This window comes from Pezoporus flaviventris, unplaced genomic scaffold, assembly GCF_033815535.1.
Source record: "Pezoporus flaviventris isolate CSIRO_AGI_PZ_B2104156 unplaced genomic scaffold, CSIRO_AGI_Pfla_v1 ptg000047l, whole genome shotgun sequence".
NCBI classification, from domain to species: domain Eukaryota; kingdom Metazoa; phylum Chordata; class Aves; order Psittaciformes; family Psittacidae; genus Pezoporus; species Pezoporus flaviventris.
Window position 1 is genome coordinate 15081829 of NW_026892595.1, and position 72089 is coordinate 15153917.

Below are 72089 nucleotides of genomic sequence, written 5' to 3' on the forward strand. Positions count from 1 at the left end.
GAGAGACTCCTCAGGGAATTATCTCTAAGTTATTAATCTTCTGGAAAGTACTACTTAACTTTGAGAACTTGTAAGGCCATGACCAAAGGATTACCACTTGCATAAGGAATATTCATCCTTAGTCTGATCATTTTTTTTGTAAATATATTCTTAACATCTACTCCTAGAATAAGGCCTTGCCAATCAGGTTATTCTTCATTGTAGTATATAGCCCGACCTCAGTGAGAGTACCAACACAACACCTCTTCTGCATCCCTTAAGACTGGTAGAGAGAAGGTGAATGCAGTACTTGAAAGATACCTGAAAACAAGTGGTGCCGATGGACAATTAGGGAAGGTTGCACAAGAGCCTGAAAAGTTATAATCCATACCAGTGGCTGACCGCAGGATATTGCAAACTGTTAGGCAAAAATTATTCAGAAAATTTGAAAATATTCTGAACCATACAAAATTATCAAGGAAAAAGGAAGACAGTTTCTTGACAATAAACCAGTCAGATCGCATAGTTGGAGATGAGTAGCTGTCATGTAACAAACGGTCATGCCAACCTCAGCCATTACAAGTTGACTGTTGCCAATTATATAAAAAGCATATCATAAAAAAGACTTCAATTTCATGCTGCATTTTAAAAAGCTAATTTTGAAATCAGCGTCAGCATGAAATAAGACCATTTGAGAGTCTTTAGTTTCATTTTGTTCACCTATATGGATAACGAATAAGGTTTCTTAACAAGCTGCAGGTCCCAAAAAGATGAAAATGCTTGGGATAACCAGGAAAGAGATCCTTTCGGTCCTGCTTCTCCGTCAGTCTTGAAGGAATGAAGAATGTACAGAAAGCATTTTCATTTCTGACGTGAGTAGAAGAGCACTAAGACTGGATAGGAAGGGCTCCTTAGCTCCTGTATTTGGGCAGTGAGAGAAAATTAAAGTGGTAAAGTACCTGCAGCTTAAATGCTTAAAAGATTCAAACTTCTATTACAATCATGAGTTAACTGACTGGCATTTTGAAAATTCCCTGTAATAGAGGTTTTTTTTTTTATCCATTTCTACGAGAAGACCCAGACGATCATTACTTATTGTGTCAAAGACTAGGTTGATTGAGTACAGTGGAACATGCACACATTTTGAATTTCATCTTCTAAATCAAATTACTCGGAGACAGATAGCAAGTTACCCTTCAAGATTATATTCTTAATGAACAGAATAACTGCTACCATATAGATAAAAAAATTTGAAAGTGAAGCTTTGCTGAATGACAGGCATTCGGTGACAGGATGGAAAACATTGAGAAACACAGTACCCCACGTAGAGTTTGGCAGACATATTCTGTTAAAAAAAAAAAAATCAAGAAAAAAAAAATCAAATCAGCGAGACTAGAAACAAACAGGTAAACAAGAATCTTTTGTATCCTCTGAGGAGGACATACCAGGAAGAAAATTATTCTGTTCTCACTCCGATACAATGTTTTCTTCCTGGTCCTCTAAAAAGTTTGACATAAACTTCTCTATAATTCTGCATAATTAAAAAAGAAAAAGAAAAAAAGAAGACATTTCCTACCTTTATGCATGTACTAATGTGTGCATGTATGCATACATGTATGTACTTACATAATTCCACCCCCTTAGTTTTGTTACATCTGCTTTTCACTGGGCTACACAAGCTTCCAAGGTGAGGTTAATGGCTATCTGGAACTATACATAGGGAGTTAGTAAGCATTTTGCTTAGAAGAAATGACCATCGAAAGGTTTGACTGCGCACCAAAACATATATACAGGTCTTCAAAACCCTTACAGCTGAGATTGTGTCTTCTTCCAGAAGAGATTTTAGACTTGGGAAAAATAAGCAATGGCAGGAGTATAAAAAAACTCTTGTTTCTAGGAGAAGGAAGATGAACGAAAAGGAAAAAAAGGATAAGGGAGTAAAATGGGTCCTAATAACTTCATTCTACAGATGCCAAGTAACTAATTTATTATAAAAATCTTTGATTGATCAATGTCTTCTTTAGATTTTCAGGTTTGTTTTTTTTTTTAGACACCTGAGATATCACTTTGTGGAAGTGCTGAATACTCACGGTTTCAACTGAAATTGATCATAACTACATTTTTGAAATGTAAAATATAAAACTTCTGTCATTTCTAAAGAAGCCCATGAAGCATTATTTTTATTGTTTCAATAACAACAAGAAAACATAAGCATGGATTCTGAAAATTTCAGGGAAGTAATTCAAGTCAGGAAGGTAACAGAGAAGCTCAGAACATTAAATTTCTACTTTAAGTCATTATTCTGCAGGTGTTAATTTATTCAAGGACATTTGTCTCATTTTAACTCTTTGGTGTAAGGACTGGTAAAAAAAATAAGTTTAGGGGAATGAATGACTTCCTGAAAATATGAGTCAGTAATCTGGGGCATATTGAAATCTATATGTTGCAAACAGATTTGATTGATAGTGAAAAATTCACCCACCCAGTATTTGCTGATGAGCTGGAGCCCAGTGCTTTTGTGGCAAAATCACTGACCTCTACTACTTCACTTCAAGAGAGCTCAGTTAGCTGAACCAGTAACGAGTTATTTTCTCCCTCTGTGGAATAGTCACCAGAAAGCAATATACTGCACTGCTTCCTAAAAAAGAAACCATCCTAAAATTATCACTTGTTCAGGAATACGTAAAATGTAATTTTATTTATAAATAAATAAATAAATAAATTTTAAAAATCATTTTTTTCCACAGGAAAGTTTTTTATTTTTTTCTCTTCTGTTTCAGTCAGGAGGAAAAAAACAAAAAAATTTCTTTTAGGTTTCCTTAAATCTAAATATTTCAGTTGTCAAACTGAACTGACTGTCTATTTTAATATACTACGCATTTATGAATGGAATAAAGTTCCCAGGTGTTGATCTGGCAGATCTGTTTCCTCCCGATACAGTGGGAGAAAAAAAAAGTCAGAATCCTTATGGGTAATTGAACACCTAAATAGAGGTATTTTTGAAAAACTTATACCTATTTGTCATGGAGTTGTACCATTTAGTATAATGGAATTTTATAGTTTGGTTTTGTATTTGGTGCTTTATTTAAGTAATTATTAACTATATCACTTGATAGAAAAACAAATTATGTTATTACATTTTATTTAATGTGACACGTGATTTACCTGTTCCTGTAGTTACAGGATATAGTGCTTTCTATGGTAGGCATACTGTCAACACAAAAAATACGATGCAATAAAAATAGAGTATTTGACAAGAACAAGACAGATCTGGTTTTGTTGGTATTTTAATTGCTTATTTTATGAAATGTCCACCTTTAGCTTTGGCTTTTCAAGTCCATTTAAAAAATCACCCTCTTGATGGAAATTATTCAGAGACTTACCTGACACAGCACAAACAAACAGCCTAATTCTCAGCTATTACAGAATCATAGAATGGTTAGGGTTAGAAAGGACCTTAAGATCATCTAGTTCCAAACCCCCTGCCATTGGCAGGGATGCCTCACACTAGATCATCTCGCTCAAGGCCTTGAACACTGCCAGGGATGGAGCATTTGCCACTTCTTTAGACAACCCATTCCAGTGCCTCACCATCCTCACAGTAAAGAACTTCTTCCTTATATCTAAACTGAACTTCCCCTGTTTAAGTTTAAACCCATTACACCTTGTCCTACAGTCACTACTTTAAGTTTAAACCCATTACCCCTGCTGTCGCTACAGACCCTAATGAAGAGGCCCTCTCTGGTATCCTTGTAGGCCCCCTTCAGATACTGGAAGGCTGCTAGGAGGTCTCCACACAGCCTTCTCTTCTCCAGGCTGAACAGCCCCAACTTTCTCAGCCTGTCTTCATACGGGAGGTGCTCCAGTCCCCTGATCATCCTCATGGCCCTTCTCAGGACTTGTTCCAACAGTTCCATGTCCTTCTTATGTTGAGGAAACCAGAACTGCACACAATACTCCAGGTGAGGTCTCACGAGAGCAGAGTAGAGGGGCAGGATCACCTCCTTCGACCTGCTGGTCATGCAGTAGCCAGTATGGCTCAGAGAGAAGGATCATGCCTAGCAAGAAACCTGAAGAGTATGACAGTATGTTTCACTAACTCTTTCTCTCCCCTACCCTCTTGATATATTTCTATTTTACTACAGCAGCAATACAACAGCATAAATGTGATTCTATTTCCTCCTTCAGAGGAATATCTTCATTTCATGCAGGAGTAAAGATAAAATATTAAAAAAAAAAAAGTGGCAGAGGAAAATTTTACTTGAACTTCAATTTGTGGCACAGCAGAGCTCTGCAGATCGCTGCATCCACCTGGATGATGACTTTTCCATTCCAGAACAATGTTATCATCTTTTAAAATTTAATAAAAGAAGAAAAGAAGAAAATCATGTATTTCCACAAGTACGGCCACTGAAAAAGCCCAGTTTCCTTTGGATTTAAATCTAGAATAATCTTGTATCTCAGAAGTTATGTATGCTGGCGGAAAGTAAGCTCCAAGTTTTGCACTGAAAACTTCGTCCTTTCATGCATACATTGGCCACAAAGATGTGGTTTAATGTTAGGATGTGACATCAGGTTATAGAATCACTTGGACTCACTGGGGATTGTAGCTACAGCTACGCTTCACTGCTCTTGGAATCTAAAGCAGTTCACATTGCTGCTGTATGCCCCTCATCAGATCTGTCCACCCAGGATTACCTGGAATCCTGTAACCTGACATCCCTCAGCTGAGCTTCTTCCTGAGACTTCCTCCTCCCCAAGCTATCTGTTTTCACAAAGCTTTGAGAGCTTAGCTACCTTCCAAGCTTCTACCTGTTTGCAAAACGCGGCTGAACTATTTGGGGGGACACCTGCTGGCGGGTGGGAAGGATGGTGAAAAGGGGAAGGTCTGGCTCCACTCACACACATGAAAAATGCACTTAAAAAAAAAAAACAAAATCCAAAATAAAACTTTCCAACTAAGTTTCATGCATAATACATTACACAAAATCTGCAATGTGTATGCCAGAGAGGTAGAACATACTTTACCATATATTATCAGATAGCATGCAGAAACAAACAAATGCATTATTCATGGCAAACTGCAAAGATTAACGTGGCTCTAAATTCATATTGCTTTTTCTCATAGGTGTAAAGAGATTAGTTTGTTTAAATGCATGAAGTGCAGCTTCACAAAGTTTACTAAATAATTTTAACTACATCTTCGACATTGGAAGAGTCAAAATTTCCCCTTTCAATGGCTCCACACTAAACCTGTAAAAGTTTGCTGACCTAAACCAACAGAGAATGCTGTTTATATGCGCCTGAAAGACATAGCGGGTGATGAAATTGCTACACTTGTTTTCAGGCACAGGCACAGAAAATGCTTTTTAAACTATTGGTCATTATTTTTTTGTTTCACCTATAATACATAGTTATATGTTCTTATAGAGTACTGCAGACAAAAGAAACAAATGGATCAGGGCACAGACACTGAGGCCGTTAGATAAGGCATTATGACAATAAGCACTTTACTGCAAACACATAGATCTTTTAGTGTCCTTTTGACCTTACTAAATTTTCCCCAAGATCACAGTCATTAAATGCTCAAGGTGCAGCCCTAATGAAGCCCTTGGTGCTAGGCACTTTCAAGCCAGCTGTTCTATGCTGCCTCTGCACATCTGTACAGGTCAAAACTTTTGCAGCAGTTGATCAGATCCTGCATCTTAACTTTTGATCCCTGCAGACTTCTTCAAAGATAAGTCAAAGTCTTTGGGTGGCCAGCATGTTCCTGTGGCTGCAGGTAGCTGTTCAGAAATGTTGCTGTTCCAGTCCCTCATACAGATATTTCCAACCCTTGGACAGAGAGTTTTTTGTTATGCAACCTTCTTTGAAATATACACACTTTTGTTACATCAGTCGGGATCAGCTGATGTCTCTCTATATTGTGAATATCTAGCATCTTCAGTATATGTTCTACTTCTGTTAACCAAGACAAACACAAACAAGATATTCCTTGAAACTTCCAATGATGTATCCACAATCTTAATTCAAAAACAAAGTCTATTTTCTTTCTCTATATCAATCTTTTTTTTCCATTAGACATTTATTGTATGCAAGGACACTGGTCTGCAATGCTGTTAAGCTAACTTGAAGCTTCTAAATACTATTACAGGCACTTATTTTAGATATCTTTTTCGTTTCATAATCCAAGGAAAATGCACAGTCTAATGCCACATAAACTGAATTCTAGCAGCCACTAAGATGTACCACCTTTCAAATTATAGTGAGATGTTTATCGGCCTCAGAGTTCTGCAGATTAACTTGTGCTTTAGTTCTGTTTTCACATACTCTGAAAGTCCAGAGAGCACTGGCATTAACACAGTTTGAATTTGAGCAGAGAAAGGTGAATCTCCCAATGAACTAAAAAAATGAGGGCAGCATGACTCCTTGTGAGCAGCTGCAACATCTGCATTTTGCTTTCAAGTGGCTTTTTCTCTCTTCAGTATACATTCTACAAGCTTGAAGTCTTCAGGTCATTATCATGCCACAAAAATAATTATTATTATGGCTGAAACACCTATATGCAACACCAAAAGACACACCAGGACTTTTGCAGTGATAAGGTCTCCCCTGGGCCTCCTTTACTCCAAGCTAAATTTCTTCAACTCTCCCAGCCACTCCTTATAAGTCTTGTGCTCAAGGCCCTTTGCCAGCTTTGTTGCTACTCTCTGTACCTGCTCCAACACGTCAATGTCCATCTTGCAGTGAAAGCCCCAGAACTGAACACAGAATTTGAGGTGCAGCTTCAGCAGTGATGAGCACAGGGGGATGATCACTGCCTCGACCCTGCTGACCACAGTATTTCTGGTACAAGACAGGATGCTATCAGCTTTCCTGGCCACATAGGCCCACTGCTGGCTAATATTCAGTTGGCTGCCAACCAGCACCCACAGGTCCTTTTCTGCTAGGCAGCTTTCCAGCCAATCTTCCTCAAGGGTGGGGTTGTGAACTGCTTTGACAGAGTCCTGACAATTATCTGAAGGTTTAGATAAGTGGAACAGGATTCCCTTTTGTTTCATTTCACTCTTGTTTTAGGAGTAGATTTGTTGTGGTCCTGCAAAAGAATCCTTGGCATAGACTTAAAATAATCTTATGTGTGCCTAGAGATGGTTTTATCCCAAAATTTGAAGTTAAAAAGAAATTGGATCAATATACCTGCAACTTCTCTGTCAGGAACTGAATGGCAAGAACAAGGTTTAAATTTGAAAGATTTGCTAATAAGGTATTGATTAAAAACCCTGTCCATGTTGGAAAACATCCATGTTTTCCATGCTGGAAAAACTCAGTTAACTTTCTGATGCTCAAGAAACTAATCTAACATGAATTATCTGGCTTAACAAACCATATGATATTAAAAAGGTAAAAGGACACCACCAACAAGATAGGTAAGCATTCATCATCTTTGCATAGAAAAACACAGTATCTTGTACCAAAAATATGAGTTTTACAGTTCTGTGTCTTGGGGAGGCAACTGCTAAGGCCAGTTAATTCCTTTTCTTTCCTGCAAAAATGGCTACCGTGCTCTTGAGTAGCAAACCTAAGCTGTCTTGCCCTGCCTGGTTCACCACTTTTCCTTCAGCTGAAATAGTAGCTTCCACTAGGCATTGTCTGCTGCTGAATGCTCTAATTAACCTCTTCAGATTTGCTCATTTTAATTTTTAGCAAAACTACATGTTACATTGAAGACTACCACAGCATCCTCATTCACCTGAAACCCATCAGCACGTCTTCTGTTTCTTAGCTGACAATAAGCCCTTAAGTAGATTTTCATACTTCAATAGCTTAATTAAAGCTAGTTTTTAATTTTTCAAAGTGCTCTTTTTGTATTGCAGAGCTGGATGATATATAGGGTTAGTACAGCTGCTTCTTTCCATCAGGCACAGTTTCAGGACTGTACACATCTTCATCTTATTTGTTTCTTCTTTCTGGCAGTAAAAGCTTTTCTCATTTTGGTAACTTCTTTGTCCCCTGGAATACTGGTTTTGCTTTAACTTAAAGCCTTAGCCACCAATCTTTCACACCAAATATGTATACAAACAAACATTAAAATATTCAGAAACTCATCTGAATATCACTTTAAAAAGCACTTTATTCTGGTGCAATTTACCCACCTGAGGATATAATTATTCAATGGCTGGTAGATCAGCAAGTCCTCTAATCAGTGCATATCTTTTCAGAAGATGTACCAACTGGTGCAATTTTTTCAACATATGAAATATAAAAGTACATAAATGAGATTATGGGGGAAAAAAAAAAGAGGGAGAGCAGACATTCAGCTTTTTGAAAAATACTGTGTAAAAAAACCTGCAACCAACCAATAAAACAAACAAAACAAAAAACCCCACCACATCATGGAGAAACGGCGAAATAAAGACTGCCAGAGTAGAATTTTGGCATTAAGGAATTGTGTCTGTGGTAGGGTCAGCTCTGAATGTAAGAAATACACAGGAGTGATAACTCTGAAGGGGAAGGAATTATTCTTAAGTAAAACATCTGTGATAAGTAAGTTGTGGGATATTGAAGGCTCTGCTGTTAACAAGAGCCAGAGCCTGACAGCCACAGCTATGGCAGATAATAAACTAAATTCATGCCGCAAGAAAAAAAATCTCTAATCTCACAAAAATCACATCAGAGCTTGCAGAATCACAACAAGGCAGGGAGACAAGAAAACAGAGGCTACACGTGTCCTGTTGTGGTGTACTTAATTCCCAAAAGGAAATGAAGGGTGTGGGGGATGAACCTTCAGTCCCAGAGTACTATGTAAGCCTCTCCCTGCATGGGTTTATTGCACCATAGACTGTAAAGTGTCTTTCCCGCATACACTCCTGCAAGGAGGACACAAGCACAGCACTGGTTTCCTTCCCTTACACTTACAGCAGTCAGCTACTTCTCTAGACAAAAAAGGGCAAAAATAGCGCACAGGCAAAGCTGCATCTAAGCACTGCCCTGTCCTCCCCATGACATGCTGCAAATTGCTCTAGGGCAGCTTGCAGGACTGTGGCATCCTTTGCCTGGGAGCTGAAGGCATTTCTTGCTGAATTTCCTGCCAGCAGGAGGAGGTTAAACCCCTGTGCAAGCCAAGCCACGGCTCCAGGCTCATGCATCTGTGGGCAGCCCAGACACCCCATTTGCCCACGTCTGGAGGGGTGCCAGGAGCTTTGGCAGCACATGCTGCCCAGCCAGGCCACCTTCTCTTCCTCTGGGCAGGGTGGCAGCTGTCAGACAAGACATGCTGACTGGGAAATTAACAATTCACCTGCCAAAAGCGATAACTCAGCTGTGCTGTCCAGCAGCTACCGCTTTTGTCCTCTGCCAATACTATTAAGAGGAGCACAAACCGAAAGGGCCAGTGGCCTTGTTGGCATCACACTGACAGAAGTTTCTTATATGACTAAAGTTTTACACCACCTTTGAAAATTTAATAATTAGGTTGTTGTGTCAGCAGTTACGATAGGATGTGCAGAGTTACTGTGTAGGTGAGTCCCAATCTTAGATGAAGCTTTGCAACTTCAAAGTATTTTTACTTTTTTTTGAGCACTTCATTTTTTTTGTTTCCTCAGACCTCTTACTGCAGAAAGATGTTTTAAAAAGAAAACAAAACCCTAATGTTAGAACAATAGCTAGCCTTTGCTAGTAGCAACTCTTACTACATATTGTGCTGAATAGATCCTGAGCAATAGGATCTAGCAGGTACTTGAGCTTTCACGTGTAAGCAACTTAAGTAACAAGAATGTATTCCTCTGTTTAAACATGAACCTTTGGTTTAGTCTAGGGAAAAGCAGAATAATTTTTTTAAAAGGAGCTCAGAGAATTAGAGAGAATTTTTTCTTGGCTTAAGAGAAAATGTTAAACACAGTGAAGGAATGCATGGAGGCAGCAAAATGTGTGATGTACATATAGGTCAACAGTATTAAATAAAATCTAAAAAAGGAAAGGAGGAATAGAAGACATGCAGTGACAGCAGACAGAGTGTCTGGAGACTGCATCACAGCAGTGGTACCACCAGGAGACACAGAACTGGCACAGAATAGATTCATTGCACTTCAGGTTTCAGCCTGTCATCACTAGACGGGGGAAAGATCTTTTTCACTAAACACAATATATTAGAATCACAAGAAATAATATTCTTTGCAAGAACAGGGTATGAGCTTCTTCACTTTAAATAAAATAAAATGAAAAATCTAGTGTCAAATCTGAGTTGCTAAATTAAGAAGCAAAATCTCCTTTGGGATATTAGTTATTGCCCATAAAAGATACAAGCTTAAAATATAGCATCCTGTGTCAGGTTACAAAATCACCTGAAATAGCAAGGCCATCTATGAAAGTGTAATTGTTTTGGAAAATAAATAAAGGAAAATAATAAAATAAAATAAAATAAAATAAAATAAAATAAAATAAAGGTGAGGTACATAAAGACTGGGGGCAAAATTTTGTGTTCTAGGTGATCACAGTAACTTCTCTTTCTGGAAAGGTGTGTTTTTCAGACTGGGAGTACCCATATGTTCATCAACTTAAAGGCGACTCAATAATCCTCGAAATCAAGCCACCAATGCCAGACGTCACACTCCAGTTCTTAATAATTCAGATCTTAAGTGTTAGACACTGAAGAGAACAAATAAACAAAGCAATAAACTGAAAGTAATCTGTGCTGTGAAATCTTCGTGAAGTACACTACATGTGTGATGCACAAGGTATAATACCACCCAAAACTCACACTTTTATTCATATATTGGAATAGATGTTGTACATGCAGATTTCCTAGTTATTTCGTTGTGAGAAATCCCATTCTACCCAGGTCCCTGAAGAATAGAATAGATTTCCACGCAAGCTAATTGTTTACTTGTTCTCTGTTACCTTTGCTTCTTCTGTGCAGATTGGACTGCTTCACTGAAAATGCCTAAAGTAGCCAAACAATTTAAAAATGCTTCAGAGATAACCTTTGTGTTCTGGGTAAAGGTAACCTACTGCTAACTTAAGGCAAGAAGGTTTTTTTACTGATTTTAAAAGCCTTCAACTCTACAGATAGATCTAAAAAGGCTAACAAGGTTTCTGCTACTGCATGTAAATCAGACTCGGTAGAAGGAGCTGTACCGAAGCTTTCTTCAAACAGTAGCATTTCTGTTAGCTGATTAATACTGGAAAAAACAAATCCTATCAAGCCTAAACCCAAAGAATCCGAGTATGGTAAACAGAACCAGAGAACTCAACAAGCTAAGATGACAATTTTTTGACTGTTCAGAGCCAGCCCTGGATTGCAAGAAGCTTTTGTATAAGATCTGCACAGCTCCCAAAACTATCAGAAATACCCCTGCATGAACTGAAAAGGAATAAGGGATGAGATGCAGTTCAGTGATTAACAACCCACATGCAGGTGACCAAAGAAGCTATTTGTCATGTGCGTTAGGTATTTAAACTCCCATCATTGCTGATGGAGACCTAGTCAATACAGTCAGTGGAGGTGCCTGCTTACATAGCTCTCTCATCTTTCATGAGATTAAGAACTCTCTGATCTTCATTGACTGTGCTGATTTCATCTCCATTGACTACAGCAGGAGCAGAGATACCTGGCTCACCCATGTCTCTCTACTTCTGTACCTCCATGGAACACCTCAGTGTAGGCCTTCCATTGGTAAGCAGAACCCAACCTGAAGTGTACACCCTTCAGCTATGAGATTTTGCTCCCAGATTGTGACACTGCAGCTGGACAAAGATGAAGCACTGATAAATAGAGTACTTACCGTCTACTCCCCATATCTAATCTTCATGTGTTCCCTAACTAACTTTTATTCTTCAGAGCTATCAGGCTGGTACTCTTCATGAACAACAGCACACTGACATTTTAAATAAGTCGTGATCCTTCCCTACATTGCCTGAAAATGTGAAGTGCTGTTGCATATGACAGAATAGGCACTTCTGTATGCCTCATAGCAAGGAGTCTTTGAAATCATGTAGTCCTTAAAGTGGGATTTCTCCACTTTTAAATGAGAAAACCTAGCAGGAGAACTTAAAAAGCATTTAGTACCCAGCCTCATCACCATCTGGTCAGATCTGATTATTATACAATTGAGCAATCTCCTGCTAGCTGCACCACAGGGGAATTTCTTAAAAGGCCTGCAGTTTACCATTTATAACTGTAGCAGGGAATAAGTGGAATCTATTACTAGCATTTTGTGCCAAAACCAGAGGTGCTTACTTTGGTTTAGAGACACTGATTATTCCACATCTAAACCAACAGATTTCTGCAGATTAAATAATTTACATAAAGAAAAACATCAGATTTGCAAAGTGTAATTAAGGCACTTGAACCAAACAGAGCATTTACACCAGTACTACAAATTGATCACAATGTGTGTGAAAATGGTTTCCTTTAAGAGAACAGATGTTTCATTATTAATGGGAGTTTCACACATAAAAAATTAAAATTTTTGGAAAACTACCTGTTCAGCCCCATATATTCAGAATGAATATTAGAAGCTGTTAGTTAAGCTCCACCCCATCAACATCAAAACTGATTTCTTGTCTGAAGCAGGGGACAAGAACACAAAAATAGAACAATACTTAATCATTAAGGTAAGAATACTGGTTCTAGTTGCTTTGGGAGAAAACAGCCATAGACTGGTATTTTCACACATGGATAAGTAAGAAAAAAATGTCGGTGAATATCATGAATCTGAAAAGAAACAGCCATTGGTTGTAGCACAGACCAAAACCAAGAAGCAAAATATAGCGTTAAAGAGCTGTGATCCCAAATTCACAGTGTAATAATAAACAGATATTATCTGCCCCAGAGAACTATTTATACCTTCACTTTAAATGAAGTATGGTTCATCTGGGTTTTGTTCTCTTGTGATAATTGTTTTAATAGATTCTGAGCTCTATGTTTTCGAGTTTAAGCTTTTGAAACTACATTTTGTTGTCACTTAGAATTACAGAATCTCACACATATCAGTAGTGGTTGTTCCTTTTCTGGCCAGAGAGAATCACCTGGGCTAAAGACACCAAGTTAACTTCTTGACCCCTCTCACTTCTAAAACCTTCTTAGCTAGAAGTGATTTTTGTTTATGGTTATGCAAATATCTTGCTTTTACGTGTCAAGTTCAGCATTTAATTTTCTCAAAGAGCCAAAACTCTGTCAATCAGATAAAATCCTGATTATTCTCTTCAGTTTCACAGAACTATGTTAAGCCCCAGAACACAAGGTAACTACAAACAGTATAGTGAAAACCAGTATATATTACTTCTTAATGGCTTACAGTTCACTTGCTAAAATGTCAAAAGCATGTAAACACAGAAACCTAAGTCAGAAACCTAAAAAAGTTGCTAAACATTGCAGGGGTTTTTGGTTTGGTTTTGTTTGGTTTTGCTATTTTGTTTGTTTGGGTTTTTTTGCCATTCCTACTAGTTATATGTTTCCTTGTAATGAAATGACCCAAATCTTCACATGGTCAGGCACATGTCCAGGCCAACAGTCACGTATGAATGGCATTAGTTAACTTCGGGGCATAGACTTCTACCATGGGAGCTGAATTCTGATACACTAAGAGCTGCAGAACAGCTGGACTCTATAGGCTTTCACAGACTCCATCTGCAAAGGCAGAAGAAATTACATGACTAGGAATGGTCATGACATCATTCATGTTTTTCCAGTTTAATATAATCCATTGACAGCTTGATATTTATTTCTTTTGGTTTTTTATTAACTCTCATACCAGAGGTCTACAAGTCAGTCTTGAAAGAACTAATTCCCATTAATGTCACTTGCTGATTCTGGTATGCTTTCAGGGCCATAGGCATCTGAAGAAGTAAGCAATACTAAGCACTGTCTCATTACTTCCTACGTTTTGCAACCTCAAACTAAAAATTCTCACATGCCAAAATACTTGGAATGCCTAGCATTGCATCATTAATACCTCAACTCATCCAAGTCTGACTTGTTTCCTCTTTTTTTCCCTGGAGACAACAGCAATAATCTTTCCTGTAAGAACAAAACCAAGATGATTCTGTAGCATAAGAGCCTAGGAATACCTGTTTCAGTATACTCTTCTCTCACAATGTGCCATATATCAGAGGGCAAGAATATGAGACACATAGTGCACCACTGTGGTGCTCCCCCTTCTTCCAGTGCTCTGTGACTGAAGGAATCACAACAGGTAACTTTGTATTTAATAGCATCTGGTAAATTACATTTTGCATGAGTTGGTCTCTGCCTCTTAATACACCTGAGCTTTCCTCATCCACATATAGGAAAAAGGGGATTAATGAAAAAACCCTTCCTCTTGTTCTTCCATATCTATTTGCTAATTTCATCTAATGTCTCTGACGATCGTATTACAGACTGAATAGCTTTTCCCTATTCAATTTTTCATGCAACTCAGTTATAGAACAAACCCAACAGGTTGTAATGTAATTGTAAGGCTAGATCTGAGGTCTTCTCAGAGTGAAAGAGCAAAATGAAGTGGGAAACTACATTTGCAGCCCCAGACAAAAAAATAAGGAGGTAAAACCTGTATAGGAAAAGACCAGGAAGATTTTGTGTATCAGGAAAACTGGACTCTGAGTAGGGATGAGAAACTGTTCAGCTCTCCTGGATATATCTGTACAACATTTTGAAGAGATATACCAGAAAAGGCACCTAAGACTATTGTCCCTGTTCAGAAAAAAAATGCAAATACTGAATGTTAATATCAAAATTATCAGATTACCAGTAAAAAATTCAGAAAAATCAATACACCTTATCCCATGACAACTGTGAAAGACAAGCAAACAGCAAAGCTTATCTTAAGTCTTAGCATGTGAATGTTCTCAGACAACATTTTCATCTGAAAACAATTTGAAATATTTTTTATACCAGCCTCTCAGCCTGCACAGGATGTAGGGTCTGAAAAATTATGTGGTAGTAACATATTCTTGCTAAAGCATTTCCACACAGGTTAAATGGTTTCTCAGTGCATACCTTCAGAAAATGATGGAATACCTGAAGTATAAACTAATCTTTCACTATTTTCTCTTCATTTAAAAGAGATCTTCATACTAAAAGTCCTGAAAACCAATAAGACATTTTCTGAGTAACTTGAAACAGTGCTAAAAGTACCTTCATGGCTTTACATGGTTCAAATACAAGTGACGTGAAAAAGACTTGAACTATTATATTGAATAATGTACACATTGGCAAGGCAAGCAAGAAGAGGATGGTGCAGCCAAAAGAAGAAAGAAAAAGGACATGATCTCCCAGCAGGAAAGGGAAGTTTGTTACTCCAGTTCCAGCTGCAGACATCCCTTAGAGAAAAGATCCAGGGCTTTACCAAGGACTTCAGACTGTGACCTGCACTATGAAGAGGACAGCCAGTCAGGGATTGTTGAATACAGCATTTGTGGAGAAGATGAACCTATATTCCAGCCAAGGAGATTTGCTTCACCCACCCTTCTGACTACTCGCCATGTGGGCACTGTGAATGGGAGACAACCAAATGACAGATGGATGGGGCAGACCAAAGTACTCTGTGCTTTTTCAGTCCCAGACAAACCCTGTTCCCAGACCTCTGTAAGTACCAGCATGGTTTCAGGACAGATATAGCCAGCAGAGGGAGAGCAACAGGTTAGAGTATACTTATGTAAAATGGATGTGTGAAAGCCAGAGTGCCATATGAGACATGCTAAAGAGTACTAAAATAGATGCATGATGTGACTGCAAACTGTATTTTTATTGTTCATGAAAATTCATTACAATTACAGGAAGTTAACTGAAGTTAACTGAGCATTATTCCAGTCCAATATTTTTCCCCTAAAAACAATATAGGTATTTGCTGAAAACTGATCATGCTTTCAATATAGATATTCACGTAAACTAGAAACTGCTGGCATCTTTTAAACTCTCAGTAATTCCCACATTATACTTAATCAGTGAATCAGTACTCAATAATAAAAAAAAGTTCTAACAGCTGTAAGATGTCAGAACGACTTTCCTTTCTTAATTGAAAAGTCAACATTTCTAAAATGAATACTTAGGTATGTTAGAAATATTTCTTTTAAAGTTTTTTGTCCATTTACTAGAGAGCAGATCCTGCATTGTTATTGGATTTACTTTGTTTTACTTTTGAGCTACTTTACAGAAATGTCTGTCCTGCGGATTTTCAGCTCACAGCAGCTATTTACCCTACTCACATGCAACTGAAGGAAGAGAAGGATTTTTTTGCAGTTATCTCTGCTTGCTGAATTTTGATGATTTGCAGTTTTTACTGTTAGTTTAACTCAGTCTCAGTGTTCTGATTTTTACAAAAAAATGGTGCCAAAATGTGAATCCTAAAGATACTCACATATCTTCTTTTTTTTTTCTGCATGAATAGACCTCTTGTAACACCATTTATTACTTACACAAGTTTCAACATTCATATCCAGATTCAACTCCAGACTTTCTCTACTTCCAGAGTGAGCTGGATCTTTTCCTTTTGTGCTTGTCACATCTATTTGTACGTATAGGTACTGGCAGACTGTCTAGAAAAGGTTTTTTCAACCCATTAAACAGTTCAAGAGTTTTCCATCACTGAACATCAAAGCAAATACAAACACCCTGCAACATGTATCATGACAGATAAGCAATGTTTACCAAAATGGGAGGTCTATCTTAGGATCTGTCTAATTTATACCAAGAGTTTTCAGCTAAATTTATCGTACACAGCAAGCTTAGTTTGATGAGTGTCTGGACCAGCACACTTAAAAAAAGCACATGCGACCTTGACATTTTCACCCTGCCCGATATTAACTAGAATGTATGTGGAAAGATTGACATTTTCTGTAGAAATACCTGTTTTCCTATTGCTCAAACAAATAATATCAGAACTAGATTTACATGAATTTAAAAGAATTTAGAATTTCTACCCTTCCCATTCTAGTATCTAAACCATTTTAACATCTCTAGAAATGCAAGAAAGTTTGCAAAATAACTCCTAAGACAGACATCTTTCTAGATTGAACATGAAAATCCATAGTGATGCTCCACTGTTACTTTGCAGCATTTACAAGAACTGAACACAGATTATATTAACTTTAGTGTATCTAATAAACACAAACTAGCCCCCAAATTTACCCTTTTTTACGAAATTAAAACCTGATCTCTTTGAGAGCTTCTGCAAACCAGTCAGTCTCACCTCTGTGCTTGGCAAAACCTTGGAGCAGATTCTCCTGCAAGGCATGCTAAGGCACATGAAAATCAACAAGGTGCTTGGTGACAGCCAGCATGCCTTCACTGAGGGGAAATCCTGCCTGACCAATTTGGTGGCCTTCTATGATGGGGCTATGGAACTGATGGACAGGGGTAGAGCAGCTGATGTCATCTACCTGGACTTGTGTAAAGCGTTCGACACTGTCCCACACGACATCCTTGTCTCTAAATTGGAGAGACATCAATTTGATGGATGGACCACTCGGTGGATAAAGAACTGGCTGGATGGCCGCACACAAATGGCTCAATGTCCAGCTGGAAACCAGTAACGAGTGGTGTCCCTCAGGGATCGGTGTTGGGACCGGTCTTGTCCAACATCTTTGTTGCTGACATGGACAGTGGGATTGAGTGCACCCTCAGCAAGTTTGCGGATGACACCAAGCTGTGCGGTTCGGTTGATACCCTGGAGGGAAGGAATGCCATCCAGAGGGACCTTGACACGCTTGTGAGGTGGGCTGATGCCAACCTCATGAAGTTTAACCATGAGAAGTGCAAGGTCCTACACCTGGGTCGGAGCAATCCCAGGCACAGCTACAGGTTGGGCAGAGAAGAGATTCAGAGCAGCCCTGCGGAGAAGGACTTGGAGGTGTTGGTTGATGAGAAACTGAACATGAGCCGGCTTCAGTGTCTGCTTGCAGCCGAGAAAGCCAACCGTGTCCTGGGCTGCATCAAAAGGAGCATGACCAGCAGGTCAAAGGAGGTGATCCTGCCCCTCTACTCTGCTCTTGTGAGACCTCACTTGGAGTATTGTGTGCACTTCTGGTGTCCTCAACATAAAAAGGACATGGAACTGTTGGAACAAGTCCAGAGAAGGGCCATGAGGATGATCAGGGGACTGGAGCACCTCCTGTATGAAGATAGGCTGAGAAAGTTGGGGCTGTTCAGCCTGGAGAAGAGAAGGCTGCATGGAGACCTCCCAGCAGCCTTCCAGTACCTGAAGGGGGCCTATAGGGATGCTGGGAAGGGACTCTTCATTAGGGACTGTAGTGATAGGACAAGGGGTAACAGGTTCAAACTTAAACAGGGGAAGTTTAGTTTGGATATAAGAAGGAAATTCTTTCCTGTGAGGGTGGTGAGGCACTGGAATAGGTTGCCCAGGGATGTTGTGAATGCTCCATCCCTGGCAGTGTTTAAGGCCATGTTGGACGAGGCCTTGGGTGATATGATTTAGTGTAAGGTGTCCCTGCCCATGGCAGGGGGGTTGGAACTAGATGATCTTCAGGTCCTTTCCAACCCTAACTATTCTATGATTCTATGATTCTACATCTCAAGCTTCACTGAGGCACTTACTTACTAGAGAAAGACTTTTCTTGTCATACTTTGTTCCCTTATCACTTTTTTAGCAAGTGCTCATATCTAAAATCCATTTTCTAAAGTAGAACTTGCTACTGATTTGTTGAAAGGCATAGAGATTCTGCAGGTTTTCTTATGAATAAGCACACTCAAGTAGTGATTACATTAACTTCCTGGTTTGTAAGTGATTTGAAAAACTGCATAAACTGCATTTAAGATCACAGACATTTAATTGCCTTCAACATGCTGCTGGAGAGAAATGTTTTCTGATTTTATATGGAGTACAGTGTTGGAGACTGGAGCATGTGGTATTCCTGTACCATTGTACCATCCTTCAAGAGGCATCCACATTTCTTTACAGGCAGTCATTGCTTAAGATAGCATGGATTTTAAAATATTATTTTTAAAGCCAAACAGCTAGTGTGTCATTTTTGAGATGTTGAAGCAGACATCAAAACGACAGAAGTGTACTAAAAAAAAAAATCATTATTGTAGACACAGGCAGAAATGGTTATAAAATTACTCAGGGCATGCTATTGGTTACTTCATGTGTTGGAACAGAACTGAGAATAAAGGGACAGTCCCAGCATTATGTCCTAGCAAAGAAAAAGAGGAAAGGTAGGTGTATTTTTGTTTTCCAAGTTAGCTTTAGGAATTACAAAGGATTTCTTACAAGTAATCTACACAGCAAAACAACCAGGCTCAGTTTGACACATCCTATTTTGAGGATTTCATCTTTGCACAACCCATCTGAAATTTTCACAGAAGTCACAGATGTATTTCAGCACAGGCCAAGCGCAAGATACAGCTCTTCCACTGCTAAAACATGTCTACCATCAGAGTATGAAACAGTAGCATAGCAAGATTCATTTTACCTCATGGTTTATGTTTATGATTCAAACTTAATAATCTTTTTCACTTTGGCTTCACTCAACACTAACATCACCCACAAAAAAACTTCATGCAACCATGCTTGACCCCTAGTGCCCTTTCACAATTCAACACCACCACCCAGTAGAGGGTATAGAAATGGTGTAAGTAGACAATGGCAACTCCAATGTACTTTTTGCAAGTTCACAATGATGTACAGATCAAGGATTTCCTGAGTCAGAAGTGATACTTTGTATGAAAAAAATGTTAGCCGCATGATTTTATTTTCTTTTTAGAGTTTTGAAAGCTTCTGTAGTCTACTGTTTAGTATAGCCAACCACCTCCTGGATGCACGGTGTGAGAAGTTACCATCTTCTGTCTGTTCTGAAGCTGAGACCTGATCATTCCCTTCAATAACTTCTAATTCTTTTACGAGAAGAAAGGACCATGAATCCTCCTATCTTATTTATCTTGTCTGCTCTGTCATGTTCCATCAGTCCTACTTGAGGCAGATCTAGTCAGTCATTTTCTTACTTGAAATCTATTTCATACCATTGATCAGCTTTCTTGCCTCCTCGGTAACATTTCTGTTTCTCCTATACGCTTCTTCTGTTAGATGAACTATTATTACACACAGGATTTGCAGTTTGGAATACAGACTGGGCCACTACCATCATATTTCCTTTTTCTTTACTTCAGTTCCTTTTGTAACAATTCCTGACCCTTTGTTTACTTCACCTGATAGCAAACATTGAGCTGGAGTTTTTGCAGACACTTTAGATCTCCAAGATCTCTTTCCAAAGTGGTGACAGCTAGTTCGGAGATCATCACTGTGCCTGTAAAATGAGGGTGGTTTGTCTCATATACAACACCTTGTGTCTGTCAGCATTGACTTTCTAGTCTTATTTCATCATGCTCTCATCCAGCACTGTGAAATTTCTTCCCAGCTCCTTGCTGTCAGCTTTTTGTTTTCCATCAGCAAACCTGATTTTATCCATTTAATTAATGGATAAATGTTTAATTAATATTTTAGGGCACTTAGTTTTTACAGGCCTCCCAAAAATGCATTTATATTAATATCAACTGTAAACTGACACACTGACACATTGTCATCATCAGTAGGCATTTGCAAGTAGATTATCCAAGTCTGCACAGTGAAATTGCCATGAGCTTGTTAGCTTCTAAGCTTACTGTCAGATTAGAGGGCAAATTGTGATAGAGTTCAGAAGAGACCAAGGAGAGCAATCACAGGTCCAAATATCATGAGGAAAGATGCAATGGTTAAGGAAGTCTGAGGCAGACATACTAATCTTCCAGAATATAACAGGCAGCTGCTCAGAGCAGCAGAATACTCTTTTCTCTGTACATACTCCAGAGGAGAAGTAGCAACGGGTGTGAAACATGACAGAGAAGATTTGGATTACAAATAAGAAAATACTTTCCATAGGCAGAGATCACTGAAAGAGATCACCAGGGAAGGTTATGGTTTATCCCCTGTCCAAGGTTTCCCAGAGCAGGTGAAACAAATCCCTGTCAGGAGTGCCTCAGAGCAGGCAAATGCACAAAGCAAGCCTCTTGGTGCTCTTTCCAAGAGTACAATTATGCTGCATGTCACCTACAAAGCTGGAATGTTACTTGGCTAGAATTTGTACATGGTCATTTAAAATATGGAACTTTGCTTGTTCAAGCCATAGTCTTGAGTTACTTAGGAGTAATTCCAGCTTGAAATACAGATGGGATTCAAGAAAGAGTATAAAAATGCTGTATTCTTGAATGTGATAGCCAACACCCAAACACAAGCACTCGTGCCTGCTCACCATATTGAGCTATATGTTTTTGAACAATGGAAGGCGACTGTGTTAAAGGGTTACCTTTCATGGTACAGGTGCACCTGCTCACTCATTAAAAACAAGCAAACAAGCAAGCAAGCAAGCAAACAAACTCAAAACTGATTTGAGAACTACAGTTGCCTCACCAGAACTCACTGCCCATCTGGCGTCATTAATGAACCTGCCAGTAAAAACAAATTTCATCATTACTTGGACTCTCTTATATGTATATTTCTTAGGCACTAATAAGCTGAGATCTTCTCAATGTTTTGTGATTACTGATTTTGAACACATTCATTAATCCATTTCACATACCATTTACTCAGCTTCTTGCTTAGTAATACATTTTTAATGATGTATTTTTTCCATGTTTGATCTCTTTCCCCCTTCTGTTCTCACATTGTTTCTCTAATTGCTGCAGATTCAGTGACTTTATTTTTAGACTGGAAGGGAGAGAAAACAACTACTTTCAAGATAACTTTGTATCATTAAAAGAAATATGGCCAAATGTGCATAGCCAATCATGAATCTCTTTATAAAAAAAAGAATAAGGAAATACAAATGTATTTTTAGGCACGTTTTGAATTCTTGGACTTCCTAGAAAGTAGGTTATGCTAACATTAAATCTCTCTGCTAATCGGGGGGGACTTACAGTGCTGTCATATATCTGCTCCATGCTGAAATGTTCTTGCACTTTAGGAAAAGGATTATTATTAAAACATTTATGAGATGTTCCACCCTTTACTTTTCCACAAGTTGGTTTTAATCTTCATTTTTAATATACATCAGAATTGTGAGTAATCTGTGATACAAGGTGAGCTATGAAGCACTGTGCCCTACATTTTACTGGGTTTGCCAAATAAGATTGAGAAACTTACCTAAAAATAAAGAAATAAATAAATAAAAACCAAGTGTTTTTAACTTCAAGATAAGCAGAATATCATCTGTCTGGGAACCATCACTGTTCACTGGCATTGTGTGGGAATTAGCTTTGTTCAGACTCAACTGAATAACATTTCTTGAGAACTAAAAACAACTTATTCCTTTTGCAACAACATCAGGCAGCAGCACACTGATCAGGAGGAATGCAGACGCAAGCTTCTGGCAAAGACAGCTCTTCCCTTAAGTGCTTTAGGCACTTGAATTATATAACTGAGACATGAATTTATAGCCTATAAAATTATACTGCACAAAATTCCATTCCGCTTCAGTTCTCTAGTTTCTGCTTTTTTTCTCTTACCAGAATCACAGAAGTTACAGGGAGACATGCCATTCACTTCAGCTGGTGTAACTGACCTGCAGCTTAGTCAAGCGTATCAACAAATAACAGGAGACTGAACTCTCTGAGCATAGTTAAAGAAAAGAATCCAGCCCATTCTGTACCTCAAAGGTCAAAAGAAGTACTGGTTTTTGTTAACTCATGAGCCAAGAACTACAGAAAACTTCAGTAAATACCAATTCAGATTTTTCATAAACAGATGTAGTAGGACCGACCGTAAAATTGGCTGCAAGTAGCTAGCCCACATAAAATTACAACACTATTCTGCTATAGTGCTAAGGAACATACTGTATTCTCTTAAGCCAATAAAGAAATTTCCATTGACTGAAATGATAGTTTCAGGCTTTATCGTCATGCATAACTCTAATGGCAAAAAAAGCAGTATGTATACAGAAAAGAACAAACCTATTACTTTTCTTGGCAGGATATTAAATAAGTACCCACTTTTTAATAAGATATCATGCCATGCAGAGCTGTATTGGTTTTCAGTCTGTTTTATACTTTTACAGGGTTCTGCACTGCATATCTATAGCTTTCAGAGCACTGCAGTTAGCATAGAAGATGCTGTTTGTGTGAAGATTGCTGTTAAACCAAATACATGAGCAACTGACCTTCTGCTGCATGTGAAGACTGCCAACAGGTATTTTAAAAATTGTTTACATAAACAGTGAGAATGTTTCTACCCCTACTGGCTCCTAGCTATTGTTCATGCATTCTTAATGATAGCAAAGATATATGAGCTGTAAGGCTTATCTCTGCTAAATTGCCCTCTACTCTTCAGTAATACTTATTCTTGTACCTACCTTCATTCATGTTACATTTGGTTTATAATCTGCTAAAGGAAAAACGAAAACAACCAAACTATGAATCAGTGAAATAACATATTTACTTCTTTATTTACTAGTCATTAAATCTAAGCACATTACGTGAAAGAGAAATAAACATTGCCAAAACCTTATATAGGAACACCGTTAGGAAAAAGCCTGGTTTGATGTTTTGGTACTGCTATTTAGTAATTGGGGTTAACCTATGCAAAACCTGTACTCACAGCACTAGTAATAAAATCTGAAAGTATTTAGGCTGTCTGCATGCTGAGATAACTGTCTATCAAAGTGACCAGAATCGTCTCATTGCTTTCTTGTAGTCTCTGGGCTGTCTTCTATTCATCTGTTTTCTTATACCTGGGACATGTCAGAATTAAGTAAACCTAAATCTGCTTCTCTGAAAATTTAAGCTAGAAATCTTTATCATAACTGTATGGTGCTGAACCTGAGCTAATAAACTCTTCTGCACCAGGCTTCTTTATCACGCAGCAAGCTTGTTTGGAGAGAGGACATCTCTTTCGAGCTTGTACAGCAGCTAACACATCAAGGGCCCTGGGTCTAGGAGAAGAGCTCCCAGGTGCTATAAATGTGAAAAGAACAGCCAAAACAGGGAACTTCATGAAGTGCCATCACTATTTCATTTCCCAGAGGTTTAGCTAATTTGAGAAACTCCATCTCACAGTGCGCTTTGCATAATTGCCTTTCTTATGAGCTGCTTCTTCCATCACTGGTCCCAGCCCTGGCTAACTTGTTAATTAATGTTCCTTTCTGCTGACAACCAGGACAGGCTTAGTAAATTCCTTGCTGTCTATAGACAGCAATTTGAAAACTACTGATCATTACATTCCCTGCTAGTAGAAAAAAATTCTGTATGCAGCCTTTGAATTGTTAGCAAGAAGATATATTTGAAAGAAACAGGTATCGATAGTTGGCTTTGTCCAAAAAATATGTTTTACTGTATTTGTATCAAGAAGTTGATTTTTCACTGAAAATCAAAATTCTTGATAGGGAATTCAAATTCCTTAAAAAAAAAAAAAAAAAAAAAAAGCAGCACCTCAGAGGAAAATCTCTATTTTTTTCATAATGTGAAGTCTTCTTTTTCCAAAATTCACATCAAATCTGTCTGAGCAACTCCACTTGCAGATAAGTAACGTATTTATCATGCTGTGCTTTTCTTCAGTTGAAGTAATCTTCAGCAAATTTTGAATTCTCAGAAGATTTTAATGAAAATTAACTGCTTCTAAGGTAGACCAAACTTTATACATGTAGTACTTTAAAATGCAGAATATTACCATTCCTATGTGAGGAGGAAGAAAGCAAGTAGTAAAATTTTATAAAAGCTGTGGTAAGGGATTTCTGAGTCAGTTGGATTTCATTTACAATGTGAGTGATCTTTACAATTCAAATGATTTTTTGTTAAACTTTTTAAATTTAATTTTGTTATTTCTCTGCTTTTCACGCATCACTTAATTGCTTTTTAGAGAAAAATAATCAATGTTAAAAAATGTATTGCATAACTAATAAAAATGTAATTCCATAAAAATTGATTAAAATTTTGGGAAATATTCCAACCTGAAAGTAATAGATTTGGAGGATGAGTCTTTACTTGAATGGAAAATGCCACTGCAGCCATGGTCCTATCACTACCAGAAGCCTTGAATACCCACAGCTCCAGCTAAAGTCAGTGTGATATATGACTGTTCAATACCTCCAAAACTCAGGCCCATAACCAGATCCTTCCTTATCCAGCTCTGCAGTATCACTCAGAAAAATTTTGCTACTCTTACTAAGAAACATAATCAAGGGGAAGCTAGTCACACCTTGTCCGGAGCAGATGCTGTAGATGAAATCAAATACAGAGAGGATGAGTTTACCCCCTCCTGATTTGAATAATCTATTTCACATCCATTCTTCAGAGGAATTTAACCCATTCTTTTTTCTAGTTACTGCTGTGATACTGTTAAGAATGTTTATACCACCCAAGACTTGTCATACAATTACCTTATCTGCAGATGGTGACTGGCACTACAACCAACTCCCCATAGTAAAGAAGAGATTTTCTAACTCCAGATTGTTAAAGGGTATCTCAAAACCTATCTCACGAGGTTCACTTTCTTCTAGCACTTCCTCTTACTGTTTACTCTAATAATCCTGACTATTCTTTGTACCTGTATCTAGCTGTTTAACTATTTTTTTAATCATTTATATTACTTTTTAAAGGAAAATCAGGGTACTGGAGATACAGCAGTTCTGGGAGTGAGAAGACTATCTCCAATTGCAAACAGGAATGTGGGGGTCAGAGCTACCCACAATCACTCCCAATGCTTCCTTCCTCAAGACTCCCAGCCCCTCAGGCTAGAGCTCCAGTCCACCATCTATGCATCCCTCCCAGCTACAGGAAAGACCTTTCAGTATTCCCAGTGGCCTTGATTCCTCCCCACCTGTGAGCTAAATCTCCACCTGCCCACACCCATACCTTAAGGTGCTTGCTGCTTTGGCTTCCCATTTCAGAGCTCAGGAGATGGTCAGGGCTCCATCCAGGACCATCAATGGAGCTTTGGAGCAAAATGCTCACTGTGGTACTCCCAGTTACTAAAGCCTCAGAAATCTATTTATTGACCACCATGTACATTCTGCTCCAGACCATTCACTCCCTTCATGCTCTTTTGCAAGTGTGTGCTCTTTCATATAACTAAAATCTACCTAAGGGGCACTCTGAAAGCAGAAAAATGGTATATACTTGGGAAAAGCCAGAGGTAAGGCTTCTTATTCTTGTTGAACTTACAGGAATACCTTTGCAAGTCCCGTAGTCTAACTTTATCAAGTCAGAAAAAATATTACCTTTGCGAGTTTTATTTTGGCATATTTCAGAAAAATATCTCTTTGTTCCTTTTTTATGAGGTAGTGAGAGCAGAATTTCTTCATCTTTTGTCTCTAAACTGTTATTTTGTTTTCTCTCCTTGCCCCTTGCACAGGTCTTCCTAAAATAAACATGACCCATCCTTTCAGCATTGTCATTAGAGAGATTTTCAAACACCTAATCATGCTGTGACCTTTTTCTGATTGCCCTTTAATTCATCAATATCCTTCCCAAGATAGGATAACGGGCCCCTGTGCAGTAGTTCTTGTGGCAATAATAGTATATATTCATTTTTATTCTTTATTCACCCTACTGTTTGCTTCTGTCACCAAAGGCACTGTCAACAATCCTCATTAGGCTGTCCACAGAGTTATGCAAATACCTCTCCGAGTTCACAAGAACAGTGGTCAGGTACAGTGAGAAAGAGTTTAAGGTGTCTGACTATGATTTCAAAGTGCTTCTCTGCAGCTGTGCCAAAGACAGCATGGAACTGTCCACTAAAAAGAAAGGGTCAGCATGGCTGGGCTGATCAGATCCAGATGGTCTCTGGCCTCATACTGCAAGCCACTATGCTGTTGTCCTCTTTCTCTTAAGTGCATATTACTTATCATTCCTTGTCCTTGCATTATTTTCACTACATTGTTTATAACTCTTAACTATTTTAAATAACTGCAAATTTGACTAATGACCAAATCTCTTCCCCTTTTTATATATTCCTTACATACAGAACTTAAATAAAGAGAACTTTGAGGCACCCAGCTGCTAACCTTGTGTCATTATAGAAGCAGACAAAAGGCAATAGGCTAACATAAAAAGAGTGTTAAATCAGTCTGAAGTGTCTAACCATGCATGGTTTTAGTTATTCTGATGGTAACACTTTGATGACTGCTATATTCTTTCCCTCTGAAAGACTATCTTTAACAGGAGAAGGCATGAAATCAAATAAAACCAGACAGTGGCTGATCAGGATGACCTAATTTAGCTGGGGGTTTTCCACTGGGTTTTAATGGGACCTGATTAGTTTCAGTCTTAATTAGTATTTTATCTCCAGAAAGCACCCATCCAAACCCATGATATCACAAATACCCAGCCTTGACAACTGGATGTCCTTGGTTAAAAAAGACATATTCAAATGAAGGAAGAGGTTATCAGAAGGAGATTTTTTAGTATATGGTTTGTAGGATTAGCCCTGAATAACGTCCTTGACTAAGACTGATAATATTTCTTTCGGAGTGAGGAAAGAGAATGCCACACTGCCCTCACCAAAGAAAGACATGGTACTGAGACTGGTGCAAGAGGAAAGCTACACATAAATTATTCATCAGGGCCACCACTGAAAGAAAATCAAGAAAAGGGTCTATAAGAATGGGGGAAAAAACAGCCACGACCAAGGCAGTAGGAGAGTCTGCCATCTTCTTATCCAGAAAGGAAAAAAAAAGCAGGCAAACAGATAACAGGGTTTAAATACATCAGCTGGTGCAAGAGAACACAAAACACGACCAGCTGCTTAGGTTATAGAAATTTATTGTTGCCAAGGGAAAGGTGAATGCCCTCTGCCCTGTTCTTTTTCCAAGAGAGGCATGCAAGGAAAAATTCTCTTGAAAAGGTAAGAGCCATGGTGATGTCTTTCTGCTGTTATATTTAAAGTTTATTTGAAGTACCTCAGATAATTTAGTACACTATTTAGTATAATAAAACGAGTCATGATGGACAGCAATTGAAACCCTGTTTTTCCTTGAAAAATAGCTGTTTGTGTGATATAATAGCCTATGGGTTAAAGTCCCAAGAGCAATCATGCTAGCCTAGAAGTACATGGATAACCTGTCCAATGTATAGGAGAGTATGAAGTCAGTCAATACTGACCCTATATTGACCTAGAGGAATGCATAGGGAAAAAAAATAACAGAGAAACCCCTCTTCCAGCTCCTAACTCCAAACTCAAACTCTGTGAAACGAGGTGTGAACAAGCATCTCCTCTGTTCCAAGCTTCTGACAATAGGCACAAATGACTAAAAATAGATTTTCTCTGAACCTTCCTCTCATGTTCATTACACATTCTACGGTTCAGAAACTGGTTCTTACAGATGCTTAATGTCACTATATTCTGGCTGATTCTCAGGAGTAGTTAAGACCTAGTTCTCCCTTAACTCTGGGTTTCTTGAAGGTAGAGGTGTCTTCAACCATAGATGAGTAAGAAATTGAAGATGAAAAAGTATGCCCATTAAAGAGGTATGGGACACTGATTTGTAGTCTCTTGGGCTCCAGCTCTATTAGTCCAACTTAAGTTGTGCTATTGGTGTTATTATTTAAGGATTAGCAGATTAAAAGGTGTTTGTTTGTTGTATATATTTGTTTTAATACATCTAATTCCTTCCCTTTCCAAAACCCATCCTATTTTTGAAAAGAAACACATTTCATGAGAATAAAATGGCTCACAGAAATTAATATACAGCATTTTGTTTTGCCTTGAATGTCTGAATTGCTTTCACTTACAGTTTAATTTGTTAGGAAAGGAGTCCTGATAGAGCCTTACTAGAGGAAAAACCACTCTTGCACTCACTTATTGCATTATTATATACCAATGTGAACACAAAATATCTCAAGAATGCTTTAGGGGGATACAAGCTTCATTAGAAAGATATTCCACTGAAATATGATAAAACATAAGGTAGCTATTCACTCTACCATGGCACAGATGAGGACTTTATTTTAAACCCATAGCAGATTGACTTTTTGCATGGTGTTTTCTTTAAACTGCCTTGCTTAATCTAGCAATACATTAAAATACTCATCTGCCAGCTGTGCTGATTTCAGCTGTAGCAAACTGATGATTAGTATCCTCCTGACATTATTTTCTTCACATGGCATTAAAAATGTCACAGGATTACAGAAGAAGAAAAAATATAAAGTCCATTATATCTTGTCTTTTGGTTTTTCTCTTACCCTTGAATTATTTGCATAATTTACAGGTCTGCTACAACGAAGCAGATTTGCAAGCATCTCTTGTGCAGAAATGTAAAAAGCCATGTTTGCCAAGTTGTTTTTTTTGAAAGCCACTAACATTTCAATCACACTAACGTGTAGAAATGCTCTCCACAGCCACCTAAAATGTCTGTATTCGGTGCAAAGTCTTGTGATGATCTGTGATGCATTGAAGGTCGAATCCATCCCACTGACTTCAGAAGGTGACAAGCTTTTTTGACTATGTCAGTTCTTCATTCCCAGCCTCCAAGGTCATCTCAAGAACTCCCTATACCGGCTGAAGAGCTAGGCTGGCTATACTTTATGTTTAAAGATGCATTTTAACCTGACATACTGTCGACAAGTGCAAAGTATTCAGTCGGTCCACTAGGATTCTTTCTTTTCCTCTGATATAGATGACAGAGGCATCAAAAACATTGAACTAAATGCAAGCAAAAAAAAAGTTTTTTCTGTATAATTTTTAAGCATATACTGCATATAATTTTTGAGCCTAGGTACAAAATATAAATCTCATGCTTATGAGATTAGTCCAGTTAAACTACATCTTAGTTAACAAGCAGTTCAGACCAACAGGGTCTGTAAAGTGAAATGTCTGCTGAGGACCTGACATCCTTCCTGCTCATATTGCATATTTTTTTTTTACATCAGACTAGTTGTGCTCTGTTCGCACAGACTGACTGCCAGCTTGGCTAGAGTGTACCTTCCAGTTAAGTTCCACACAAACGGAATCCGTTTCATGTGCTCTGAGACTGCTTCACAGTTCAAACCAAAGCACAGTATGGGAGTACAGTTGAGACGTTCACTGAATTCAGTGGATGATCTACAGGTACCCTGTAAGTCTTGATCCCTCTCTCAAAGCTAGAACCTCCTGAAGTGCTGCTCTATGCATATTTCTGAAGCCTGGTCCTCAGCCATAGTAGATGGCCCTGTACACTGGATTGCCCTTTTATTCTTATCACATCGGGTGGCACTACAAGAGAGCAAATTATTGTGGCACAGCCCATCAGGATTAGGTTTCTTCCAAATCAGATTACAGAACTGATTTTATCCTGACAGACACTTTTATCTTTCACTTCAGAATAGGTGGGTGAGCTTCATATATCTTATGATAAAAAATATTAACCCTAGGTGAGACCTAGAGGACAGATGAACTCCCAATGGCTTCCTTGACCCAGAGACGTTACAGGTTGAAGTCCTTCACTCCCTGCCACAGCTCCCTTTTACACAGATTTTGCTCAGTACAGTGATAGGGCACATATATATTCATCATCACTGACTTTCAGCGGCTGACTGAAGGTATTTAGAGTGAGTGGAGTCTCCATGCTTATTTTGTCCTTGGCCGTTTTGCTGAGGCTCAGTGACTCTGACAGTAGTTTTGCAATCTGGGCATTTCTATGTTTGATTGTTGTCCATTAGATCTCTTCACATTTAATCAAAAAGCCATCAGGCAAGGGTGCTTTATTTACTTTGCTCTTTCACCTAGGGGCAGATCCAAGTCAGTGACCTTGGAATGAAGGTCCCTTTATTTCAGCATCATGCTTCCCAAGAGATGCTACAACTTAGGCTGCTGAAATACCTAATGATACAATGTATCTAGGCAATCACAAATGAACTTTGTTTTAACAGCAAAGTGAGCTAGTCCGGCTTACCCACACAGACTTACTCTACTTTTAAAGACAGAAGTGCGATCTTCACAGATCGCTGGAAATACTTCTCTTGGTGTTATCTTTTTCCTTTATCAAGTCCACCCCAAAGCTTTTCCAAATCCAGGCATGTGGAAAAAACTGATTTTTCATCTGTGAGTTTAAATAAGAAATAAAACCCCCATGGCTTAGAATAGGCTGTCATTTATTTCTTTTAGATGTGATCACTTCAGCTCTGGGACTCTCCTCACTTTACTCCAAAGGAGGAATATCAAACATAACAGATGGATTCTTTTGTGTTTCATCAGACTGCAAGCTGGCAAACAGATTCAAATCTATTGGCACAGTCCCTACTTTTCCACCACTAATCTGGGGAAAATGTCACTATCTTCTAGAGTAATCACAAAATTGCAAAAGAGAGTCTGCTTGTGACACTAAGGACAGGAGTGAGAATGGAGAAGCAGTCTACAAGTGCAAAAAAAGTCAGGTCTCAGTGGACATACATACTTAGCTTCCAAAAACCTAAAAGTGAAAGAGAAGAGCTGTCTTTAGTCATTTGTACCTCTTAGAGGAGCAATAGGAAACCAGCCTCTCTCTGAAAAGTGAGATGAAAAAGTGAGAAACTATAAGGCAAGTGAAAGAATAATGTCGCAAGCAACTGAGTATATGAAATATATTCTAGGCACATGACAAGGATATGAGTAATAAAAAGAGATAACTTAAAGGCTTAACTAATTGGTGTGACTCCTAGTGGAATATAGTAAGTATACAAGGAAACACCTTAGGAGGGATGAAAAGTACCTGAGATGCAGTGGTAGAGGGTTTATTTATAAAGAGGGCTTTCTGAACTTCAGAAAAAAAAATTCAGTGGAAGAGTTTTAATGACTTTGGTTGAGATAGAAAGAAGATAGTCTCTTCAGAGAAGAAGCAACTTCTCCACCTCTAAATCAATGACAGGCTGTTGGATATGGTTGTTTAGAGACAAATTCAAGGACAACCCAAGAGAAGTAGCCTGTTGGTGACTGGTGTCTGACTTTCCTTCCTGTATTTTGGAAAAAATTAGACTGTGGGGCCCAAAATGTTTTCTGCATGCGCAAGAGACAATCTTTTCTTTGGGAGGGGGATTATTAGAACAGCTACTGATTCTGACTGTAGTGGAAAACAATATGAGTTAAAGAGATGTTGGGAAAAAAAAAAAAAAGAAGTAACAAAAGGATGGCACTTGGAGAAAGCAAACATCAATGGAAACAATTTACTGATAAGGTCTTTTGAATGGATAATTTCAGGTTTTTTAAAGGTGTGAGTACTGGTGGGTACTGGAAACATTATGCCAAGTACACAACTGAAGGTCTCTCAAGGACAAGAAGTCTAGTAGAAGTCATTTTGACTGTATTAGCAGCAATTTAATGATCTGAAGATGGAAAAACAAACTGCACATGAAAGGAAACAAGGGCACATACTTAAGCCTGTAAAAGAACTGCTCAGATATGTAGCTTAAACTTAGCCAGGCTAAGGCTAAAATGAATTATAATTAACAAGGGCCATAACAAGCAACAAGAGAAGGTTCTACAAATACACTACACATTAAAGAAGTAAAGGATGTATTAAGAAGGAGATGAAATAATGAATGACTCAAGGAAGGCTGAGGTATCTAATGCTTTATTTCAATCTTCAAATAAATGTTAACTATGATCCAATATTTAATTAAATTAATTTTTTTAAGGAAATGGGCATATCTTCCTAAACATGGAAAAGGAAAGCGAAAAAGACAGAGATTTGCTATTTAGCTTAGACCAGTGAATTTCTATTAAGTATACTTAAGTGACTGCAGTCTCTGAATCACAGCACTTACCTTGTAAAATTGATGAAGAATTCCCTGAAGATAAAATGAGGGAATCACAATGTCATACTTCAAAAAGGAGAAAATATCTCTCTTGGGAAAGTACAAACCAGTCACCGCACTGTTCTTCCTCAAAAAATTCTGGGACAATTTACTAAAAATCCTTTATAAGGCACAAGAGAATAAGATGGTGATAAAAACCTGAAAATATGTATTTACCAGGAGCAAAACATGTCAAGTCAATCTAATTTCTTTCTTTGATTACTGGCCTAGCTGGCTAAGGGAAAAGTCACAGCTAAGGTATATTTGGACTTTGGTAAGGCTTTTTTAATTTCTATAGTAAATTCTAATGTTCTAGTATGCAAACCAGAGAATTAACATCTAGATGAAATCACATTCAGGTGGGCTGAGAAAACTGTAAAGAACATGACCTATGGGGGAAGATTTAGGAAAATCAGATCAGTTTTGTCTAAGCAAGAATGTAAAAAAAAATTATTTTTTTTATATGGGCATATATATTAATGTATATATAAAAGCATGTATATGAAAGGTGAGACAAAAAAGCTTGACTATAAGAGATTGGAGCTTAATGTTAGAACAAATATTTTTCATTTTGAGAAAAAATGAAACACCATAAGGGACTGCCTGATTCCTTTGGGCATGTAATACTTCTGTTCAGAGAAAAAGTTTTCCTTCATTTATTTTGAATAAGTGATGACAGAAACATTTCAAAGATGTCCTGCTGCCTTCAAGCAATGTTTGCTTCATAGGCCAACCAAAAGCTAAAACTTGCTAAGACTTGAGAGTTATACACCTGACACAGGACTTACACAGACAACTAATCTTTAAGCCCAAAATTTATGAGAAAAAGTTCCTTGTTCAACAGCTACCTACCCTTGAGCTCATATGGAGCTCCGTGTTTTGTCTGAAAACTACATATATATAGTTTTACTTTTATGATTGCTCAGAACTTCCCAGCCAGAGCTGCAAGGCATATAAGACCCTTTTAAGTCCCTGTGGGATACAGAATGCCTGAATATCCAGAAGGTACAGATTTCACCACACACCAAATGCACAATGAAGAAATTTCATTTTTTAAAAAAAAAGCAACCAGACATCCTATACTTTGTACCATAGTCTGATGCTTTTGATACTTAACAAGTTATGTCCTTGAGGGAGCTCCTATTACCCTCCTCCAGAAGCTGCACTAACCATCACGTTTGAGACTGACCTTAAGCCAGGTTTGGTGCTCATGGAAAGTGAATAACCACTCATCTATATACATGTTGCTTCCAGAATAAACCTGGGGTCTGACTTATTTTGTAGAAAGTCTGTACTGTCCCATATCTTTTCTAGGAGGCACAGCTTTACAGTAAGCCTGTAGTACCTTTCACTGTGATCTTTTTGTTTAGGTGACAGAGTAAAGGTTGGCTTGGAGAGCCACTCCTGAGTTTCCGTCAGACTAAGTTTTCCCTTTACTTCATCACACAGCACAACCAAACCACAGAACGTAGGGTGTCCTAAGTTTTGTTAAGCCTTACAAGCATTTCTCAAGCTGATGGCATTCTTAATGACCGAATGCAGGATCTAGTGAGTGGAACTAACAGCATGTCAATACAGCGGTTTAGCATATGCATTGAGCTACTCTGCATGCACAATGTCTCTGCTTTTCTGTTGAGGAGGAAGAAATATTGAACAGGAGAACCCAGAAAGTAGTCAGTCAAAGAAAAGAGCACATTAGCTATATGCCTTCTTATTAATTTATCTATATGCCTACTTGATATTACTCGTTTCAGCATCAGCAGCTGTTTGAAGTATATAATACAGTCAAAGGTAAATATTCTCAGTTATTTAATATTTCTGAGACTTATTTTAAAATATTAGGAATTAAATCATTAGAAAACTAAAATTGAATGCATTGAATGTCTAACTTCTGAAATAATAGTGCTAATCTCCCATTCAAGCAGTCTGTTCCCTTTATAAACCTCTGCATTCATGTAGGCCAATCTCCACTGCTCATTCATTTCAAATAGCAGCCACTTGAACTTTTCTTTCCAGTTTGGGGGTTTTGGTGTGGGGTGGGTTTTTTTGGTATTTGTGTTATGTTTTCTGGTTTTTGCTGGGAAACAGAATTCGCAATAAATATTTTGACATCTTTGTTTCTTCTATTTATAGACACTCACCACATTTTCCTATATGCTTTCATTATTCAGAATTTTTTGTTGAATTATTTCGTCAGATAACTCTTCCTTATAGTTTTCCACTAGGATCCTGAAGTTACTGTAGAAAAAACAGAGTTGCTGCCGCTGGAGATATTGAACAGATATCTTTTTGCGTATCATCCACGCTGTTATATAAGGTTTTGTTTTGTAGAAACCTTGCAAAAATAACAGATAAACAATAGAAAAATTACATCTGATCACAATATGCCGGATACTTTTTTTTCTGATGACAGGTATTTGCCACTCACTTGAATGGTTTACAACAGATTTCTGATTTTGATATCATTTTCTAAAAGACAACTGAGGTTTTGACTACACTGTCTGGTCATTCAAAAAGAGGGCAGAAATAAAGGAATGAAAATGAGGATAGAAAATACATCTTTTTAACCAGAGTTTTAGTGCCTTTTCAAAATATCATTATCCAAAAAATGTCTGAAGGGACAAATACATATGTGAAAGCCTGAAACTACCACAAACATGAACTATATTCCTGCAATCAGCTGTATTAAAGACTTGGTGATGTTCTTCGCTCCTATGTTCAATTCCTGGTAAGGGACTAAGACTTCCTCTCCTTCTGTCTGTTTTTCTTATTGCTTCTCCCTCTTTTCAACTTACCATCCCCTTGCTTCAAACGTTTTCTCTGGCGCAGGGCTCCACTATCTGCAGCAACAGTTGAAGATAGCAGTGCTAGCCATCATGGCTCACCTATGGACTGGTCTACATTAGCAAGAGCTTGAGCTCCGGCTTTGAGGTAATCATGTGCATCATTCTTTCAAAGGCTAAATAAACTGAAGGCACCAGTGATACAATGAAATGACTCTTCTCCTAGTGTTGGTTCATTTTCCTTTATATCATCCTTGGAAACACAAAGGAAAAGATAAGCCTAGTAGCTTCAATTCAATAGAGTTAAAAGACTCTGAAGGACTTTCTTTTGCCACACAATTCTCTTTCTTAAGAATTAACCCTGCTTACTTTAGGGAATACATACACTACATCAACAATCCAACTTATGACTTTTGAAATACGCAGATATGTCCTTCTAACTATATTTCTCAGTTTATCCACTCATTACCATGCCAGGGCAGCATATATTACATTTATAGATGCAAAAGTTCCACTAATGTTTTCTCCACTCCAGGAAGCTTCCATTGTATGCATCTCACGTTGTCTCTAGATAATAATATTATTGTTAGCACTAGGGACTTTACTAGCTTGTGACAGGTTATTCCTTTGAAGAGGTTCTATTCAGACTAGCACATCTTTACCATTACTCAGTGACATACAACACATGGAACAGCAGATGCCATAGCCTGGATGCCAGAGTAGTGCTTGTCTTTCTATTTTTCTGTATTTGTAGTGAGACATTGAAAACATAATGAAGAAAAATGAAATGCACTTTTTCACTTACTTAAAAGATAATTGAGGTAATTCCATGAAAGACAAAGAAAATAACTTATTTAACAAAATATATCTCATTGTAAAAAAAATAATATAAAAGCAATATTTTCAGTGATACAAGTAATAAAAGCTTAAAAAATAACGGAGCTTGAATATGTGTTTTATGCATTTATACATTTTCATTGCTGACATTCTTTCTCTTTATTACTGTCTTATTGAAAAGTCCAGCTGTACTCTTATATTAAAGAAAATGTGGTTTTACCCAGTCAGGCTCAGACTTGAGCCTAAGAGGTCTTTACTGAAGTTTATTTTATATTCTTTATAACCTGCCTTCTTTCTTTTTGCTCTAAAACTTGCACTGAAAGACTTATTCAGTCAATCAACAAGCAAGTACTCAGAACACATTTACATGCAGTGATACAGTGAATGGTCACGGACCATGAACATTCACTCTCAGGTTAGTGATTTCAGCTTAACATGGGAACTTGTCTGTGAAATAACTTAATAATGACCAATATTTTTCAGGTAGAAAGCTGCTCTGTATTGAACACTGCAGTGTAACCATCCCCCACCTATCCACTTGAAGCATAAAAAGTCTGGAAAAAGAAAACAAGCAGGAGTTTTGAGGAATCTCAAGTTGTTAAAAACCTTCACTTTATTGTACATCACATAGTGTTTCTCTTATTTGTACACGGACTCCTTCTAGATTTTTAACGTTTTAGGGTGTCTTCCTCTGTACCACTAGATACTCTTTCAGAAAAAAAAAAAAAGAAAGACATTTTTTGGCTTAATCATTTTTGCCTTCAACTGGTTGGAGTGTAATTCTTATGGCCCATAGTATCTTCACCCTTTTATCTGTTTCATGATGCCTGACACTGCTGATGTCCAACATTATAAAATGTGCTGATGTTATCTAAATCTACAGTCCTTTGATAGAGGCCTCCAGCCATAATATTGGCAAATCCCATATTTAACCATATATATCTACAGTTACTACCTTACTGAATTAGGCTCTTAAAAAATTAACTTAGGGTGCAGTTTGCATTTGAGCTGCCGACTGTGGATGCCACACCAAAATCAGGAATGCAAGTCCAGGTTCAGCACACAATCAAAACTTCCAGTGGGGCAAATTTTGACAGCTTTAATCATGTTGATTAGAGTATTAGTCTTCAGATAGTACCAGGAATAACAAAACAGTGAGCACGGGCATGCATAACATAATATGGATATGAGAATTTAGAAGTAACTGTAGCTATACATGGCTGCTGGTGTAATTCCAGTAACCTGTATATTTGAAAAATCCTGAATTATGGGATTCTTTATCAGTTTGGAAAGTATATTGCATTTGGCAGGTATTAAATGTACTCTGTGTTTTGCTAAGCATATGAACACTAACATTCTGGAATTTTCATAGCATATAAATATGTTTATAAGTTTTATTTATTAACACAATTCTCGAGAATGAGTTTAACCTAAAATGTGTCTAATAAGATTGAAATTATATTTGAGGAGGTTGTTCCCCGACTGTGGCTACTTCAGTGGTACAAAAGGCATTTGCTTCTTTTAGAGTGATTTCCAATATCTTGCAAAATAGAGCTTCTAAGTACAAATATGAATAAAGGTAGCAGCTGTTCAACATCTTGAAAGCAAGTTTTATTCGGCAAAACATTAGAAATAATTTCTGACACAGTGAAAATTAAGGAGTCAATAAAAGTTTCATTTTGTAGACAATCAATATTTTTGGTCTAGAGAACTACTTTAAGTATCTGAAATCTAATTCTGCATCTTTCAAGGACTGACAATGTAATAACTCTCCAACAGCACCCCTATTCAAGCACCACAAGTCTGAAGTGGGATACCAGGACCTACTAAAATGAAGGTGCAATTTGGAGAGGTGGAACAGCTTGATAGTAAAAAACCCAAATAATTTCCTTGTGGTTTTCTACACATATGAGTGATGTAGTTTGGTCTCCACACCGTACCCGAGGGCCAGTGGCCAGGCTATAATGAACATGGCTACACTGTGAAACAGAACAAGTAGAAAGATGTTGATGCAAATTTCCCAAACCTAAAGACAGGGAATTGTGTGGGAATATCTCTATTAATTTCAAATGAACTTGGTTCTGTCCAAAATTCAGTCCAATGCTGGGGAAAAAAAAAAAAAAAAAAAATCAGATGTGACTGTTCATATAGTTTAACAGGAGACAAACATGCTTTACAGGTAGTATGTAATGACAGACAGAATACATGGCCACCACTGCCTGTACAGAATGCAAATATATCTTATCAAAACCATGGCATATGTTCTTCTGCTTTGCTGAGTACCTAAATGTCATTATCTCATCACGCTTTGAAGTGCTGTTGATATGACCAAGTTATAAATGGTTGTGTTATGAAACAGTGACAGCCACTAAATCAGTGTATATGTTCAGTTATTTATTTTTATATTTGTATCTTGCTTCCCTTTTTTGCAAGCATTCTAGAACCATGCTGTGTTTTGGTTTGTTTTTTTAAAAAAACTTTCTGGTCTTGCAAAACCTTTTAGAAGCTGATTGAATTCTAGTTTGAAATTCTTTTTAGGTGCTGTTGGAACAAGGCACATTGATATTTACATTTAGACCAGTTATTTTAGCATACATTCCCTTTTAAGCATACAGACTCACCAAAAGAACCTTTCAAACTGAGTATTTTGCAAATGACTCTGCTAAGATTAATAATCACCCATGTAGTCATATTTTCAATCATGATACTCACACGCTAACTTTACATGGATCTACGCTCTATTTAAGTCCTGAAGTTACCTAGCAGTCAATGACTTTCAGCATTTCTTTCAAGCATACACATACACATATATGCATGTATGTGGTCTTAAAGAAATATAAGACCCTATGTCTTACACTGTACCTCAGATATGTTGAACAGCCAGGAGAGAAAACCTATGGCTCTGTTGGGAAAGGCTTTTGTATTAACATTTTCACAGAACAGAGGAAGGTCTTTGTACATTAAGCACGTCAAAAGTAAAATAAGAAGACTGCACTGTAACAAAACCATACAGCAATTCTGGCTGTATTCATGAGCCAGCACTAGGTCGTGTGCTAACCAATGCACAAAATGAAAAATGTCATTGCTCCAAAAAGCTAACAAAAAAAAATCAGAAAATATACTTTTAGTAGACTCTAAGATGGAGAAAATGTGATACAGTATGATCATACACTATAAAAGTAGGATATTATGTGTATGTATGCTTAATACATAAAAAACCAGTCTTTGAATTGCTACAAAAAAGATTAAAACAAAGCTCTCTGCATTAAAATAGAAAGAGAGTAATTTTTTATATTAATTTCTCAGTGCAACAACACACTTGCAGACTCTTCTTCAAGCTGAATATGTTTTAATGATGGTAATATTTACCCATCAAATCCTACAGGCACATTGACAAAAAACTCGACTGATTATAGTGCGGAGCCTTCCAAGAATGGCCTGGAATTATTCCAGCTGTCTCCCATTATTTTGCTAGCACTTTTCAAATTTCATGTAATAAACTAAATTTTGAAACAATATAACTCCAGTTTATTTGATTTTCTGCACTTGTCTCTTGGCAAAGAAAAATTAAAATGAACCAGTATTGATAAAGATGGCATGTATAGATAGGTGATTACAAAGCAGCACATCAATCTCATTCCATCACGACAAAGTAATATACATGGTGGGCACAACTGCAACCAATGAATAAAATATTTAATTTGGACACCATGAAAAATGAGATGAAAGTGAAGATGGCAGCAATTTTGCACAAATAAATGACTGCATTTCAATAAATGTTCTTAAGGAATTTTATTTTGTAGCGGGAAAAAAAATGCTGTAGAATTTATTATTGAAAGAATCAAATTTTTTTATATGCAGAAGGAGAAGAGAAAGCAGAAGCTAAACAGGCCCTATTCCCACTAGAAAACAAGAAATCGAATCAATATCTAGGGCAAGATATTCAGTAGCTGTAAATCAACACAGTTTCCATTGGCTTAATGGAAAGACATTGATTTACTGTACCTGAGGATTTGATCCCTAGTATTTTGCTGTTAGTAGGAAGTTCTTCAAAGTTAAGAAATATTTAAGAGAAAGGTTCATCTTGTAACATAGCATGCATCTACAAACCAGGGATGTCAAGTAGATACTAAGTAATTATCCACTCGTGAGAAAATTCCTCACAGTGATAGCAATTTACTCTAGGCAATGTAGTCTATAAACAAAAGATAAGGATTATCTGGAGAGCTCAAGCAGTCACATAAAAGCATCTTCCCAAAATTAGACAAAAGATCTTTAATGCAAACAGCACAAAGGTGCAAACCTACGTTTCTTTTCTCCAAGGTGATCAGTGCCCTCCCTTAATAGAAGCCAAGAAAACTCAGACACTAGTAGAAGAAAAGTAATTTTACGTTTGAATCTCCACTGAACTTTAAATGTAAACTCTGTGCCCTTCCCATTTGCCCAATATTTTGACTCTAGTGTTTCTTCTCACAGCATTCAACATACATAAGATCAACTACGCAAGTCAGACAAAAGATGTATCTGGCACACGTCTTCCACTGAAAAAGCATAAGGACTTGTGTTGTGTTGGAAGACACAAAAAGAAACCTCTCAAAAGGAGGCACAGGATCTGCCCATGCTGATATTTAGGGTCAAGCTGAAGGGAAGTCTTGACAGTTCTAAGCCGCATAAGCCAACCTGCTAAAACATAGTTCACTTAAAGCTATCAACATTGGCATCTTTGATACCCAAAGTTGAGCTCCTGTGCAACCAAATGTGTGGACTACCTTTTAGGCTAGTCCCTGACAAAGAGGTAAAGAGAGGTAAAGAATAAATGTGAAGCCGAAGAGGAGCACTTAGGGATCACTGCTGACAGAACTGCTGTGCTTAAGACCATCAAAACAAAGTGAATTTGAAACACTGCAGAAAGTGTGGAGCTCAAAGAAAAGTAGCAGTAAAATCAGACTAATCAAGGTGGACAGGTAATGAGAGCTTAACTGAGATGGACCATAGCTGGAGTTGGGCTTCAGAATAATCTTCAAGTCTACCTTGACTGTCAGAGTTGAGTATCACACAAGCAACTAGAATTGTATGTTCTAATCTATGTAATCTTGTCACATTTCTATAACCCATCCTGTTCAAAGTTTACCAGTAGAAAGTGTTTAGAAAATACAATAGTTCTGTATGTTTTCTCATTGACTCAAGGTCATTGAGCAGCTGGTGGCTAATCTCATAGGAGCTGGAGGCGAATGCCTCATTTGTATCGCTGCCTTCTCCCTGAAAGCATCAGAGGTAGAGGAGGAATAGGAGCTTCAGTGGTAAACAGGCAAAAGTTAATCTTGATGACAGAGTAAAGAATGAGAAACTGAGATCCTCTTATTTCCCCCTTCATTTCACTTCCAAAGATAAATTTTATCTTCAATTTTCTTGCAAGAGCATCCTCAATGTAAGATGAGCTATAAAAATGCAGTAATTTCTTGATCTCTTCTATGTGAACTCAGGAATATGTTTCTTCCTTTGTTTTAAAGCATGTGTTTGTGATGTTGCATTGTCAAAATGAGGTCTTACAGCAGTCAAGATATAAATATAAAAAAAGATAGTTTTTCCTCTGACTTCCATATAAACCATTAATTATACCATATAGCTGTCCTGGGTTCAGCAGTAGCAGTCATTTTTTCTCTTTCTTAGCTGGTGCAGTGCTGTGTTTTTGTCTTTTGGCCTGGGAACAGCACTGATAACATCAATGTTTTTAGTTGTTGCTAAGTCATGTTTACTCTGACCAAGGACTTTGTGAGCCTCATGCTCTGCCAGGGAGGAGGGGAAGCCGGGAGGAAGCAGAGACAGTACACCTGACTCAAACTGACCAAAGAGGTATTCCATACCACAGCATGTCATGCCCAGGGTCCCAGGGTGTAAAACTGGAGGCAGTTACCCGGAAGGGCTAGATCACTGCTCGGTTGGGCTGGGTATTTGTCGGTGGGTGGTGAGTGGTTGTATTCTTTCCCGTTATTTCCCTTATCATTTTTATTATTGGTGGTACCAGTAGTGGTTTTGTATTATACCTTAGTTACTGGACTGTTCTTATCTCAGCCCGTGGGAGTTACAATCTTTTGATTCTCCACCCCATCCCTCTGGGATAGGGGGGAGGAAGGGGGGGAATCAGAGAGAGACTGCATGGCTGTGTTTAAACCACAATAGCAAATCAAACTGGGTTTAGGTGCTTAGAAGAAGAAATGTGTTAAAAGTATGAAGTATGTACAAGTTTCAACAAAGAGAACATTTTGCTAACAAGTTGTAAGCTTCTCAGAGATTCAGGTCAGCATTATTGCTGTCTGATTTAAGGGAAGCATTTGTTTGGGCAGATGCTGGTCATAATCTGAAGTTCTTTTTTAATTGGAGAATTTGTGTCTAATTTCATACTAGCTTTATATGCTGCTTTTTTTCACATTCTCATAGCTGCCTGGCATTCACTGTGCTCATCTGAGGTGCCAGTTATCTTGCCATCTGCACTAGTCATTGCACCATTGAAATATGTCCTTGCCTTGCTTCAGAAATCAAAGAAAAAATTATAAACAATAGTAACTTAATGGTCAAGCTGCTTTCACATCAGGATGTGGGTTAGGAAAAGCTAAATAGGGTTTTTAGACCCATTTGTAGTTACATAATCATGTACTCTGTGCTACATCTCATTGTCAGCTCCTTGCGGTTAGGTACAGCAGTTTCAGGGCTGTTTTAAACAATATTCAGAACCTACAGATACTCAAGATATTTTGAGCATGCATTTTTTTTCAGTAATTAAAATTCCTGTTCAAAAAGGTCTAACACCAGACTTTAACATTTCCATATCATTGAGAAGCTCATATGGTTATACTTAGCTAGCCTGCTCATCTGGGATTTACTGCTTAATACTCTGAGACTCCTGCTAAGCAAAGTTAACATACTAAGAAGTCAGGAGCTATAACGCTAGCAGAAAAAAGCACTCAGAAAAGTAAACAGTTGCATTTAACTTCCTTCTGAAACACAGACCATTTTATTTATCTGGTATGATTATTATCCAGTTGTTATTTATCATATGGAGAATTTTTTTTGCAGTTGGGTTAACAAAGCTACATTTCAAGCAAAACTGAATTTCAACATTCAACAGGCTTTCTAAACCTATGATCTGGTTTCAAGTAGGTGGTTTGTAAAAAAAAAAAAGGCTAAGTTTGAGACAGTATGCTTATGTAAGCAGTGGTATTGTTTGTCACCAATGCTAGGGGCAACAAGTACATCAGATGAATCTGATCCATTAATGCTTTTAAAGATCCTGTTGTATCTTTAGACATTGAAGTTCCACATCAACTATATCTGTACCTTGACAGTTAATCACTTTAGAAAAGTGCTTTTTCCCACCTACTTGCAGCTGCAAAAGTCAACTTTATCCTTGTTGACTTTTCTCCACATATTAGGTAAACATATTTTGCCTGATTTCTGGTTTGATTGCTATTCTCTGGTAAAACAAGCAAGCCTGAAGTCTTATTGACTCAGAGTCTTAAAAGGCAGCTTCTTCCAGGATCAATGATAGGAGAGACTTGGGATTCATTTCAAAATCACTCTTATGCAGTTGATCCAGCTCAAGTCAAAAAAAAAAGGTTGAGACCTCTAAAGACACAAAACCAGGATGCAAACCAAGAATAGCTTTAATCCTCACAATTAATTTTAAAATCTTACACCTTTTTTTGTTGTTATTATTCATTCAATGTAATAAGCAGCACTGTCCAGGTGGCACCCCCGATCTGTTTCCCCACAGATAAATGAAAGCACAGTCATGTGGAGTGACTTCTCAAAGAGTTACTCCTCATCCAAGAGTTACCCCTTCACATGATGGGGTAGAGGGTAAACGGTGAAGGCCAGAAGCAAGCAGAGCAGAGCTTCGTCTCCCTCTCTAGCAGGCTTTCCAAGGTAAAGGAATCAGTGAACAGAGGGCAAGGTCCCATGCTAGTGGTCTGAAGGAAGCTTATTAATTTCCTCCTGGTAAGAAATGTCTTAACCAACTTAATATGGTCACTCACTGAGACATTATCTGATTCTTGATCAGCTTTTGTGCTTTATAGCATCAGGTGCATTGCACCCCTTAAGTGTTATCATTCAGCTGTATTTTGGAAGCTAGTTCCCCTTGCAATCATTAAAGAGGGGAAGTTTTTTCCTAGGTATTCTTCAAACCACCTAATGCCCCTTTGGCTGCAATTCTTTTTCCACTGACCATACAGGGAGCCTGAGAAGTTCTGGTTCCTTGTTTAGGTACCTGCTTTTCATTCCTACCTCTAAGCAGTGTGAATGCTTTTAGAGTCACTTAAAGTTTGTAGAAAAAATGCTGTTCAATCCTCAATGATTCACAGCAGGAGAAAGAAAATTCTTCCCAAGACCATGTATTTGGCATCCTGTCATTTATATCACACACTTCTGACAGAGATAGCCTATCTTCTGCCTGCTGATAAGGAGACACAAAGTTGAAGCCAATGAATCTTTCGTACAGGAAAGATTCATCACTCACTAACTTAATATGGAACAGCCCCTATCCACTGAAAGTGCGATTTTCTCTCAAGTGAGAGGATGTCTATTTCATCACTGTGTCATGATATTTATTTCTTAACAGACAGCAATTATATCTTAAAATAAGTAAAGAATTTATTTCTGCCTCTAATAAAAAAAATAATAAGGAAGAACACACTCAATAACAATTATTAACAACCTTTTTCTGTTACACATTTATTTACACAAAATGCAGCAGGATTCCTTCCAGATCAAGGTCACAAGAATCACACAGTCTGCATACAGATTCACTGCTGCAGTACATCCCACCTTACTAATATACCTCAAAACACTTCACCCAAGATCTGATACTCTCCATAGAGAAATCTGTTTTTCCCCATAGGCTATACAGGAGATACACAAGATACTTAAATATAGTAAGTTACTTCTTGACTGGTTAATAGCACAAGGACAAGATACCTTTAGAGACCTAGAGCTATTTTACAATTTGAAAGGTTTTTACATTTTAAAGAAGTTCCATAGTAACTTCAGAAACTTTCATATGGAACAATGTCTTTGCTTGGTCAGCTGGATATGATCATACATGGTACATAATCCCAAATAATTATGTGAAATTTCTTGTCTATAGAAAATGCAAAAGGATAGTAAACCAGCAACCAGACAATTGGGATCAAACTATGGAAATACTTATGGGTAAGACAGACAGCAAAATGCCACATTATATCAAGAATGGAGTTTAAAGTGATAATGCTAAACAGCTAGCTATTCCCACTAAAGTTAGCAGAAATGTTTACAAGAGTAAGGTACCCAGAATTCAGACCATTTAGTAAGATGTCAAGAATGGATTTAAAAGTCAAGCAGGGCTACTTTTCAAAAGCACCACTTACTCAGGCTTTCTCTCCAAACTCCAAAGCAACATATCTAACACACCAAGTCTCAGACAGTCAATTTAGAAAATCTTTGTCTATTTATTTTCCTGTATAAAGCAAATAAAACTAATTTGTTTCAGCTGTCAAATGCACAGAGGGAAAGTGAGATCCTCCTGAAAGTAAAAGTTATCATCAGTAAAATATGGTCGCATACTTTATACACTATCAAACCAAACCTAATCATTTTCTATAAAAGAAAATAAGCAAAGCAGAGTGTGGAATGCTGCAGAACACAGGCAAACACAAGAGTTTTTAAACTAGAGTTGAAGCTCGAATCCAGAGCTACAGCCTTTGGGCCTCACTGAATTTTTATTCGAGCACAGTAGTGACTTTTATTACTGCTGTAATACACAGGAATGTGTCCTGGAGAGTACACTGACAGCTATTATCCTCCTGGGTGTATCGGAGTAAGACAACCAAATAGCTTTGCAGGAGCACTTGTTTGAGTGCAGCCAGTGTGTCACAATAGACGTGTATGCAGTAAACACCATGACCTGTGCATACTATCCTGATTCTCTCAGATACATAAGGCTAGAAAAATGTAGCTTTTATTTTTGCTTTCATCTTGGTTGTTCTTTTATCTGAAAGACCCACATTACAGACTAGTTGTAGCACCGAGTCTGAGGATATTCATTCCCTCTAAAGTGATAAATGTCCAATTCAAAACAGGGCTGGTTTGAGAACCAGCAATCAATACAGGCACTAACATATGGTTTTGATGGCCATTCTGGTTCTTATCAGCGTGCACAGACAACGATAACACCAAAACACTAATATCAGAGTATTATGTGGTTACCTCATCTCTCTTTACTAGGGGACACCACCCTTCATCAGTGTCATCAACAAATCAACTGGTCACTTATGAAGATGTCTGTAAGTGCTCATCTTGTCTCTTGCTTGAAATGTATTGCAACCATTTTTCTGTTTCACATTAAAAGGGTTTGCTGAAGCTGTGCAACTGGGATAAACCAAAGAACTGATTTACTGAAATAGCTTAGAAAAGGTTTAATATTGCAGTGATGTCAACAAAGCTGATTTTTAAAATTTTCCTCCTGACAACAAAGGAAAAATATCCACTCCAAAGGCACGCACAAAGGGAATTTTCTTTTTTTCAATTTTCCCACCTGTCTAAATGGTAAAACATTCACCTCAAGAGATCTACATGTGAAGACAGTGCTCTTAACTGTATTTTTAAAAGCGAAGTGACAACCAATGCTATAAATAAATATATCTTCACCTTAGCAAGCCTGACAGAAGAGAAAGATGAAAATGCATTGAAAAATAATGAAGCAATGCTTAGTGCTTCCACAGAGTCTCAGTTTTCCTGGATCCATAGTCCTTTTGACTCTTTAAGCAAAATTTCCATTCCTATTATTGCCAGTTTATGACCCAGCAAAGGTATCTATCTGAAAGGCCTGGATTATTGGCTTCAAAGCTGTAAATCTAGAGTGTCAAGACTCACTGTATATGTAATAGAGAGTGAGAGCCACTCATGAGAATGACTTTCTGAATATCTACTAGCAATACCTCAAAGGACTAGAGCAAGGGATCATAGTCTGAAAGTCCTCAGCAGGGAACACTGAAGTGTCCAGCTAAAGTGTAAGGCTACTGCACTGCTAGTCAGCTGATTGATAGCTCCCAACTCACTTGGACAATGAGACTCCAAAATGCTGTCTATCTTGCACTGGTTTGCAGGCTTGAAGAAGTAAGCTAACATCCTCTGCCTTCCACATGAACACATATTCCAGATTCACACTTCCCAGTCTACAGTTAATAACGAGAAAATTTCGTAAGTTCTCTTTACCTCTTCTCATACGTTGTTTGACAAAGGCACTTTTCCCTTTAAGGGCAGATTTTCTCATCCATACCATTTTACTTGCTGTAAGTGAAAGCTTGAGCTTGTATCACAACTGTGAATGTTGTTGTTGAGTGAGAACATTAGAAAATAAGTTTGGAAACATGTTACTAAAAGAAGACTAGTCAAATAGTAAAACATACCTATGCAGGGTTGCCCATAGAAACCATACCACTATTGCATAACAATTTTGGTCCAGTCCTGGAAATCAGGGGGGCACAAGCCATAACAGAGTAGGTCTATTTGAAGACAACAAAACCAGGCATTGTCAGAGGATGAAATGCCACATCTTGCGAGGCACAACCAGAGTGCTTATATTAAACTTAAGCATAGCCGAAAGAATGAATCATATCATAAAAACCATAAAAATACTGGCTTGCAAAGAAGTTTTCAAAAGCCACCAGGTATTTAGCACTTTATATGAGGAAAATAGGCTCTTCTAATGGTACCATTACCATTTAATGGTATCATTCAGTCAGCTGATCGGAGCTAGCCTAGCTAGAGCCACAGCCGGCACGCTTCAGCGACGCGAGGGTCAACGGAGATTAGGAAAATCAGAGGGGATAGCGCAGAGACATCGCGATGCCCGACATCTCCCGATCCCCGAAGCCCCAGCAGCCCTTGCGAGAGAGAGGCTGACGTGGCGGGGGGCGTTTCCACGGTGACGGCGACCACTCCCCTGCTGCTTGCCTTGAAAAAGCCTTTGAGAGGGTAGCGACCGGTCGCTGCCCACCGGGCACAGGGAGGAACAAGCAGGTCGTGTTGCTGGTGTCCCAGACTGCGCGCCAATATGGTTGCCTCCAGAAAGAGAGCTTGCAGTAAGGTGACTACAGCAACTCAGACAGAGACCCCGTCCCAGACCGTGGCTGTTCAGGTCTCTGGGTGCAGGGAGTGCCAGAGCCTGCTGCTGCCGGGGGAGGGAGGACAGCATTCCACCTGCGTGAGGTGTGAGCAGGTAGAAGATCTGCTTAGCCTGGTGGCAAGACTTAAGGAGGAGGTTGAGACGCTGAGGACCATCAGGGAGTGTGAAAGGGAGATCGACTGGTGGAGTAACTCCCTGGCGGGCCACTCGAAACGGTTCCAGGGAGATACCCCCCAAAAGGGGAAGGACCCCCTGCCTTCTCACACACAGGGGGATGGCCCGAGGCAGCCCCTGCCCTGTAGCTGTTGCGCAGAGGTAGGGGACCAAAAAGACGACGAGGGTTGGAAGCGAGTTCCAGTTCGACGTCGTGGGAAACCCTCCCCCCTTCCTGCCCTGCTTCCCCAGGTGTCCCTCCGTAATAGGTTCGAGGCCCTGGATCTTGAAGGAGAGGTAGGTGAGAATGTGGGGCAAGGCCAGCCCACAAGGCCACATAGGAAAAGGGAGTCGACTTTGCACCTCAAGACTGCCTCTGTTAAGAAAGAAAGAAGGGTCATTGTAGTAGGGGATTCCCTTCTGAAAGGAACAGAGGGCCTGATATGCAGAGTTGACCCTCATCATAGGGAAGTGTGTAGTCTGCCTGGAGCCCGGATCAGGGATATCACCAGGGCGCTCCCCAACCTGGTGCACCCAACAACTACTACCCGCTGCTGGTCTTCCAGACAGGTGGGGAGGAAGCTGCTTCCCGCAGTCTGAGGGGGATGAAGAAAGACTACAGGGCCTTGGGGCGGATGGTGAAAGAGTCTGGGGCTCAAGTGATCTTCTCCTCTCTCCTTCCATCTTCCACTGATGTGGGAAGGAATGGGAAGATTCAGTTCATGAACAATTGGCTTCGAGACTGGTGCTACAGGCAGGGCTTTGGATTCTTTGATAACGGCTGGTTTTATAGGGCACCAGTCCGGACAATGACAAGTGAGAAAGGTTTGTCTCACAGAGGGAAAAGGATGCTAGGGCACGAATTAGCAGGGCTCATTTGGAGAGCTTTAAACTAGATTCGAAGGGGGATGGGGTTGTAGCTGGGCTTGCCCCAGTGGGGCAGCGCTCCAGAATTAATGAAGACTGGGAGGCCTCCTACAATCCTAGGGTGAAATCGGTGTGCTCAGCTCGCTCCCTGAAATGCCTGTACACCAATGCGCGCAGCATGGGAAATAAGCAGGAGGAGTTGGAAACCTGTGTTAAGTCAGGAGACTATGATCTGGTGGCAATTACAGAGACGTGGTGGGACAGCTCACATGACTGGAATATAGTCATGGAGGGCTATGTCCTTTTCAGGAAAGACAGGCCAGCCAGGCGGGGTGGTGGGGTTGCTCTTTATATGCGGGAGGAACTACAATGCACCGAGTTCTGTCCAGGGACAGATGATGAGCGAGTTGAGAGTCTGTGGGTGAGAATTAAGGGGCAGGCTGGCAGGGGGGATACTGTTGTAGGTGTCTGTTACAGACCACCGGATCAGGGTGAGGAAGTTGATGAGGCCTTCTACAGGCAGCTGAGAGCGGCCTCACAGTCACAGGCTGTGGTTGTCGTGGGGGATTTTAACTTCCCTGACGTTTGCTGGAAGGACCACTCAGCAACCCAGCCGCAGTCCAGGAGGTTCCTCCAGTGTATGGATGATAACTTCCTCCTGCAAATGGTGGATGAGCCGACCAGGAGAGGAGCGCTGCTGGATCTCATCCTCACTAACAAGGAGGATCTGGTCGAAGCAGTAAGGGTTGAGGGCTGCCTTGGTTGCAGCGACCACGAGATGGTGGAGTTCAGGATCTTGTGTGCAGGACTAGTAGAATACCAAGTAGAATTGCAACCCTGGACTTTAGCAGGGCAAACTTTGGCCTTTTCAAGCAATTGCTAGGGGAAATCCCATGGGCAGGGCTGCTTGAAGGTAAAGGGGCCCAAGATAGTTGGTTGACATTCAAGGACTGCTTTTTCCGTGCTCAAGATCGGAGCATCCCGACACGTAGGAAGTCAAGGAAGAGGGCCAAGAGACCTGCGTGGCTAAATAGGGAATTGCTGGGTATGCTCAAGTGGAAGAGGAGAGTTTACAGGTCATGGAAGGAGGGGCTGGCCACTTGGGAGGAATATAAGGCTGCTGCTAGAGGATGTAGGAAGGCAGCTAGGAGGACTAAGGCATCCTTAGAATTAAACCTGGCAAGAAGGGTCAAGGACAGCAAAAAGAGCTTTTTCAAATACATGGCAGACAAAACTAACACCAGAGGCAATGTAGGCCCACTGATGAACGAGATGGGTGCCCTGGTGACAGAAGATAAAGAGATGGCAGAGTTACTGAATGCCTTCTTTGTCTCTGTCTACTCTGCTGCGGGCAGTCCTGAAGAGCCCTGTACCCCTGAGACCTTAGATGAAGTCAGGTCGACGGAGCGGTTTGCCTTAGTCGATGAGGAATGGGTTAGAGACCAGTTGAGCAATCTGGACATCCATAAATCCATGGGTCCAGATGGGATGCACCCGCGGGTGCTGAGGGAACTGGCGGAAGTCATTGCTAGACCACTCTCCATCATCTTTACCAAGTCTTGGGAAACGGGAGAGGTGCCTGAGGACTGGAGGAAAGCAAATGTCACTCCAGTCTTCAAAAAGGGCAAGAAGGAGGACCCGGGTAACTATAGACCGGTCAGCCTCACCTCCATCCCTGGGAAAGTGATGGAACACCTTATCCTTGGTACCATCTTAAGGCATATCAAGGATAAGAAGGTTATGAGGGGCAGTCAACATGGCTTCACCAGGGGGAAATCATGTTTGACCAATCTCTGAGCCTTTTATGAGGAAATAACACGGTGGATGGATGATGGCAGAGCGGTGGATGTGGTCTACCTTGACCTCAGCAAAGCATTTGACACAGTCTCCCACAGCATCCTCACGGCTAAAATGAGGAAGTGTGGACTGGATGATCAGGTAGTGAGGTGGACTGCGAACTGGCTGAAGGAGAGAAGCCAGAGAGTTGTAGTCTATGGGGCTGAGTCTAGTTGGAGGCCTGTAACTAGTGGAGTGCCTCAAGGGTCAGTACTGGGACCGGTATTATTTAATATATTCATCAATGATTTAGATGAGGGAATTGAGTGTACTATCAGCAAGTTTGCTGATGACACTAAGCTGGGAGGAGTGGCTGACACGCCAGAAGGCTGTGCTGCCATCCAGCGAGACCTGGACAGGCTGGAGAGTTGGGCAGGGAGTAACTTGATGAAATATAACAAGGGAAAGTGTAGAGTCCTGCATCTGGGCAGGAACAACCCCAGGTTCCAGTATAGGTTGGGGAACGACCTCTTAGAGAGCAGTGTAGGGGAGAGGGACCTGGGGGTCCTAGTGGACGACAGGATGACCATGAGCCAACACTGTGCCCTTGTGGCTAAGAAGGCCAATGGCATCCTGGGGTGTATTAGAAGGGCGGTGGTTAGTAGGTCGAGAGAGGTCCTCCTTCCCCTCTACTCTGCCCTGGTGAGACCGCATCTGGAGTATTGTGTCCAGTTCTGGGCCCCTCAGTTCAAGAAGGACAGGGAGCTGCTGGAGAGAGTCCAGCGCAGGGCAACGAAGATGATTAGGGGAGTGGAACATCTCCCTTATGAGGAAAGACTGAGGGAGCTGGGTCTCTATAGTTTGGAGAAGAGGAGACTGAGGGGTGACCTTATAAGTGTCTATAAATATATAAAGGGGGAGTGTCACGAGGACGGAGCCAGGCTCTACTCAGTGGCAAACAATGATAGGACAAGGGTTAATGGGTACAAACTGGAACACAAGAGGTTCCACTTAAACTTGAGAAGAAACTTCTTCTCAGTGAGGGTGACGGAACACTGGAACAGGCTGCCCAGGGAGGTTGTGGAGTCTCCTTCCCTGGAGACATTCAAAACCCGCCTGGACGCATTCCTGTGTAACATTATCTAGGTGTTCCTGCTCCAGCAGGGGGATTGGACTAGATGATCTTTCGAGGTCCCTTCCAATCTCTAACATACTGTGATACTGTGATACCATCATTACATAAGTTTTCCAACATGTACATAATGTGAGAGAGCCCAAGCAACATTTAGCTATGCAGTGTAATATGATCACAGGAACAACAATCATCTTGATCATTTTTCATATGTCTTCTGCATCATGGACAATGTGAAGCCAGATCTGGGAATTTATTTACCCCATAAGCATTTCGAAACCTAGTTGTTCAGTCCTGATCTCAAGATCAGCGGACTGACACTGACACAGAACAACTCTTACTAGGATTCCATACCTTTGATGGTCAAACCACCTGTAACCACACTTCCTGCAAAAGCTGCAAAATATGGATATGGATTCTATTTTCATGAATGACAAAATGATCTATATTATGGCAGCTGCAAAATTGTAAGTTATACTACATCAGCTTCATTGTATTCAATATAAACTATGAAACTGGTATAGAAGCAGCTGGAAAATTAACATCTCAGGAGAGGAATGTAGATTCCTTTGCTGATGGGCAGTCTGCCCATATTGACCACCAATTTCTACAAATATGGTACCATTTAAGACTCTACAATAGGCACTGAGTAATAAGCAATAATCTCTAAGGGGAAAGCTGTCCAAACTGTAGCTAAAGATCTAACACTGTTTCAATTTGGCCAGATTCTTTGTTTTCAATAACTTTTCTTTATTCCACAGATGTTAGCTGAAATCACCTGTAATCTTAGAGCACTATTTTCTATGGCAGTTCAAAAGTACTAGGCCTTAGCTATAGCCACAAAATTTTGTTGGTCAAGGTACCATTCAGAGCCCATGCATACATGTATGCCCAGAGCCATACAATGCAAGGACTGTAAAACAACCCAGCCTAATTCTATCTTGCAAATAAGAAAGGAAAGCTTGTACTTATATTTCTCTGGACTTCAGAAGTATCTTCTCCACTTAGTGTTTATTAAGTCAACTTGAATAGCAGTCAGAGAATTAAATATTCTAGATTCTTACACTCAATATAGTTTATATAATTTTCACATTTGCTTCTAACATCATTTCTCTACAGTTTCCTCCCTACCTGATGGGCAACAACAAATGAAATTAAGGAAGTAATTCAATAAAACCTAAATTTACTTCCAAAAAAGAGAGGATGGTCTTAATCTCCTTAAATTGGTCCTTTGATGTCGATAATTTTCAAGACCTATTATAGATTGAAGGATCATGTGAAATTTTGTCCTTAGAGTAATCAAGCTCGAGTGAATCTTCTGAAGAAAAATAGGTGTTAACAATAGCAGAGAGCGCAAATCTATTAGATGCATTAGGGGCCAAAGTCTCTAACATAATGAAATAAGCAGAGCATGTCTGCAAATCCAGGCAAGGTAAAGGCAAACATTTCTATTACACATTTCTGTAAAAGAAGATAAAGAGCACCAAATCAATAAATCACTGAAAAGATTCTTCATTTTTTTGTACAAGCTGAATGTCAGGGCAGGTCATTCCCACTAAAGCAGAAAGATCTTCTTAATTTAATCCAGCAGATCTGCAAGGAAACCAAGCAGGAATTTAATCAGCAGCAGAAGGTGGTGAACATCTCTGAAAATTGAATAATCATTGTGCCAGACAGTAAACATCATTATGGAAGGAAAAAAGGAAAGAACAAAAGTGTCCCCTTTTCATGCTGTTCATTAGCCGCTTCAAACAGGTAATAAATTATTTAAAACAACTGTCTCTGCAAAATAAAAACACCTCATGTAAGAGCAGCCGGTCAATAGTTTAGCACATTTATAACGACATTAAACTTCTCTTAACTATAGCTCTTCCTTCTCCTGCATCATAATTCTTCCTTTAAAAGCTGCCTCAAGAAGTAATCTTGCTATTGTTCTAATAAATCAGAGATTCAATTACTCTTTCAGTTTTTTGCAGTTCACAGGAAGACAAAAAATCAAATACTTTCAGATTCATTTTCCTGTATTTTGCAAGAATGGCCTGAGATGGGATACTGATGTCTGAGGCTCTTCAGAACAGTATATGCTAGTATTTTGCTTGATTGGAGTTTAGATTATTTTTTCATTTTCACAAAATTATATTTACAACAAAGCCATCAGCATTTCATTTCAGAGATGAAGCTATTTCCACCACAAAACCCTCCTCTAAATCAGTCTTTCAGTTTCTACCAACATCTAATTGAATGTCTTCTTACCCATATAAATATTACATACTCATATTGTAAAAGGATGAATTCTGCCCTTAATAAGCAGAAATTCAGGTAAGCTGATGTGGTAAAATAGTTCATGTCTTCCACTGACATAAGACTTAATCCTTGTGATTTACAAAGGACATTCACAAAAAGGAGATCTATATTTTAAATTAAAAAAATCCTTTGCTGAAGTCACTCAGATGATCCTGTACCCAGTAAAGCTATCTTAATCTGTAGAGTTTCCCTATTCACAGTACTTAAATTTCAGACTTCTGCAAATATAAAAAGAAAAAAATCTGTATCTGAAAGGTTTTTGTGACAATCTTCTGTTTATACTGGAACACTCAGCAGTTCAGAATTCCAAGCTTATGTATTGATACATTAATATCTATGGAGGCGACTTAATTATTTCTCATTTTCTCCATTAAATGGCATTTCAGAATTTGCATGATATTCATTATATCCAAATTTTTAGCAATCTTTGATCAAAATCTTAATCTTTCATTTTCAGGAAAGAGAATATTGTTTTGATGTTAAAAGCAGAAAGATTGCTTTCCATTCTAATGTGAGATTGGCAGACCTCTAGAACATTGCTACTTATCTTAAAAAAAAAACCTAACATGCCCACCAAATAACCGTTTCTGAATCAAGGAAACATCAAGTCACAAACTAAGATACACGGGTTTTTCACCTCAGTTAAACTGAATGTGAGACTAGCAAAACAAATGAGATTTATATCGAAACTTTTACGTTTACATTTCTAGGGCAAATAAATTTGAGTGGATTCTGCTGGCCTGATCTGACACTTCTGATGATTAAAAGGAAGCCAGGCAAAGCTAATTTGGAGGTTAAAAATTCCAGTATATCATTAATTTATTGGTTATTATCATTTGGATAACAGAAATAGTTATGCTGGTAATGTCAAGAGATAAAATGTGCTGAAATCTTTGATGATACTCAAGGTGCAAGTCTCTTTCGTCTGAAAAGATTTAAAGTACTGCAAGTATTTTGCTACTTCACCACATAAATAAGATTTCTGCTCAACCCATTGGCAATATCCAACCAGCATATAGCAGACCTGAAATACTGCTGACTTAGCCAAGGAACTGGAGATAAATTGCAAGGCATTATTAATTCCTGAAAATAGGACCTCCATTTCCTTAATCAAGTCACGTGTGGGAACCACACTTAGCATACAGTTCTGTCATGTGATGTAACTTTATCTAAGCATGCTGAGACAAACAAGGTGAATTGCAGCATTTCATAGAGATCAGGAATGTTTCTGGGGTATTGCACTGACAATGCATCATTTGCTTACAGTTTTTCATGCTGTATTCCACAAAGAACCTGAAACATTCCCTGCTGGATGAAGTATGGAGAGGACCATGTTAGAGGCAGAAGGCATTTCAAAGATGCCATCTGTCAGAGTGGATATCCCACAAATTATTTTGTAGGTTGCATCTACATTGTCATTTCAGTTCAGATCAGGAAAGTACTTCTGAAACTGAAACTCACACCTACTCCCACCTACTGCTCTCTCTGTCACATCTGGGTTTGGACCACATCTGCTAGGGCATTTGGGCTTTTATTGAGGTCCAGTGCACAGGACCGAGCAAGGAAACGGCAAAACTCATAAGCTCTGCACGGTCCAGATGTCAGGCCCCTCAGCAGCAGCTGTTTTGCCCTGCAGATCCACTCCTACCATGTTGCAACACTTGCACAAGTGGATACAGCCAGACTTCTTTGGTCTCTCTGGGATAGACTGGGACAGTAATCAGTGGTTTCCTTCACAAATTCTGAATCTAACTTGCAATGGTTATTTTGTGCAAAGGGCATTTCATTCAGTTGGATGGATGTACCTTATTTACCACAGTAATTTCTCCAGTGTAAACATGGTGTGAGAAAACTGTGAATTTTTTAAAGAAATGAGATGTCAAAAACCTATCAGGTTTCATTGAAAACTGGGCACCTAACTCCTGTGGAGAAAATCTTATGTTTATCATGTGGCAAGATCACTAAAATGCCTTTCATTACCATTTTTGCTGTAAAAGAAATATGTATGCAGGCCAAAAATGTGCTAGCAAACCCACTGCTTGCTAGAAATTCCTGGTGATTTGAAACACCATTCTATTCACAGCTTTGCTTTAACAGTGGTAATTGAATCAGGCCTTTCTATTACAAAATGCAAAGGGAACTGCAAACTCGGCTCCAGAAGTATCTCCTCTTAGTGTGAACAGTTTAAGATGTATGGCATTGCAGAAACAGTATCTGTCAGGGGAGGCTGTACCCACTAGGCATTTTCAGTTCTAGGTTATGTAAACATTTGTCAGTTTGGTGCTGTACTTTATTAACTGAGAAAACCTTCCAGGTATAAATGAATACTTAAAAATTTCAATGAAGGTTTCGATTTAGGAAGTCTTAAAAGATATTGTACAAGATTATTACCTAATCACTCAGACGTAAAACAGAGCAGCAAGACTCAAATTCTGAGAAAATTATAAATGTTGTGTTTTTTTATTAAAGTATTTTTAAATCAGATGATGCCCTCTTACCTTTGTCATAAGAAACTGTTCTAGAATATTCAGTTCATAAGCTCAGTTTCACAAAACTCGAAAGCTAGATTTTGTTTCTGAAGTAAAACATTGCAAAAATCAAGTTAACTTCTAGAACTATTTTAGAGATAAATGATTCAGATCTGATGAGCCATGGAAAATTAGGAAGTTACAAAGGAAAAAGGGGGGATGTAATGAAATTAACAGAAATGCCGCATGGTTCCTTTTTAATGATGCTGATATTTTCATCCTAGAACTAATGCTTGAAAGGTTCCAAATGTTGGCTGAGAAATAAAAATCTAATAAAAACCTAAATTAATTATTTTGCTTTTAAAAGAATGCTTTCAATAGATCCTTCAATAGAGCTTTTTTAAAAGAAATCATTTGAATATCAATAAATCATAGATTTTTAAAAATGCTGTGGTCATACAAACACTTCTCATATGTGGATCACAGCCAAGAAAGCAATCTCTTAATTTTATTTTGTGGGTTACAGTTATTTTGCAGCATAATGAATCTTTATGTATTTTCTCCCAGTATGTTTTGCTGAAGAGTTCTAAGGTTTTGTTCATTAAAATGGAGTAGTGGGTCACCTCTTCATCTAATCATAGAATCATAGAATCGTTAGGGTTGGAAAGGACCTGAAGATCATCTAGTTCCAACCCCCCTGCCATGGGCAGGGACACCTTACACTAAATCATATCACCCAAGGCCTCGTCCAACATGGCCTTAAACACTGCCAGGGATGGAGCATTCACAACATCCCTGGGCAACCTATTCCAGTGCCTCACCACCCTCACAGGAAAGAATTTCCTTCTTATATCCAAACTAAACTTCCCCTGTTTAAGTTTGAACCCGTTACCCCTTGTCCTATCACTACAGTCCCTAATGAAGAGTCCCTCCCCAGCATCCCTATAGGCCCCCTTCAGGTACTGGAAGGCTGCTGGGAGGTCTCCATGCAGCCTTCTCTTCTCCAGGCTGAACAGCCCCAACTTTCTCAGCCTATCTTCATACAGGAGGTGCTCCAGTCCCCTGATCATCCTCATGGCCCTTCTCTGGACTTGTTCCAACAGTTCCATGTCCTTTTTATGTTGAGGACACCAGAAGTGCACACAATACTCCAAGTGAGGTCTCACAAGAGCAGAGTAGAGGGGCAGGATCACCTCCTTTGACCTGCTGGTCATGCTCCTTTTGATGCAGCCCAGGACACGGTTGGCTTTCTCGGCTGCAAGCAGACACTGAAGCCGGCTCATGTTCAGTTTCTCATCAACCAACACCTCCAAGTCCTTCTCCGCAGGGCTGCTCTGAATCTCTTCTCTGCCCAACCTGTAGCTGTGCCTGGGATTGCTCCGACCCAGGTGTAGGACCTTGCACTTCTCATGGTTAAACTGCATGAGATTGGCATCATCCCACCTCACAAGCGTGTCAAGGTCCCTCTGGATGCCATTCCTGCCCTCCAGTGTATCAACCAAACCACACAGCTTGGTGTCATCAGCAAACTTGCTGAGGGCACACTCAATCCCACTGTCCATGTCAGCGACAAAGATGTTGAACAAGACCAGTCCCAACACCAATCCCTGAGGGACGCCATGACACATAGCAAAAGGTTACCACAATCCATGGGGATTAAAAGCTCAATGGGGAAAGATTACTCTAGTGGGTTTTAAATTCTTATCCCTTAGAAACAGGTACAATAGAAGCAGTGGTTATAGGAACTCTTCTTCGCTTTACCTCTTAGAAAGAATGCCTTTAGCAATACTCCAAATCATCAGTTCTGAGCCTTTCTTAATTGTTTTCTAGAGAGATAACGATTTACTGATTTTAGTACATATTACTTACAGCCTAGTGAGAAGAAATATGTATTTCTGTTCTGCAAAACCCAGAAAAACTATAGGGTAAAAATTATTTGATTGCCCTTTCTCCTTGATAAAAGGCCGCTATCCTGTTTCAACTTTCAAAAACAGAACAAGAGAAATCTTGGAACTAGGATCTTAGACAGAGAAAAATCCAGAAAGATTATCTTCATCTTTATTATCTTAGAACAGTGAAAGTTTATCAGAATATAGTACAGTGCAAGGAAAGAAAAAGATGATGCTCCAGATTTCAAAGTGAAAGAAGGATGTCAAGTTGAATTTTCAGCTATTTGAAGATTATGCATATTCTTTGGAAGAATCTTTTTAAATACATTAAAAGAATTATTTCGTACAAGAGACATGGTAGATACAGATTTTGAGAAAAAAACTAGCCCTAGGAGAGGACCCTGTAGGACTGGTCCACCTGCTAGTTTAAATCATCTCAGCATAAACAGGGGAGAAGTCAAGGAAGAGTTTTTCTATAGACTTTCTTTAACTTTTCTCCCAGACTCTTACCTCTGTTCATGGGTGTGGACTTTTCCTAGAGGTCTATGTAAAAAATCAGTAAAAAGTGATCAGTATAACATCTTGCTCCATAGGTAGGAACTTGTTTTCCTTGTGACCAGTAGCTTGTGTCTTTGGAATGGTGCTTTGTGCCTTCTAGTTGTCTTCAAGGTCCTTTGGTCTTACTTTCTTGAATACTGTCCAGTAAAATGTACTAATAAAAAGAAAGCAAGAATTTTGAAAAGCAGAGTTGAGCTTACACGTGAAAATAAATAACAAGAAAAACTCTACTTGAAGTGCACCTGAGAGAACAGAGCACAGGAAATGTCTTGTTAATCTCTGGTTATACAACCAACCCTATTAATAACAAGCAAACACTTGCAAAATACTTTTTTCAAGTTGTTACAATAAGTGGTACCACTTCCCACTGTTTAGTTGCTTCCAAAGGTTTAGAGATGATCTTCCTGGTAAGGTAAGATAACACGGCCTATGTCATATAAGAATTATGAATGAGGTAATGTCTGCCTGCCCTGATCTCAGAGTTCCCTAGCAATTGATAAAATCAAATCTTTTCTCTGCTTCTGTCTAAAGAAAACTATGACATCAGTTGGCCTTTTATGGTAGGTTGTTCACTCCATAATTTAGTCGATAAGCTGAATCACATGAACAAAAATGCAACCGTAAAAGGCTTTGAAAAAGATTTTAGCTTTTCACAGGATGTGATGTTAAAGTACAGATAAGTGCTCTGTGTGGAAGCCCCATTAAGACAATACGCAATTTTGATTTTGCATGTATTCTTAGCTGTTCTACAGAGCATTGAATTCAATTTAATCCCAAACATGAAAAACATGAATTAATTAAGCAGTATATTATATTAACACAGATATTTCTAATACTATTTCTTAGCCTTTTATGGTAGAAATAGTATTTCCCTGAATTAATGTACATTGTTAATAACAGTATTTAGAAAAAATGTATTTAAAGATGTAACAATTTATTTGAAGCAGCCAGGTAAATTGATCATCTAAATGCTGTATGAATCATGTGGATTGTGTCCCCCTTTCCACTGTGGAAGTTTAAGCAAAATACAGATTTGGTTCAGAAACTGGGCAAAATTATCTATAAATTCTGAAACACCCTTCTTAAGCCTGTTTATTTTATCACTTTGAATGAATTACTGACTGAAAATATCCTCAACATCTGTAAAATAGAGACCTCTCCACAATTACCTTCCCATATTACTGCAGGATTCACAAAAGATACACAGGATTTCCCAAGATTATTTGTGTGTGCCTCTAAATGAGTTTCTGCTTTCAATACACAAAAATGAAGTTTGAATTCAGAAGGTATTAATTTACTTCTAAATATGCCAAGTCCAGTGAAGCTGCAGTTTCAATCTTTAATACAAATTAGTTTTAATGCAAAATCAGCTGCTAAAATGGCAGTAGTCAGTGATTTTACACTGTACAACTTCTCAAAGTTTGTCCCTTTATATTGGAAGCAAAATGTCTATAAACTGGATAAAAGGGAAGTGTGATGACAATATATATTGCAAAAAGTATTCACTGTTTATGTCAAATTCAACTAGGACATAGAGTTCCTTGGGAGAGGAATGACATACATCTTTTACACTTCCACACCTGCTTTATTAGAAGTATTTGCACTGTACCGGATGGAAAACAGATGGAAAAAACAATTGTGAGTGCAAGAAAAAATTGGGCTACCAAAGAAATGGAAATTATGAAGGAAGAGGACTCTGTGGATGAAGAACTCTATAGAAAGATAGGAACAACCTCACGCTTGCAGGCACTTGTGTCCTTGTGATATTCAAGGATCACCTGCTACAAGCTCAGGGGCGTTGCTTCCTGACTAGAAGGAAGTGCAGCAGGAGGGCCAAGAGACCTCCTTGGATGGATAAGGAGCTGCTGAGGAAACTTCAGGGAAAAGAAGAGGCTTATAAAACGTGGAAGCACGGACAGGCAGCCTGGCAAGAATACAGGGATGTTGTCCGGGAAGCTAGGGACCAGGTTAGGAAAGCTAAGGCCAAGTTAGAATTAAACTTGGCTAGGGATGTTAAGGATAACAGGAAGGGATTCAATAGGTACATTGCAAATAAAAATCAGATTAGGGAGAATGTGGGCCCCCTCCGGAAGCTCTCAGGAGAACTGGCTACCCTGGATTTGGAGAAGGCTGAGGTTCTGAATGACTTCTTTGCCTTAGTTTTCACTGGCAAATGCTCTGAGCACACCTCCCAAGTCTTGGAAGGCAGATGCAGGGACTGTGAGAATGAAGACCTTGGGCTCACTGTAGGAGAGGATCTGGTTTGAGACCATCTTAAGAACCTAAACTTGCACAAGTCAATGGGTCCTGATGAAACCCATCCGTGGGTCCTGAAGGAGCGGGAGAATGAAGTTGCTAAGCCACTGGCCATCTTATTTGAAAAATCCTGGCAGTCAGGTGAAGTTCCCAGTGACTAGGAAAAGGGAAATATAACCCCCATTTTCAAGAAGGGGAGAATGGAAGACCCAGGGAACTACAGAGCAGTCAGTCTCACCTCTGTGCCTGGCAAAATCTTGGAGCAGATTCTCCTGGAAGGCATGCTAAGGAACATGAAAATCAACAAGGTGCTTGGTGACAGCCAGCATGGCTTCACTGAGGGGAAATCCTGCCTGACCAATTTGGTGGCCTTCTATGATGGGGCTACAGAACTTATGGACAGGGGTAGAGCAGTTGATGTCATCTGCCTGGACTTGTGCAAAGCGTTCGACACTGTCCCACATGACATCCTTGTCTCTAAATTGGAGAGACATCAATTTGATGGATGGACGACTTGGTGGATAAAGAACTGGCTGGATGGCTGCACACAAAGAGTTGTGGTCAATGGCTCAATGTCCAGCTGGAGACCAGTAACGAGTGATGTCCCTCAGGGATCGGTGTTGGGGACCAGTCTTCAACATCTTTGTTGGTGACATGGACAGTGGGATTGAGTGCACACTAGGCAAGTTTGCCAGTGACACCAAACTGTGTGGTTTGGTTGATACGCTGGAGGGAAGGAATGCCATCCAGAGGGACCTTGAAACACTTCTGAGGTGGGCTGATGCCAACCTCATGAAGTTTAACCATGAGAAGTGCAAGGTCCTACATGTGGGTCGGAGCAATCCCAGGCACAGCTACAGGTTGGGCAAAGAAGAGATTCAGAGCAGCCCTGTGGAGAAGGACTTGGAGGTGTTGGTTGGTGAGAAAATGAACATGAGCCGGCTTCAGTGTGTGCTTGCAGCCGAGAAAGCCAACCGTATCCTGGGCTGCATCAAAAGGAGCATGACCAGCAGGTCAAAGGAGGTGATCCTGCCCCTCTACTCTGCTCTTGTGAGACCTCACTTGGAGTATTGTGTGCAGTTCTGGTGTCCTCAACATAAACAGGACATGGAACTGTTGGAACAAGTCCAGAGGAGGGCCACGAGGATGATCAGGGGACTGGAGCACCTCCCGTGTGTAGATAGGCTGAGAAAGTTGGGGCTGTTCAGCCTGGAGCAGAGAAGGCTGCATGGAGACCTCCTAGCAGCCTTCCAGTACCTGAAGGGGGCCTATAGGGATGCTGAGGATGGGCTCTTCATTAGGGACTGTAGTGATAGGACAAGGGGTAATGGGTTCAAACTTAAACAGCTGAAGTTTATATTGGATATAAGGAAGAAGTTCTTTACTGTAAGGGTGGTGAGGCACTGGAATGGGTTGCCCAAGGAAGCTGTGAATGCTCCATCCCTGGCAGTGTTCAAGGCCAGGTTGGACAGAACCTTGGGTGACATGGTTTAGTGTGAAGTGTCCCTGCCCATGGCAGGAGGGTCAGAAGTACATGATCTTTAGGTCCTTTCCAACCCTAACTATTCAATGATTTTATGAAGTATGGGAACAAACTGAAGGGGATCACAGAAGCTCTGCTTATTGCACTCTGTGAGTGCAGTTATGAAAGTAGTCTTGAAAAGCATTTATCTCCCAGTCATTCTTCCAATCTATGTCTACCTGAGAAACAAATCTCTGCAGAATACAGACTGGAGCTCAGTGTGCACCCAATTCTGCCTGCTTTGCCATTGTATCCTAGATCCTACAGAGTCTTTTACTCCAATGTCCTTTGGTTAGAACATTGTGCCACTGAAAAACTTGTCTTTCAATAACCTTTGTTTGATTTTTGATTGCTTTCATATGTTACTGCTTTGATTAATCATTTTAAATGACCAGTCACCATCTCCTAGTGCAGACAACCAGCTCATTTAACCAGCTGTTAATGCGCTGATTCCTCCTTTCATTTTCTACCTATTTACTGCCAAATACAATATTTAATGAAGCTCAGTATTCCTTGATAGATAGCTTTTCAATTTCCTTTCAACTTAACAGTCAGTACTTCAAAGCATTCCTTTGAAAATGGAGAGGTGGCTACACCCAAAGTTTTTTGCATACCTTAGGAGAGAGCTATAAAACATATTTTCACTGCAGAAGGCTTTCTTCTTTGCTTGTGCTGTGAACAACTCTTCCCTATGTGTATCATCTGTTAAATTAATTGTGTTCCCTACCTTTGACTGAAGCATTGTTTATTTAAGGCTTAATTTATCTACTTATTTAATTTACACCTGTTGTGTATGCAATTATGACTATATTCTTGATTCTAGATCATTTGGTGTCTATTATCATACTTTGTTCAGTTATGCTTTGGACAGCTGGAAATGCTTGTACATGGCACATCTCTGACGATTTATTCGCTTCCTCCTCATCTAAAATAAAATTTATTCCAGGAAGCATGAAACTGGGATGCAATATGAATATGGTTATGTCTTACAGAGATACTTTGAAATATTCTGAACAATTCCAGAACATTTTATAGAAAGGGTCAATAGGGAAGCACATCCAGCATCTGGTTTTTAGAAAATAATAATCCGATTCTCTGTATCCACATGTGCAGCTCAGGTGTGTGAGCACTGGAAATAATTTCTCAGTTTGAACAACAGTTTCACAGAGACACCTAACAGGGGAGAAATCTCAGCTGTAGCTCTTTCTGTAGTGTTTTCTACCAGCTGTCTTCAACGACACCCACATGTGCTGTTTTATAAACCCAAGGAACATGACAACCCTCATTTTCTATGGAAGCAACTTTAGGATCTTAAGAGGCTCTTGAATTCCATTCCAAAATCTCTGCAGCTTGGGAGTACTGACTGTTACAACCCACGTGTCCATTCCTATAGGTTTGCTTATTGAATGCTAATGGGAGCAGGCTTGAAACTAAAAGCAGAAGAAAGGTACATACCTTGCAGAACTGTTGTTTGGTAGAGTTATCCTCACTTACCTATATGCTTTTAGCAACAGATTAGCACAAGATATATCTGTCTCAATCTACTTGAATTATAAGGATTTCTTTTTAAAAGATATGATAAAAAACACTTGTTTTGATATTGCAAGAGCATACTTCAATCCAATTTTGTTTCTTTTAAACTATTTAATGAGTGAACAGTACCTAGTGATTTTCTGAACCTAACATGAAATTCATGTGTTCAGCTTAGCTTTCCCTCTGAAGTTTTTCATGCATATCAGTGCCACCATGCACCACACCCAAAATAGCATAACAATATCCCTGTGCAGAAATCAAGCTACCTGTCATATGGACAAAAAATGGATTATTTGAAATAGGTCAGAATCTGAAAAATAGAGTTTGTGTGTCATTCCTGTGCTTTTACAGGTATCGTCTTTCTCAGCATTCTACCAGGGCTCACTTGTGTCTATTTCTAAGCCTCACAGACTGAAAGTTTGATATCCTATGAAAGCAGGAATGTTATGATACAGCCATGATAAGATCACAATACACTGTAAATTATTGCTTACTGGGTTTCAGAATTTCTTCTGGTTTTGCCATAGCCGACCATTTTCATGAATATTCTTTGTCATTTCTACTTAAAGTTTCTCATCCAATTCCACTATAATCATCATTCCTCTTTTAAAAACCCTGTTACTTCTTTTCTAGCATGAACTTCATGAATAACAATTGAAGGATATAAACTGCTATAACAATTTTATGCTATTATTTGCCGATTTCATTGGGCCTACATCTTCTCTACTACATTCTTCTTACTTACAATTTATACTTCCTGCAGACTGCTTAGTAGAAGATAATTGAAGATTTTCCTGGATACTGACAAATTTTCCTGATGTAAAAGAACCATTTAAACTCTTCTCTGACCAATAAGATTCAAATTTACATATATCTCTGGGAGCAGATCACATCCTTCATTCTGGACTGACACGTTCCCTTTATGACCCCTATTTTCTTTGATGTAACTTTTAGGAACAGCTTAGTTTCATGCAACCATAATTTAAACTCTAATCCTCTTTTCAGATGTCCTTTGGCAACCCACTTAAGACTCATGAGTATTCATGATTTTTTCCCTTTTCTAATTATTTCTCCTTAGTATTTCCCCCATTCCTTTCTACCTGTTCACCATTTGTTGATGTCTGTCTAATCACTTCTTGTTCAAAGCATATTCACCACTTAGTTTTGGAACCTTGTCCAAAACTTGATCTCATCCATCAGTCCCTGTCTTTCATATGAAAATTGAAAGCCTTGTTAAAGGCATAAAGCTTATTCTTTGATAAAACATTTTTTATTTATCCATTAATTAGATTAGAAGTTTGATTCCTGTTTAACTAGACGCTTTTAAAAGTTTTGCTACCAAAGAATTACAAGGTGTATGATGATACTATAAAGTTGAGGTCAAATTTCTCATGCTATTAAGGCTGAGACTTGAATGGATTTTGCTCTTGATTTCTCAACGCCACAGACCATAGATGGCCACTATGCAGTTGTTCTCAACAATCTTTTTTTCTTTCCATCTTTTCCAGTCTTTTCCAGATTTCTTTATTTTCCCAGCACAATGAGGATATTTAAGCATTCAGAGTCGAACATGGAAACTAGCTAAGGACTTGGAAGTCGAATGTAGCAGAGGGCAGCTCAGATTTAGCACACAGAGATGGGTACTGTGGTACAACTGGGCTCAGTGAGTTTTGAAACAGTACGTGAGCAAATCATGTCTCCAGTCGGAAGAGAAAATTACCTTTGATCTATGAACATGAAAAAGGGAGGATATCAGGTGGAGCTATATTGCAGGAGGAAAAGTAAGACAAAAAGTAGATTTTAGCTGTGGGAGAAAAGATGTCCACTGTGTCAGAGTTTGCACGCTATTTTCAGTTGTTCCACTACCCTAATTATCTGTTAGTGCCCTACTACTATTAAATTAACTCCTCTCAGCAAAGTATGGCACATGAGAGTTGAATGCTGTGGGCCTAATTCTGCTGTGTTAAGGCTGCATAATACTGCTGTGCCGACAGGACTCCACATATCTGAGTAAGAGAAGGCCTCATTTGCCTTAAAGTAAGGTGTTATTCCAGTTCTGTTCCCAGTACTCTACGCAGACAGCAAAAAGACATACAGTAGATGTTTGTGGATATGCATAACTGAAGTATATTCACAAGAGCCATATTATCTGATTTTCAGGCTTTAAATGTACAGTGTCTGTCATAACACCTGTCTACAAGAACAGATTATACATTATAGAACAAATTCCACGTGTTTCTAGAGAGGATGAATTTCTATTTATCTATCAGTCCAATGTGACAAAAACCAGTAAATAATTGTATGCATAGAAGTTTGAGAGCATGTGAAAAGAGTATGTAGCTGTTACTGTAACACTTTGAGTTAGGACTGCTGGAGCAGTACTGTCTTGGAAGTGGGAAAGGAAGCTGAAAAGACAGTATATTGAGAAGAGTGACCTGAAATGGCCTGGGAACTAAAGATCTTGGAAGACAGCAAATGGCATGAGAGAGACTGAAAGTTACTAACTGAAAAACGAGGAGGAAGTGTTTTCATAAAAATATTTAACTGAAAGTCTGTTCAAGCAGAATCCAGAAAGCTTTCAGAGTCATTATCATGGTTTCTCTAGCATTTCTACAGACATTAAGTAAATCTTAACACCTAAGTGTTTGAATAGTAACATCCAAACTTAGTAGCTAGCTAGTGAAGACAGCCTCAGAATCCCTTATCTGGTCTCATTTAATTCCTTCAGAGAAAATAAGTCTACCACCTACAAAAATAAAATATCAGCCATAAATTTAACGTGAAAAGGAAATTAGCTTTGTAGTGAAGCCTCAGGCACATTAGTGTGACCTTGATTTTGAATGAATACAGAAGTCAAGGTGTATTGTAGGTCCAAATCAGGGAGATCCTGTCCATATTTACTATACTGCTTCTCCAAAATACAAAATGGAAAAGGAAGAACCTACAAAAACCCTCTCCACTTGAAATGGTGGAGATATGGTGGAGATAACTAGTGGACAGACTCAAAGAGGAAAAAAGGAATAGGAATATAGAAATGCACCAGACAGAACAATCTGTAGCTGGAGGATAAAACATGAAAGGAGGAATCTAACATTCACTTGGACTTTAACTACATGGAAAAAAAAAGGCATTCCTCTATTCCCAGTAGGGTGGGACAATGATGATTGCACAGTGCATATATTTAACAGGATATTGTGAAATCCAAGGCAAACACCAAAGAGGTTATTCAATAAATCAAAATGAGGCTGTTCCATACAGCTGCACAATAGCAAATATAAAATTTCTAGCTACAGACAAGAAAAATGATTGTGTGACAACTCAATATTAATGGCCTGGTACCCTTAAAAAATTAAGACTTGAAGCTAAATGAAAAGTGATATAGAAATCCTGCATGACTTTACCAAAGATAAATTATGCCAGGTCCTTTCTCCAGTAAGATAACTGATTTTTTAAGGCTAAGAATATGTGATCAAAGTTGACTTCTACAAATTTTATGTTCATTCTATGAAAAATCACCTGCTAAAATGAAGACAGGGAATTAACTACTAGAATTGAGGGTAGGTAAGAAACTGACAATAAAATCATGAGTTGTTCTGAAAATAACAGTTGTCAGTGTAGTGGAGTTGTCCAATGAATAGTCACCATTAACAACCACAAGTTGGTGACATTTCCTGATGGTATAATAATTGAAAACACAATATTCTTGGATGACTGGAAATTTATACAGAAAGAAAGTACATACTAAGAAACATATGGAATTAATACAATAGAAGGTGCAAGGACCCACAGTCAGAACGTAATGAGTATTTCTGCTGTAACCTGGGAGCTGATCAGTGGGGAAATACTAACAAGAAAGGAAAAGAACAAGAGAATCTTAAATTTTTGATAAGTTTTAGACTGAGGGTTTCCTTCCTAGTGCAATGTCTCCATGGAAAGCACAGATATGATTCTGGGTTATATCAGATGAAGTCAGCATTCCTGTGGGAATATGGAAGACTACTGCTATTTAACAAGGTGTCACTGAGAACTTACCTAGGTGAACATCTTTCTTTTTCAAAAAACATTAATTCAAACTGGAATGATGCTGAGATGTTTAGGAGGCTAGAGAAACCAATACTGCTAGAGAACACTATAAGGATTTGTTCTGTTTAGCTTAGCAAAACGAAAGGGAAGAATAAATAAGATAGGTCTCTACATCAGACTGATAAACACAAGAGAAAAGAATAATTAATGAGGACAAAAGGCAAAAAATGCACTAAAATAAATGGATAATAAATAAATAAATTTAGTTAGGAAATTAGGACAGATTCTTTCCTACAGAGGAATGAGGTCTTAAACTCAGAATTCAAAATATATCCTTCAAATAAATTCCTGGTCAAAGATATGTGGATACAATGACTTCTTTGGTTAGTACTTCCTGCTTTATGTAATCTTGGGGAATATATTGCACCCGTGATATCTAATGGTCACCAAGTCTATAAATAGGAGTTTTTTCTCCGTAACAGGCTAAACCCTTAAGATACAGAAAAGAAGTATTTATATTTGAAATGGAATAAGACTTACACATATGGAATTTCCAGAAATTTATGTTTTAAAAATTCTGACACTTCAGGCTTCTTTAATCCTTATACCCTGTTAGACCTAACCAGCAAGTCCTCTCCTTTCTCAGTATTTCCACCTGGAAGACAGCGCTGTGCTGTCCCAGAAAAATCGCTTGCAAACTTTGTGGGATTAAGATTAAATTTCTATTCCATTTATAGAGCACTTTGTCAACCTGATAGCCAAAAAATATCTTTTGCATCCCTTGGGTGTTAACTGAAGCATTTTTTTAATTTAATGGATAAAGTGTCTGTCATGTATTTCAAAAATATTGTGTTTACATCCTGCTGGGGTTGTATTTTCATTAAGGATTCTTTGTGTATTTTATTCTCTGTGTCAAAGGGTTGTCAATGTACCCATTTATTATTTATTAAACATTTTCAGCCTTCCTCTGTTTTTACCTTTTTTTTTAGTCAGACCAAACAAATTGTGTCAACACAAGAGAAAAGTATTTAATGCGAGAACAGACAAAAATATCATCTCAGTGATTGGATGCTCATATATTAAACACTGTATTCCCTCTACACTGCTTAATATGGCACACAAACAAACAAAAACATATGGTAATTAAAGTCAGAGAGAAAAAGATGCAGAACAAAAAAGAGGGGAAGAAAATAAAGAAAAGGGAAGGAGACTCATGGATTTAGCTCCAGCTGCTTGTCTAACTCTCCAACTATGAAATCTATTTAACCAATTCAAAAGGACATGTTACTCCTTAGCAACTGCTGTTCATTCAGTATTCTTTGTCACATCCCACGATTACCAAAAACTTAATAACTGCCTGCTCTACACCATATAGAGACACCATTCATTAAGATATATTATAATTATACCAGTGTCATACCAGAACATTGGAAGACAGGCATGAACAAAACCCTACATATTTCTTCCCCTATACCTTCAACATCAGTCAGCTGTTTCAGCTTTTTATTTCATAAGGCCCTGAAGTGGCCAAAGCATCAAAATACTATTTCTATTAAAACTGAACGAGATATATACGATGGTCATAGTGAGCTCCTTTAATCACGTTATTTATTTTTGTCTGAGTGAGCAAGTTGTTTCTTCCCAATACTCACTGCATTTTTAACTTTATGTGTGTCCTTGTATACATATGTGCACATGTGTGTGTAAAAATAATCCATGTGTACATATACGTTTATAATACATAAAATTATTTTGATGTCAAAATATGCATATAATTTTACAATACATGTCTGTAAGGACTTCATTTTGTCAAACACTGTGTAGCTGGCAGTCGCTGTATATATAGTATCGTTTTCAGTAAGGAAAGGATTTGGATATTTCAATAGCATAAATATTTTGAGGCTTTAATTCTGATGTAAGTAATATATCTAAACATATTGTATTATTTCAGTACATGCTAGACTTCTTGGCAGCTAAGATAGGTGGAATCCAGGCCTCAGTTGCTAACAGAGATATTTCTGGAGGTGTAGATATACATGTGTGGCAGTCAGTCTTTTCTCAACCTTTCCTGTACAATTTTTAATTTGAGACTTTCTCTGCATGGAATGATGTCTAAACTGATGTTGATATACTCATCTGGCCTTCATCTGGCAGTTCCAGTGAATACTGCAGGTTAATTAACATTCAAGTCCAGAACCACTGTATAAAAAATGGGTCACAAGCATATAGGTGTTACATTTGTGATTGTATTCCCTGGTTTATTATAAATGTGATACTACTACTGCTTTAGAAAGCAAGTACTATCAGACAAGGAGGTAAGGGTAAATTCCCATTTGTAAGGGTACCCCTGCTTTTCTGAAATTACTGTTGAGGTAGGAATCTCCCTGAGCCTTTACTTAATCTCAATAGAAGTAATTGTTTCCACCTTTCTTTTCTCAAAGATTCAGAGAGGAAAGACTTTCATTTAACCAATTCTTGATGCTTGATGTAATAAGGGCATTGATTTAGTGTGCTGTTTTGGGCTGGGGTAGAGTTCATTTTCTTCATAGTAGCTGATATGGGGCTATGTTTTGGGTTTTTGCTGGAAACAGTGTTGATAATTTATAGAATCACAGGATCATAGCATCAAGTAGGTTGGAAAAGACCTTTAAGATCATCAAGTCCAACCATTATCCCAGGACTGTCAAGACCACCACTAAGCCATATCACTGAGGGTCTCATCTACATGATTTTTTGCTGAGCAGTGTCTACACAGAGTCAAGGTGTTTTTGCTTCTCACACCACCACACTAGGGAGTAGGCTGGGGGTTCATGCAAACATGTAAGGGGACACGACCACAAAACGCCATCACTCCAAATGTCCCCTCTATTCCTTCTTCTTATCCTGGCTTTATATGCTGAGCATGACATCATATGGGCATGGAATACCCCTTGAGTCAGCTGAGGTCAGCTGTCCCAGCTGTCTCCTCCCAGCTTAGAAACAAGTCTTCATGGGTTTTTGTTCATCTTTTACATGTGTGAAATAACACAACAGCCCTGTCACCCTGGGTTGTCGTTACTAACACTGCTGGCAGGATCTAGAAGAATAGCAAGGACTGTCCCTCTTTAATGAGAAAGATTCTGAAATC

At 38.8% G+C, this 72089-nt stretch overlaps 1 long non-coding RNA gene across 1 annotated transcript; it reads left to right on the plus strand.

Moving 5' to 3' along the window:
• The first annotated feature begins 7019 nt into the window (after positions 1–7019).
• On the plus strand, positions 7020–38181 carry LOC133276826 (uncharacterized). Its single transcript, XR_009746022.1, has 3 exons — positions 7020–7380; positions 35531–35632; positions 38073–38181. It is a non-coding gene; the product is annotated as an uncharacterized LOC133276826 (long non-coding RNA).
• Positions 38182–72089: the final 33908 nt, after the last annotated feature.